The 72,089-nt window shown below is 45.0% G+C and overlaps 1 long non-coding RNA gene across 1 annotated transcript; it reads left to right on the top strand.

Annotated features, from left to right (window-relative positions):
- Positions 1–14,233: 14,233 nt before the first annotated feature.
- Positions 14,234–39,286, top strand: LOC308573129. Its single transcript, XR_014001944.1, has 3 exons — positions 14,234–14,420; positions 30,584–30,763; positions 38,675–39,286. It is a non-coding gene; the product is annotated as an uncharacterized lncRNA (long non-coding RNA).
- The last annotated feature ends 32,803 nt before the right edge of the window (positions 39,287–72,089 follow it).

Here is a 72,089-nt window from a genome sequence, read left to right as displayed (position 1 = left end):
TAGGGCTGTGCGGTTTAACTTCTGGCCTCGAATGCGCGACCATCCTGATACTATCCCCATCAATCTGTTTTTCAGATCCTCCCAGCGTGCTGCAAACAGATGGGTTGCACATCCAGAGACATTTGGCTGCTTAAGACAGTGTTGGCCAAACTTGATGTCTTCAGCTGTTTGGGGACTACAGTTCCCATCATCCCTGACCACTGGTCCCATTAGCTAGGGGTGATGGGAATTGTAGTCCAAAAACAGCTGGAGACCCAAGTTTGGCCAATGCTGGCTTAAGAAGAAGAAGAAGAGTATGGATTTGATATCCCACCTTTCACTCCCCCTCAGGAGTCTCAAAGCGGCTAAGATTCTCCTTTCCCTTCCTCCCCCACAACAAACACTCTGTGAGGTGAGTGGGGCTGAGAGACTTCAGAGAAGTGTGACTGGCCCAAGGTCACCCAGCAGCTGCATGTGGAGGAGCAGAGACCCGAACCCGGTTCCCCAGATTACGAGACTACCGCTCTTAACCACTACACCACACTGGCTTAAGATGATGTAGAACAGGCTTCCTCAACCTCGGCCCTCCAGATGTTTTGAGACTACAATTCCCATCATCCCTGACCACTGGTCCTGCTAGCTAGGGATCATGGGAGTTGTAGGTCAAAAACATCTGGAGGGCTGAGGTTGAGGAAGCCTGATGTAGAAGATGACACAGGAGAAGGGCCCTAGTGGTGGAGCAACTGCCTTGCGTGCAGAAGGTCCCAGATTCAATCCTTGGCATCTTCAGGTAGGAACAATGTTCCCCTGCATGAAAACTTGGGGAACCACCACCAGTCAGCCTAGGCAATGCTGTGCTAAAAGGACCAGTGGTCTAACTCAGTATAAGGCCACATTCATACCATGTACTTAATGCCACCTTGTCTTCTGCCGACCCCTCAAAGCCAGTGCACTACACAGGGCAGGGCCTCAGTGGTGGCAGCCTCTCCTCCTCCTGCTCTCCAGGAGCCCAAGGGAGGAGGCCAGCAGCAGCAGAGTGTCAGGAGTGCATGCAGGAGCCAGGCCCTGTGACTGGTAGGCCTTCGCAGGACTTGGGTTTTCCTAAGTTTATTCTGAAGAGCCAAGGCGCAGCCGCACTGGTGAGGCCACTTGGTAACTCACAGCACCTGGTGGCAAGAGCCGGGAAGGGATATAAGGTCAGCATTTCCCTTTGGCTCTTTGCCACAGCAACACGCTTCCTGCCTTGCTGTGTTTGGCTTCTTGACTCCTTGCTTTCTGATTCTCGGACCCTTGACTCTCGGCTCTCTGACCCTCGGACCCTTGGCCTCCTGGCTTCCGAACTCCCATTCCTGCTCCCACCCTGCTATCTTGCCCCCGGTCCCGACTTCCTCTGCCAGGACTTCAACCGCCCCTAAACCGGACCATGACACAGAGAGGCAACAGGGATGCTCACTTGCCTCAGCTCAGGACAAGCACCAGCCTATCCTCCTCCCCGAGATTGGTGGCAGCAGCACTGGCAGGGGGAAATAGGGACATTCCAGGATCAAATCAGAAGCTGGGATGGCTTTCATAGTTCTGGGACTGTCCCTGGAAAATCAGGACACTTGGAGGGTATGGTATGAACCCTTCATTCAAGCCCCACCTTTTCCTACATGTACTTCCTCCCCATCTTCCCTCCCTATTTTTGCTAGATAGTTAGTGCTGCTAATCCTGTCTTTTCTCACTCTCTCCAGATGTCTGTGAGCTCAGGCAGTGATGTGCAACTTGTGGGGAGGGTTACACAGTACTCAGCTGAGCCCACCTACAGGACAGGGTTAAGTTCTGTTGTGGCATTATAATTCATGGATAAGTAGCACTGGTATTCACATCATTTTTTTTTAAAAGGGAACATCAAGATGTCTAGGGGCAAAGCACTTGTGGTGGAAGTTACTGCTCCAGAACATGTTTCCTCTGTTTTAGTACACAAAAACTGTGTGTTCCCTATGCAATTTTAATTTGTGTTTTGGATGCTTCAAAGAACCACCTCGCCTGACAAGTCCTTGCATGTATTCCTTGTTGTAACAGGGGCGGGGAACCTCAGGCCAAATACATCCCTCCCTGCCTTTCTAATTGGCCTCTTGAGCATTTCACAGGCCACACCCCTCTGAAGCCCCACCTTCTCTCCCCCAGGCCACATCTCCCAATGGCCTTGCTTCTACATTTTCTGAGTGTCTTTGCCTGGCATTAATCAGTAGAGTGTAATGATGGACCTGGACTGGATCTAGACATATAAAAAAAACATTTCAGGAAAACGTGTTGTAAACCTCATAATAGGGAATCAGGTTGCTGAAAGACAGAACTCCGCAGCGCCATCTGGTGTCAGTTTTATAACACACTTTTTAAAAACAAAACAAAACAATGTAGCTATGTGCCTGGAAGCTAACTGTGCATACTGTTACAGGGGTATCTCTGGTTGCGAACGGGATCCGTTCTGGAGGCCCGTTCACAACATGAAAAGTGCGCAACCTGAAGCGCCATATCTGTGCAGGTGCGGGGCACGATTTAGCGCTTCTGCACATACGTGAGCGGCGAAACCCGGAAGTAACCCTATCCGGTACTTCCAGGTCGCCGCGGGACGCAACCTGAAAAAACATAACACGAAGCAAACGTAACATGAGGTATCACTGTATTATTCTTACAAAATCCCCCTAATTAAACTGGAATTCAGGGCCAAACAGGCCAGAGGGGCTTTATTACATGGATAGGGAACTATGGTTCCCAGGAACCAAATGTCTGGTCTCTATCTGTTCCTCGGGTCTCTTTGCAGGCCACATACCCTCTTAGAAAAATGGCACCCTTTACTGGCCCTTGCTTTTCACCTCCTCTGTTTTGGCCTGGCTGGAATGTATCTTTGAACTACAGTGGTGCCTCGCAAGACGAAATTAATCCGTTCCGCGAGTCTCTTCGTCTTGCGGATTTTTCGTCTTGCGAAGCACGGCTATTAGCGGCTTAGCGGCTATTAGCGGCTTAGCGGCTATTAACGGCTTAGCGTCTTAGCGGCTATTAACGGCTTAGCGGCTTTAAGAAAAAGGAAGCAAACTCGCAAGAACTCGCAAGACGTTTCGTCTTGCGAAGCAAGCCCATGGGGAAATTCGTCTTGCGGAACAACTCAAAAAACGGAAAACTCTTTCGTCTTGCACGTTTTTCGTCTTGCGAGGCATTCGTCTTGCGAGGTACCACTGTATGGTGATGCCAGCATGCCTCAAGGACACTTGTGTTCCGGTAGGCAGCCCCATAGCTCTGCCCCACAGCATGGACTGCACTGGCAGCATCTCTCTGGGGTTCTGGGCAGGGAGCCTTTTGCCGGCCCTGACTCAGGACGTGAGGGATTGAACCTGTGACTTTCTAATACAAAACAAATCCTCTGCCGTGGGACTTCAGCCCTTTCTGGAGGCAGCTTATACCAAGTCAGATTCTTGAATTATTGATGGATTGGTTGCAACACCACCATTTAAATGAGGTGTTTAAGGAAGATAAAAAGAAAAATGGTTTTGATACAGTAAGATCTAGGTTGGAGACAGATTTATTGGATGATAAGAGGAAAATGTACAAATTACTTTTGGAGTGGCATGCTAAAGATGAAGAGGTTAAAGGGGTGATGATACAATGGGCTAAAGATTTCGGATACAATATTCTCTTAGAATCGTGGGAAAGGCTGTGGAATTAAGGTATTAATTTTACTGCATGCAGTGCACTTAAAGAAAATGTGGTGAAAATTATGTAGAGATGGTATTTAACACCATCAAAACTTGCTAAAATGTGTAAGACAAGATCTAATGAGTGTTGGAAATGCAAAGAAAAGGAAGGTATCTTTTACCATATGTTGGTGGACTTGTAAAGAGGTAAGGGCTTTCTGGGAAATTATATATAATGAGTTAAAGAAAATGTTTAAAAACACTTTTGTTAAAAAAACCAGAAGCCTTTTTATTGGGTGTAGTAGGTGAAGAGATACAAAAAAAGATAAAAGACTGTTCATGTATGCAACAACGGCAGCAAGAACTCTTTTAGCCCCAAAATGGAAACAACAAGAAGTACCAACGAAAGAAGAGTGGCAGATGAAAATGATGGACTTTGCAGAACTGGCAAAGCTGACAGGGAAAATCCGAAACCAGCATGATCAAGTATTCCAAAAAGACTGGAGAAAATTTATACAATATTTGAAAGATCATTGTAAGCAATTAACGACATTAGTAGGGTTTATCTGAAGACTTGTAATGAGAAATTTTTTACCTTTCTATATTTAAACTGTGAGGTATTTTGTAATGAGTTATATTAGAATTGGAAAATATATAAAATGCTGTGATATAAAGGTTAGTTTTGAAAGCCAAGAGGCGGGAGGGAAGGAAGTTGACAGGCTCTAAAGAGCCAAGGAAGTAAAGTGGATAATATTGATGTGATTATATATGTTTAAATGGAAAATTAATAAAAATTATTTAATATATATATACTAATAAGTGTATAGATACACACACACACACACAGAGTCAGATCCTTGGCCCAATTAGCTCAGTACTGACTGGCAGCAACTCCCCAGGGTTTCAGACAGGGGTAATCCTAGCCCTTACCTGGAGATGTCTGGGCTTAAACCTAGGACATGCAGTATCAGACCCTCCAGGTGTCCCTATTTTCCAGTGACAGTCCTGGATTTACAGAAGTCGTCCCAGTTTCTAATTTGATCCCGGAATGTCCTGCTTTTCCTTAGGTTGTCCCTATGTTCATCAGAGAAACGTTGGAAGGTATGGCTGCATGCAGCGCGCTGTCACTGAGCTAGGGCTCCCCCCCTAATATGTAGTGAAAGGAAACAAATATATAACCAAGCGGATGGACAAAGTTCTGTCCCTCTGTTTATAATACAGTCAAACCTCGGTTCCCAAACAACTCCATTTTGGAACGTTTTGGCTCCCAAACGATGAAAACCCAGAAGTAAACACTCCGGTTTTCAAACATTTTTTGGAAGCCAAATGTCCGACGCAGCTTGAGTGTAGGAGACTCCTGCAGCCAATCGGAAGCCGTGCCTTGGTTGTCGAACCAATCGGAAGCTGAACGGACTTCTGGAACTGATTACGTTCGACAACTGAGGTTTGACTGTAATAGGAACCCTGGCACTGGGAGGGAGTTTGTGTATCTCCGTAAGGTCTCAGAATGTTTGCTCATTTTGTTTCCTACCTTTCATTGAGCACATGCAACAAAGTGAAATCACATAATACTTCTGTAGTTCTTCTTACACTCGGTTCAGTCTGTTGTCAAAGTACAGTACGACACCCACCCTAAAGCAGGGAGGGGGAACAGTCTAAAGCAATTCGCAGTAATAGAGCCTACCTTCTCCAGGAAAGAAAGCTAAAGACTTTGCTACAGTCGGGGTTATTGTCTACCTAATCTGTATACCATTTAAAGGTACTTTAAAAGCTCCTATCACCATGGTATCTAATCTGTTCCGATAACGAGCATTCGGTGTGCAGCCTTTAAGTGGCATATTTGAAAGCATTTATGAAAGGCCGAGCAATCTCTGTTTTATTTGCTGGGGCTGCCACAACTCAAGATCAGATTCTGCTTTTTGTATATTAGTCATTTTGGTGGAAATGTTAGAGATTCTAAAAGCATAACAGAAAGAGGAGGAGAGAATCCAAGTCAGGCCTATTAACAGTGTTTGGTTTAATCCAACGACTGGTTCACTTAGAAGATAATAGCGCTTTTCACAGGCAAGAACATCAGGAGCTGCTTCATGTCAAGTCAGATCATTCATCCCTCAAGCCAAGCGTAGAAGGCAACTCCTAGAGGCCGAAGTCCCTTTGCCTGCCCCCATAAAATACTTGAGGGGGCCGCTCCCCTCAATGTTTGTTTGTTAGATTTATATACCTCCCCTCATCAGAAGACCTCAGGGTGCTTCACAGAATAAAATACAAGATAAAAACAAAACAGCAAAACAATAACCTGCCCTGTTATGTACTGAAGTTCTCACCCTGGGCCAGCAGGGGAAAACTGTAGATAGTATTCACTCAGGTCCACCTATGCAAATAAGGGATTGAAAGTGACGTTCAGTGATTGGATAGTTACAGAAAGTTGTTACTGTTGCCTTGTAGTGGAGCTCTATATAGGCAGGTTGGCTGAACCCTTCAGTTCTGTTCTGTTCTGTTCTGTTCTGGGCCTGTGAATAAACAAGAGCTGTTTGAAGAATCGCTGTGACGTCTGATATGTTCACCCACAACTTAACACGCCCCACCCCCGACAAATTTAAAAGGCTTTAGAATATTAATCAGCCAAAGGCCTAAAATATATAATGAAGGTGTCAGGTGAACCTCCCTGAGGAGAACATTCCACAAATGGGGAGCCACTACAGAAAAGGCCCTCTGGACCTCACGTGGAGGAAGCACACGAAAAAGGGCCTCAGATGATGAACGCAGAGTCCGGGACAGTTTATATGGGGACAGTTTATATGGGGAGAGGCGGTCCTTCAGGTATTGAGGCCCTGAGTCATTTAAGGCTTTACAGGTCAAAGCCAACACTATGAATTGGGCCCAGTAACGAATTGGCTGCCAGTGCAGTCGGGCCATTGCCATTCAAGTGGTGTGCATGTGACTAGTCTTGTGCTCAGATATATGGGGTAGAGTGGGTGCATGCATGTTGCGCACACCCATATGTAACCATGTGCAATGTTATATGGATAGAGCCCAACACTTTATCCAATTCTCTTCAGGTATAGGTGTGAGACACTTGTTCATTTTTATTTCACCTCCCAGTAGGACCGATTTCAGACACACACACCCCTTGATGTCTTCCAGACAGAAGACTTTGGCCTCTCCAGCAGTCCTAAGCGCCATTTCCCCCTCTCTCCCCACCACAAAAAATAGAAATTCTTATGTACACAATAGCTAAACATCTTTGCAACTCTGCCTGAAAACATTCACAATGCTGCATGCCGTGTAGCATTCACTCCTCATTTAGAGAGAAACCTCAGACATGGCATTTGAATGAAACCCGTTTAATATTGATGTGTGTCCATTACAGAGTCTGTCACATCGCCAGGACTGTTCAGGCATATTAAGGCTTTGGGACACTCAACGAACGATGCCCATTGTCCTGTTCAGAACAGTAAAAACATCAGTAAAAACTCTACCCACCCAGCAACAGCTTTTCCTCATCTTTCCAACTTCAGTTCTCGATATTTCAACATCAGCCTGCAATTTTTTTAATTTTTAAAAAACCCTCATGACAATTTATCAGCATTTGTGTGCCCGTTACTCATAATATACACAATTTTATGTGCAACTTTGCCTAATATACGCATTTTTGCAGAGCACTTTTGCCCCACACCTGGAAAGAAGACCCATTAAATTGTGTTGTGTGTGTTTTTAAATCACTTGTTAAATGGTTTTTTAAAATAACATTTGTTAAATTTTAATAAATTGGAGACTGCCAATTAGCCAAAGTGGGGAAACCAGCGATTGCATAAGAGGGGTGCATCCTGCACCCTTTGGGCATGTGAGATGGCACAGTCAAGGACTGGGAGAAGTGTCTTCCTCTTGGAATGTGCAGTTGCCCCATACAGGGATTGAACTTACAACCTTGGCATTATCAGCACTATGCCCTCTAACGAACTGAGCTACAGTGGTACCTCAGCTTAAGTACTGAATTCGTTCCGGAGGTCCGTACTTAACCTGAAACTGTTCTTAACCTGAAGCACCACTTTAGCTAATGGGGCCTTCTGCTGCCGCTGTGCCGTTGGAGCACAATTTCTGTTCTCATCCTGAAGCAAAGTTCTTAACCCGAGGTAATATTTCTGGGTTAGCGGAGTCTGTAACCTGAAGCGTATGTAACCTGAAGCATATGTAATCTGAGGTACCACTGTATCTGGGTTGACAATTCATATGGCCCTCCATACCTCTCTATCTTGCCCTTGAAATTCTGCCTAGGTCACATCCCTTTCCTAGGACCCCAGCCCTCATCCATACCCTCCTTGAGTACTTTGGTGTCTTATTGAACTGTGATAATGTCTCTTGATTGCCTGAATGGAGAGAGAGAATGGACTGGATCATGCCTAGAAACCTCTGGCTTAAAGTAGCTTTGTTTCTTTCTCCCAGGAAGCAATTTTATTTCTCATATTAAGAAAAAGGATTAGTGGTTCAATAGCATATTATTGACTCTGTCGCCAACCAACCGAATGTTATCATTTGGTAGTGAAATGGAATGGAAATCAAAACAGTTAATGATCTCCCTAGTCTGTGGGGACCTTATTTCTTGCAACACACATCCCCAAAAAATATTGCTGTGAACTGGAGAAGGGGAGAATAACCTTACATCAGATGCCTATCTAGGGCCAGATTTAAGTTTGATGAGGCCCTAAGCTACTGAAGGTATTGGGGCCCTTTATATGTCCAGCTGTCCTTTGTCACAACAAATTGTCGTTTTTTGTGTGTGTTGAATATATGATATATGGTAATTTATGGACCTTATAGGTATCTAAAGCCATTTGCACATGCAGAATGTAGGCACCCTATATATAGAAATGAGCAAACCAGTGATATTTTAGGGAGCAGGCTAGCAGGCGGGGACCATTATTTACATCATAGGTAAAGGTAAAGGGACCCCTGACCATTAGGTCCAGTCGCGAACGACTCTGGGGTTGCAGTGCTCATCTTGCTTTACTAGCCAAGGGAGTCAGTGTAGAGCTTCTGGGTCATGTGGCCAGCATGACTAAGCCGCTTCTGGCGAACCAGAGCAGCGCACGGGAACACCGTTTACCTTCCCGCCAGAGCGGTACCTATTTATCTACTTGCACCTTGATGTGCTTTTCAACTGCTAGGTTGGCAGGAGCAGGGACCGAGGAACAGGAGCTCACCCTGTCGCGGGGATTCGGTATTTGTCCGCAGACAGCTTCTGGGTCATGTGGCCAGCATGACTAAGCTGCTTCTGGCGAACCAGAGCAGCACATAGAAATGCCATTTACCTTCCCACCAGAGCAGTACCTATTTATCTACTTGCACTGCGTGCTTTCACACTGCTAGGTTGGCAGGAGCAGGGACCGAGCAATGGGAGCTCACCATCACTTACATCATAGGAGCCTACAAAACACTATTGCTGTATGTAGGTTTTATTTTATTTGTTTTTTATCTTATATTTTGGAAATGTACATCCAGTTGTTTTTTCTTTAATTTTTTGGGGGGCCCCAAGAGAGTGGGGCCCTAAGCTATAGCTTGTTTAGCTTATACGTAAATCCAGCACTGTGCCTATCTCTTATCAGGACATTTTCTGCTTTCAAACTCATTCCTCCAATTTGTTTCAATATTATTAAGGTGAAGCATTGCCGATGAGTCAGATTCCTTTCCCCCAGGAACACACAGATGAAACTTCCTGCCTGCCCCCCAGCCGTAAATTATTAATCCAATTGTGTCAATCACAAAAGTCCTGGAGACCTCTGCAAATGGAGCGAAAGAAGCCACACAGGTGTCTTCAAGGTTTTCTATTATAAGGGAACCTCAGGCTGATCTCTGAGTCGTATGCTGCCTTTCCTTCTTGCAGAAGATACTGCTGTAAGACACGTCTCTCAAGCACAAATCTGCCTCTTGCGGCTTATCCTTCAAAATTTGCACTTCTCCAACTTCTGTGCTGCAGTTATCCAACAGCCAGTGTGGTGTAGTGGTTACAGCATTGGACAAAAGCCAAGGAGACCAGAGTTCAAAACGCCACTAAGCCATGTAACTCACTGGATGACCATGAGCAGGCAATCACTCTCTCTTTTTTTAAATATTTTTATTCATTTTGCAATACAAAATTATAAAAACACATACCGAAATTTATCACAAATACAATCTTTTAGACTTAGCTCAGCCCTCCTGTGAATCCTCCGATTTTATTCTTTCTTATGCATTTCCTAATTTAATATTGCCTTTTGGTGACCTTCCCCCTCTTTGTTCCCTTTTTTACAATATTTCACATATTTTCACAGAGCTTTTTGCAAACCCACAAACGTTATTTGTTCATTGCAAACTTTTCAAATAATCTACAAATTTACTCCAGTCCTCGGTGAATCTATGGTCCTGCAGATTTCGGATCTTTCCTGTTAATTTATCAAGTTCCACATAGTCCATTAACTTCATTCTCCATTCTTCCATCGTTGGTAATTCTTCTTGTTTCCATTTTTGAGCCAGTAGTATCCTTGCCGCTGTTACTGCATATAGAAAAAGCTTACAATCTTTTCTATTTATTTCATTTGCTACCATTCCTAACAAAAATGCCTCTGGTTCCTTAACAAATGTATATTTCAACATTTTCTTCAATTCATTATATATCATTTCCCAGAAGCCTTTTACCTTTTTACATTCCCACCACATATGATAGAATGTTCCTTCTTTTTCTTTACATTTCCAACATTTATTACACACTTTATACATTCTTGCTAACTTTACTGCAGTAATATACCATCTATATACCATTTTCATAACATTTTCTTTTATCGCAGTACAGGCCGTAAATTTTAGCCTTTCATTCCATAGTTTTGTCCATTCACTTAATTGTATGTTATATCCAAAGTCTCTGGCCCAATGAATCAGTTTTCCCCCAAGCTCATAGCTAGATTTCAGGTTTTTTTTCTCTCGCTCTTCAAGAATTGCAGTTTCTATTGACGTTCTAAGGCATGAGAACCACCTTCTGTTTCCACCGATATTAAAACAGCCAAGCATATTGCTCTGCCTCTCATAATCCAAAACAAACGTTGGAGGGTTTTGGTTTGTATTCATACATTTTTTGTATATTTATTAATGTATATTTGCCTCCAAGCAGGACTTCACTGGGAACAGGAAGCATTTGGCTAATTTATTGGAATATATAGAGCAGAAATATCTGGCAGCTGGAGTCTTAATTATGGGAGACTTCAGTGCAGGAGTTGGATCATCAGATGGGAATTCCCTAGGAGAAAATCTTTCCATTTGGGCATGTCTCTAGAGATTATCATTTTAATAAGCAAGGACAAAAACTATTAGAATTTATGGGTAACCATCACTTTTTTATGGGCAGGGAACCGGTGGGCTCCCAGATGTTGTTGGGCTCCAATTTCCAAAATCTCCTGGTAGATGGCTACATTGACCCTGGACTTAATGAAGCACAGTGGAACAGCACCAGCTGATGACATGGCTCCCCAAATCTCTTTTCTGATGAGAGCAGCTTTTGCATCTCATTTGGAAACCAAGGTCCTGGAGGAAGAATGGGGAGGCACACAATGCCAGATGCTTGAAGTCCAGTGTGAAGTTTCCACAGTCTGTGTTGATTTGGGGAGCCATGTCATCAGTCATCAGATTTTGGAGCACTTCATGCTTCCTTCCGCAGACGAGCTTTATGGGGATGCTGATTTCATTTTCCAGCAGGACTTTGGCACCTGCCCACACTGCCAAGAATACCAAAACCTGGTTCATTGCCCATTGGATTACTGTGCTTGATTGGCCAGCAAACTCACCTGACCTCAACCCCATAGAGAATCTATGGGGCATTGCCAAGAGAAAGATGAGAGTCATGAGACCAAGCAATGCAGAAGAGCTGGAGGCTGCTATTGAAGCACCCTGGTCTTCCATAACCCCTCAGCAGTGCCACAGGCTGATAGCATCCATGCCACGCCGCATTGAGGCAGTAATTGATGCAAAAGGGTCCGAAACCAAGTACTGAGTACGTATGCATGCTTCTACTTCTCAGAGGTCCAATATTGCTCTATTTGCAATCCTTGTTTTGCTGGTTTCATTTAATATTCTAATTTTCTGAGATGGTTAATTTGGGGTTTTCATCAGCTGTACGCCATGATTATCACAATTATAACAAATAAAGGCTTGACATATCTCGCTTTGCATGTCATGAGTCTATCTCATAGATTAGTTTCACCTTTTAAGTTGAATTACTGAAATAAATGAACTTTTCCACGATATTCTAATTTTCCGAGTTTCACCTCTATATGCTACTTCCAGGATAAGATGCAGCAGGACTCCCAGTACCAGGCAGGCAGCACCATGGCATTGATGTTCTGTTTGTTGGATTCCCATAGGCATCTGGTCATCCACTGTGGCTAAACAGAATGCTGTACTACATGCAGCAGGTCTTTGCCCTGGACCAGCAGGTTTCTGCTGAAGACCTTCTGTTTGTAAACAGTTATGTGTAGAAAGGCATGTGATTTAGGCTCATATTCCGCCTTCTGCATCCATGAAGCCTTCTGTGGGACCAATTATCCTGCACTACCGGAGATCATGATCCCAAACATTGTAGCTTGTACAGCAATTTTGTTTTTGTCTCAGTCAAATGGCGGACCTTCACCTTTCACAATATGGGGAAATTGACCTGTTTCTTCAGCCACGAGCGATGTTCCCCTTCAGCAACTCACATCCACATCTGAAAAAATCCCCGCAGGGCGTTTGCGTCAGATTATGCAAGCCTTCCCAACTGTTTGATCCCTTGCCTCTCTCTCTCCACCTGTGCCACCTGCCATCTTGAGATCTGGCAATGGTTCCTTGCTGTTATTCTGATAGTTTGGCAGATGAACTCCATTCAGCTGTAAATATGCAGTTGTGCTGCCAAGCAGTGAATGATTGGTCTCAAGCAAAGGGGACTCTCTTTTTTCACTCTAAGGTTCTGGCATGTCATTCTGTGGTTAATCACTTTTAGTGAGTGTCAGTCAAGCCTACTCAATGTGACTCTAATGGATGTTCCCAATCCATAACAGAGAGCTGTTAGATGCCAGATGCCAATCTGTTTTGTCACTGATGTGCCTAAGATTCTCGCAAATCAACAACTACAATGAATCAACCGTGGTTTGTATTTTCTTATTAAAAAAAAAAAAGAGGGGAGGGGGTCCACAAAATGAGCAAGAATCCAAATGTTAATGGTGCAGAGCTTTCGAAGCAAATTGATATTTTCCCTCCATGCATGTGGGAGAATGTCAGTAATTTATAGCATAAGTCTTATAGCAACAGAAAGGCTAACAAATTTATTATAGAGCGAGCGCTCATGAACTACAGCCACTTCATCAGATGCCTGAAGAACAGATAATGCTTTATGCATATGACAAAGTGGACTGTTGTCTGTGAAAGCTTAGGACAGAGGTCATCCACCTGGCACCTGCAAGCAACATGGTACCCACAAAAGCTTCCACTGGTGCCCTGGACTCTGAGATGTTTTTTTTTTTTTAAAGGAAGTCTCCAGCCTTCCTAGAAAGAAGATTATGGGGCAAAATGTTCAGGTATCTTTGTGTGAAATGAGATTGTGCGTGGTGTCGCTACCTTGTACATCATTCCCTATTACTAGACAACAACTCTCTCACTCTCTCTTTCTCTGTGTGTGTGTGTGTGTGTGTGCCGAGGGAGACAGCTTTCCAGGTCATGTGGCCAGCATGACTAAACTGCGTCTGGCACAACAGAACACTGTGACCGAAACCAGAGCGCACGGAAATGCCATATGCATATGACAAAGTGGACTGTTGTCTGTGAAAGCTTAGGACAGAGGTATATGCCATATACCTTCCTGCCACAGTGGTACCTATTTATCTACTTGCACTGGTGCGTTTTCGAACTGCTAGGTTGGCAGAAGCTGGGAGAGAGCAACAGGAACTCACCCCGTTGTGTGGATTCGAACCGCTGACCTTCTGATCAGCAAGCCCAAGAGGCTCAGTGGTTTAGACCACAGCGCCACCCACTCCCTGAGTCTAACCACCACACCACACTGGCTCACAAGTAGAGAGGGAACTCCTGGGACTCAAAGCCCACACTGCAAGCACCACAGAGTTCTTCTTTACTAACTTAGCAGACAGTGAGATGAAGAACATAGTTTTTTGGTGGAAGAAGCAGTGCAGTGGAACAGAAACAGTGTTGCGTGTGAGCTAGGCAGAGCAGAAGGGAAAACTAAGCTCTTTTACATTCCTAGTTATGTCACAGTAGGCTGCCTCTCTTGATCTGCAAAGAGTGAGTGAATCATTCTGCCCCTAGGCAGGGGAGTTGGCTGCTGTCCTGACCTTCTTTTCATCCTTCTTATGATGTGACCATTGCCAATCAGAATTTTAAAAAAAATTAAAATGTCATATTGCTAGCATCATCTTTTCACAGTAGATTTGCCTGGCAAAGGATCTTTGTCCCCCGCCCCCCAGTAATACATCAAAGCCTACCCAGATGGCTTCCCAAATTCCTAGAGCCCTGTTTAAAATATCTGAACCCACAGCGTGTCCTTCACACATTGGCTTCAGATAACAAGATCCTCAGCGTGGAAAGGACTGGTGCGTCCAAAGCTTTTAATCATTGGCATCTCAGCACTGTGCTCAAAGTTCTTAAATAAGCTGAGCTGACAAAGTCCACTGGCTACCAAATTTCCTGCCTCTGTTAAATAAAGCTTATTGCCGAGAGAGAGAGAGGATGAAGATGAAGATAAGGTTGCTCCGCATGGTAAGGACTTGTTTACTTGTTACATTTCTCCCTGAGGAATTGTTCCCTTGCTGAACACGTCCCTGTGGATTCTGCACCCCCCTCCTAGAGTTGGACAGATGTTACTTTTCTCGATTTTATATTGCTCTGGCAATCTCATCCTTCAGTTTGAGACATGGCTCAGTTTCAGAGCCTGTTTCCAATGCCCTAGCTTGGCCCTGATGCTCAGTGGTAGAGCATCTGCTTTGCATCCAGAAGATTCCAGGTTCAATCCCTGGTATCTCCAGGTCAGGCCATGAGAAAATCCCACCTGAAACCCTGAAGAGCCATTACTAGTCAGTGCAGAATACTGGATGGTCCAACACTCTTAACTCGGTATAAGGCAGCTTCCTATATTCCTATATCAACCTTGTTAACAAGGATCATTTTGAGGATGGGCTATAGCTCAGTGGCAGAGCATGTGCCTTGCATGTAGAAGGTCGCAGGTTCAATACCAGCAACTCCAAGTAGGGTAGAGAAAGACTAACATCTTGTCAACACAGTAATGAGTTCTGCACTCCCTGAACTCCCCATTGCTCATTGTGGAAGGTTCTTAAGAAAATAAAATGAGCCCTGCTGGATCAGCCCAATGGCCCATCTAGTCCAACATCCTGTTCTTACCGCGGCCAAACAGATGCCCATGGGAATCCCCAAAGCTCCTCTTCTATTTTTATGTTCTTATTTATCTAGGTAGTGGTGTTCATATTGCACTAGATGAGTTTCAAGTACTCTATCTGAAAGTGTTCATTGAACCATCTTGATCCTAGGAGGTCCAAGTTGCCTCCATGGGACAGGTGCATTCAACCAGCTTAGGCTGCTGCTCCAGCCTGGATAGAGATAACCTGGCCTTGGCGACCTATTTCCTGGTAAACTTCAAATTTGACTGCTGCAATATATGGGTCCGTCTTTGAAGCTGTTTCAGAAACTGCAATTGGGACTAAGTGTTACAGTCACATAAGGCCAGTGCTTTGCCAACTGCAGTGTTTTCCAGTTCATTCGCCCCCACAAGCAGAAAAAAGATGCAAGACAACATATTCAATGGTAAAAAAAGGTTCTATTTATTAAATTTTAACTGATGAGAGGATCTGTCAATTAGCCAAATACCTAAGTGCAATTGGGAAAAATCAATGATTACATTAGAAGGAACCATCCTTCACCCCCACTGGACATGTAAGACAATGAGTTAATTGCCCCCCAGTGAAGCACTGGGAGAAGGTCTCCTTGTTCTGGGAGAATCAGCTAAGTGATGCCCAAGATGCCAGATTCCGCTGTCTAGCATTCACCATGGTGCACAGGCCAGGCTCTACGGGCACCCCAAGAGTGTGCCCTTATAATGCCTCAGGGTGGCAGTGAATTTAAACCTTTACCTTTTCTTTTCTTTTCTTTTCTTTTCTTTTCTTTCCTGGCCTGCACTGAATGCCAAGCAGCCAAATTATGCCAAATCAGCAATTGATGCCGGCTGGAACATGTCCTTGAATTCCGATAGTGTCTCTTACTTGCTGAACGGAGACTAGGGAGGGTCATGTGTGCATAGAAAGGATGCTATTGTACACAGGTGAAAATTATACTCATTGTTCTGCCCATGTTTTCCTCTGACCCTGCTCACTGTGACCATGTGACCTTCAGGCTGAAAAGGATTGCCCACCCCTGCTTTGTAGCATCTGCCTGTTTGTTTGTTTGTTTGTTTGTTTGTTTGTTTGTTTGTTTGTCTGTCTGTCTGTCTGTCTGTCTGTCTGTCTGTCTGTCTGTCTGCCTAGCCATCCCATGGTCAGTGTACAGGGAGACAAAAGAATCATCAGAACTTCCAGCCAGGACTCAATTTTGAAGCGGGTGGAAATGAGAAGGTGACTTCCTTTCAGCTTCCTTGCCAGCCTGCAGTAATAAGACAGCTCTTCAGCCTTCTTTAATTATATAACAGTTGGTAAACCTGATAAGATCTTTCCCCCCCACACCCTCCTGTGGGGAAATCCTATAATGTCATTTGCAGTTCTTTCCCTGCCTGTGATCACTTCGTAATAGCTTTAGGCTGAGGTCCAGTAAATCAATATGGCTACACACCAATCTGCACCGGCTCTCAGCGGATCCATACCAACCCTTTTATTTCTTACTCCCATAGTCTTCACAGGACCTTGCCAACTGTCGGTCTCAGAGGAAGGGAGCGAAGGGAGGCTTCCATTTGCCCTGACTGCCCTGGCCATGAAGGAGGGGCAAAATTCCCAGATCAGTTCAGGATTAAAAGTAAAGGGACCCCTGACCATTAGGTCCAGTCATGGCCGACTCGGGTTGCGGCGCTCATCTCGCTTTAGTGGCTGAGGGAGTCGGCGTACAGCTTCCGGGTCATGTGGCCAGCATGACTAAGCCGCTTCTGGCGAACCAGAGCAGTGCACGGAAACGCCGTTTACCTTCCCGCCTGAGCAGTACCTATTTATCTACTTGCACTTTGACGTGCTTTCGAACTGCTAGTTTGACAGGAGCAGGGACCGAGCAACGGGAGCTCACCCCGTCGCGGGGATTCGAACCACCGACCTTCTGATTAGCAAGTCCTAGGCTCTGTGGTTTAACCCACAGCGCCACCTACGTCCCTTTAGTTCAGGATTAGGACCCCCAAAAAAACCCAAGCTCAGCACACGCCTACTCCCACTTACTAGACTTTGGGAAGGAGGCAGGAAGGTGCTCCTTCAGCGAGGCAGCCTGTGCGGGAGAACCAGTTGCGCTCTCCTAAATCTGTCTCCTCTCTTGTTAAGCAACATGAGACATTAAGAATGTAAGAAGAGTTTGCTGGATCAGACCAATGGCTCATCTAGTCCAGCATCCTGTTTTCACAGTGACCAACCAGGTGCCTGTGGGAAACCAGCAAGCAGGATTCAGGCTCAAGAGCACTCGCCCCTTCTGTGGTTTCCAGTGACTGGTCTTCAGAAGCATTTGTGCTTCCATCTGTGGAGGCAGAGCCATTACGGCTAGCAGTCATCAATAGCCTTATCCTCTGTGAATTTGTCTAATCCTCTTTTCAAGCAATCCAGGATGGTGGGCCACCACTGTCTCCTGCGGGACTGAGTTCCACAGTTTAATGATGTGCCACATGTATACTTTCTTTTGGCTGTCCAGAATCTTCCGCCTTTCCGTGTCATTGGATCTTCATGGGTGATTGTGTTATGGGGGGGGGGGGAGAGATAAAAGGTTATTGTCTAGCTTATATTAAAGATTGTTCTGGGTTTGCTGTTGTAACAAGGAGTGGTGAAACCAAAATATATTAACTTGCAACCTTAGACCTGATGTGAACACATAATGGCTTTTTATTACACTTGCTTTGGGAGGCAGCACTGTGGGAAGGGGTTTTTTTTGGGGGGGGAGCATTAAAATGCCAGTAGCTCATTATATTTTGCACATGAATAGAGGCTTGTAAAGCCGCTGGTTTGTCTACTTCCATACATATATTTCTGTTACTGTGGTCTGTCAGAGAACTCCACAAGAAGTAGGGAATCATAAATATTGAAAAGGAGATGTGTATTGACTCTTTCGATTTGCTCAGAGTCACCCCCCTTGTGCTTTTTCTGACCTGGGGGAATTATCAGTGAGATTTCTCTAAATGTCAGCTTCTGTTCCTTAAGCATCTCAAATTAGTAGGCAGGCCTTTGACTGATAATCTCGCAGGTTCAATGGGAAGCAGATTTCCATCCCTGGATTTCTTCTTCCCCTACCCCCCTTGCAGCAGGGATCCACACGCCACCGGGTCTTGCGAATAAATTTGCCAAGGATTCCATGCACGTTCAGCCTTCAGACCAGTGTCAACGTGGGTGGCATTCGCATCGAACGCAGGGTGAATGTTGGCTGAGATTCAACGGCTGTTTCAAGGCTCGGCTGAAAGAATGCCCTGAGATATTATGCCAAATATCTGAGTGATGTGCCCTGGCTGTCCTACTGAGCCCCACTGCAAAGGATACGTTGGAACTGGAGAACCTGCCAATATTCAAAAGCAGTAGTAGGGCAAATGCTTTTATAAGACTGGCTCAAATTGTACAGAAATAAGTAGAGAGACAGCAACTTTTTGGAGCTCTGTGGAACACTTATTCAGGCTGGACAAAAAGGAAAGGAAAGGAGAAGGAAAGAGAAATGTTGCCAAGCATGGAGATAAACCTACAAAGCCCAAACCTGCAATGGCTATGTTCTACCTCCACTGACAGGGGCATTATGCCTCTAAATATCACCTGCTAGAATTTACAAAAGGGGGAAGTTCTGTTGCACTCATGCCCAGCTTGCAGGCATTCGGCTGGACACTGCGAGAACAGGATGCTCAGCTAATTGGGCCATTGGACCAATCCAGCAGGCAAAAAGAATGATGGAATTTCCCCCCACAAAAAATAATGGAATCTGTTCCAGCAAGAGGCAGTGATAGCCACCAACTTGGAAAATAAGGAAAGCAGGAAGGAAGGGACATGGAAATGAACATTAAATTTCTGCTAGTTTTCCAAAAGTGGCTTTTACATAGTACGAAAGATCACATAAAATGTTTAAATTATCAGGTAAGAGAGCACTGTGAAAAGTGGAATAAAGTGCTGTCTGAGTGCAGCCTTATGCCCATCAATCTCAATGACTCTACTCTAAAATGGGACACTACCTAGAATATTTAAATTTCCCTGTCTTGCACTAAAAGTAGTATTTCTCTCTCAAGCTTCCACCCAAAGAAGGTCAGTGTCAGTGACAAAACAATTCACCTTGTTTGACTGTTTCTGCCCCCCACCAAAGGAGCTTTCATAGAAACAATGGCATGAACATTATATTCAGCATAGACCCACTGAAATTAATGGACCTGAGTTATTCATGCCTGTTAATTTCACTGTGCCTACTCTGAGTAGAACTAGCACTGGACACAACCCAGTGGGAAAGCTGAGTGTCAATGCGAGGAGAAAGCGTGTTCTCCCTAGCAGAGAGCACGTGTTGCGGTTGGGAACAGGCCACCCTCCAGTGACTAGGCAAATTTAGTTGAATCCCGGCCATTTAAATGGTTAAACTGGGTTGCTGGGGTGTTTTGATTGTTGCCAATTCGGAGGAGGGGTCAGAGTCTATATATACAGGGGCCAGACGTTGGCACGGCCTCTTGGCCGTTTTGCATCGGATCACATGGAGCACTGGGACAATCTTCTCATTGTCTGGTTACATTTCTTTATTTCTTTATTTCCCCTTTCTTTTAATCCTCTCTAGTCCCTTAAATAATTTAATTCCCCCCTTTTCCTGTTCAATTTCCCACCCCACCCCTTACCCTGCCCTGTAGGAAGATTCTCCCTGTATCTGTGGCTTGCCTTTCCCAATAGTGAGAGAGCCCCCGTTAGGGGCTTTCTTTCGCAAAAAGGTTTCCCCCATTTCTCTTGTTGAAATTGTGGGGCTAGTCAGGGCTGTTCCCAGCTTAGCTGGTATCACTTTCGTTTATAGTATCCCCGAAGGTTGGCTTTATGGCTCCCTGTGCCTCCAAGGACTATGAGCACTCTGTATATGCTCTTGAACTATGCTGTTTCTGAACAAGTTTATTTTCTTTAAGTTTGTTTTGCCCTGATAGTGGCGACTGCCATTTTGAGATGAGCCATTGTGGCTTAGTGGCTAAAGTGCAGGACTAGGACCTGGGAGTTCATATCCCCCTCTTAGCCATTGTTATAACAAAACAAAACAAACTGCTCCTTATGGGCTATTCTGTTGCTGGGCAGTTCGGCCCATTTGTGATAAAAGAACTTTGGGTTTCTTGAAGGGGTGCTTCCCTCTAAAAGGGCAAGCAGGGGTACCTGGACAAGCTGTGGGCTACCTCAACTCTGCTATTTCACTGGAAACATTTATGCCTGGCCTAGCAGGTGATCCTAGGGCTTTGCCCTAGAATTCGATGGCCTGGAAGCGTTTCCGGCCTGAATAGTGTCCCCATGTGGTCCATGAAGCATTGGTTTCACTGGGTCAGCGCATAGTGCCGGTAATGCCTAGGTTGCAGGATTGGTCCCTGTATGGGACAGCTGCATGCTCCCCCATGCTCTACCTGGACACTTAAGTCCTTTTGGTGGTTACCTCACTGCGAGGGATGTAATGGGCGCCATGTTTGCAATATGCAACTGGGAGAAAGCACCTTTGCATGCCCGCATTGCAGTTTGCTCTGTGCGTTGCAGAGCACGGCGCTGCACGGGCTGCAATTGCATTGCATTGCTAGGAGATTTGCAGTTGCATTGCACGGAGGGTGTGTAGTTGCATTGCACGGAGTGTGTTGTTGCATTGCACGGAGTGTGTAGTTGCATTGCACGGAGGGTGTAGTTGCATTGCACGGAGTTTGTTGTTGCATTGAACAGAGGGTGTGCAGTGCACGGAGTGTGTAGTTGCATTGCATGGAGTGTAGTTGCATTGCATGGAGTGCGTGTGCATTGCAGGGAGTGTGTAGTTGCATTGCATGGAGTGCGTGTGCATTGCAGGGAGTGTGTAGTTGCATTGCATGGAGTGCGTGTGCATTGCATGGAGGGTGTAGTTGTATTGCACAGAGTGTGTTTTGTTTTGCTTTGGTTTTTGCATTGCACGGAGTGTGTGTGCATTGCACGGAGTATGTAGTTGCATTGAACAGAGGGTGCAGTGCACAGAGTGTGTAGTTGCATTGCATGGAGTGTAGTTGCATTGCATGAAAGGTGTGTGCATTGCAGAGAGTGTGTTTTGCATTGCACGGAGTGTGTAGTTGCATTGCACAGAGGTTTTGTGTGTGCATTGTACGGAGTGTGTAGTTGCATTGCACAGAGCGTGCTTTTTGCATTGCACGGAGTGTGTAGTTGCATTGCATGGAGAGTGTGTGCACTGCACGGAGTGTGTGTTGTTGTTTTTTTTGTTTTTGTTTTTTTTTTTTGCATTGCACAGAGTGTGTGTCTGAAAAGGAAGCTGGCTTGGCGGCAGCTTGGTTGGGACTTCTTTAGGGGTTCTGGCCAGCGTCGGCCCTGTAAATTTACATATCATGATGGCTGCACAAGATGCCCCCTGCCCAAGCGGGGGCTGGAAGCTGGCAAGCAATAGCTCAATACCTTTTGCCCATATTCCCATTTTATTTAGGGATCCAGTTGGATATCGTTGCTAAAACATACCACTTGGCTATGGAGAAGCTGTCTGCCTTGAAGGAAGTTATTTTGTAATACTTCCTCTGTAGCAAGTGATGCTTCACCAGATCCGATCTTGCTGGGTCACTTAACTAATCTTCCCACTAGGCCAGGCTGCCTAGATTTCACCCCTCCCATATCCAAGAATCTCCTGAGGAGTCTGCTGATTCTCCAGAGAGGAGGAGGCGTGTTCTGGTCTCTACTTATTCTGCTCCAGCACCAAGTCAGTCAGTCAGTCAGTGTCGGAGAGGGAGAGAGACTGAGTGTTAGAGATCATGTGTAGAGATAAGGTTGCTGCTAAGGGCAGCTGCAGATACTCAGTGCAGTGCAGCATTTATTTATGCTTAGACCTATTAAGCTCTGTATATAGTTTGTATAGTTGTAGATACAATAAAGAAGATATTCTACAGAGCTGCTCTCTGAGTTGTTTATATACTCAGACTCTGCTGTACTCTGCTGTGCGACGACTGTCTTTTTGTTGGAGTGAATCCGGTGCTCACAACTCTAAGCTGTGAGTCCACAGCACTTTGACCTGTTCATGTGCAGAAGGTGGTCTCTGGAAGTGCTACCCAGCTCGCCTAGCCCAGTTGGGGCTGAAGTGGATGAGTCCAGTTGGTGGCACTGGCTCAAGGGCGATGCTGACAGAGGTCCCCTTACCTTTGTGTATGCCTACCAAATGTGGTGAAGGCAGATATCAGGCGATGGTAGCAATTCCTGAATGTATGCAATAGTAGTTCGCCATGGCAGGATACCTTGAACCCGCTCAGGGATTTTCAGGTTCATGCTGGTGCTGCTGGATCTTTGCCCTTTGGTTTTTATTTCAAGGGCTGCTGGTGTGCAAAGCTATGGCCTCAAGCCTGGTGTGGTGAGGCAATCATGTGACATAACTTTTCTTGAGTTTTCCCCATTGTAGTAGCAGTTCACATGTGGCCCGAGGAGTTCAGTGACCATCGGATCTGCTTTTGGTCTGATAACCAGGTGGTGTTGAGCGTCTTGGCAAAACAGTCCTCATGCTGTAGCACAGTCTCTGCCCCTCCGCACATGCTTTCGAGCTGCGCCACTTAAGGTTTAATATTGTGCTTTCTACTCTCCAAATTACGCTGACACTATCCGATTTTCAGATGAAGCGCTTCAGATCCTGGGCTCCAGACTCAGCTATTGCCAGACTTTTCCAGTCTTGTGGCATTTTGACAACAATTAGTAATTTCAGAGAGCAGCAGCTTCCATTTCCCCTTCTGCTTTTACCTCTTATGGGAAGGCCTGGATGGATTTCTTAGCCTTAAGCTGGCAGTTCTTGGCCATTCGGAAGAATTTGCCCCCATCCTCTGAGCAGATCCTGCAGTATTTGGTCCACCTGCTGCAGATTGGGCATGCGGTTATAACTATCCGAATTCAGTCCGCTGCAATGTCTGTTTCATTGAAGCTTTATTTTTTCAGAGACCCTTGTATAAAGTTTGCAGTGCGCAGGGCCTTGGAAGGTTGGAATAGGCTCCAACCTCATAGGACAGTGGGCAGGAAGTCGGTCAATTTTTACCTATGCAGTATCTGCAACAAGTTAAAACTTGTCTGCGGGTTAAAGATCAAGGTGAGACTCCTTTCAGTAGTCCATTGCATTTTCGCACTGAGGGTTGGGGAAATGGTTGTTGGAGCCAGCACGGGGCCGAGATTCTGGAGGCTTATTGCTTCAGGACTTTTCCTTATCCTTTGGAGCTTGACATTAGAGCTGGTAACTCTAAAACAGACTTAGTGGGCAGGAGTGCCACAATCAGGCTTCCCGCCACAGGTGAGGAGGGCCCTTGCCCGGTTATGGATAACAGAATATTTGGCTTTTTATTCCCTGGGGGCTGGCCCGCTCCTAGTGCATGAAAATGGGTTCCCGTTAGCCCGGCATCAATGTGCTTACGTCGTGCACCAGTTATTAGAGCCTGCGGCTTGCTTACCGCTGAACACTCCTCATTCCTTACGATTAGGTGCTGCTGCAAAGGCTGCACACTGGGGGCCTGTCAGTAGACAGGATTGTGAATACGGGTCATTGGAAGTCTGACGCTGACAAGGATTATATCAGGAAGTGTCACAGTGATGTCTGTGCTGATGCTTGTCTGTTGTTTCCTTTTTTCATAGGAGCAGCTGTGCACATTTGGGCCACAGCATTGTACACTAGGCTGGCAAGCATGTTGACGGGTTTGGACTGGGGCGTCATCTCAGTCTTCCTGCCCATGTGAACATATACTGGATGTCCAGATGGGGAATGCTTTGGGAGGAGATCCTTCCTTTGGTGCGGTCGAGTGTGACCTGTGCAGGTCCTCCCGCAGTGCTGGTGGTACAGCTGGGCGAGAATGTTTGCTGTCTTCCTCCAGCATAAGTTTGCATTCCTGCATGCAAGAGGGCTTGGATTGAGTTGATGGCAGCTCTCCCTGGACTCAAAATAATTTAAGGCATTGGTTCAAGGTGGTCTGGAGGGGGGGTGGGAGCACCTGTCCCCTCCAATGCGCAAAGATGTTCCATTAAGGGAATCCAAGGATTTGCCATGCTTTTGTAGACCCCTTTTGAGGGGTAGGGCCATGCAAGAGTCCCTGGGAGCATTTGGGGTGAGCTTGAGTCTGATCCTGGTTCATTCCTCCCCCATGCTGTTTATTGGAACTGACGATATGGTGGGGCCCAGTCGTCAGTGCTGCCCTGCTGAGGTCAGGTGCAGCTAGTCGGGAACCAATGCCTAGACAAACTACCACCGAGCAGGCCAGAAAGCATGTTAATAAGGCGGTGGATAATAGAATAAAATAAATAAAGTGAATAAAATAACAAATAAAATAAAATAGGTCCTTGCTTTAGGTGGTTCTGTAATATTGCACCCTCCTAATTTTCTTCAAGGCTGTTGCCCTCTTTAGGGCAGATGGGGTGCATCTTTCCCCTATGGGGAACGACACCTGGCGGGATGCGATTGCCTTGGGATTCATTGCTCCCCCACAATGTTTGCTGGTACTGACGATATGGTGGGGCCCAGTCGTCAGTGCTGCCCTGCTGAGGTCAGGTGCAGCTAGTCGGGAACCAATGCCTAGACAAACGTACCACCAAGAAGGCCGGAAAGCATGTTAATAAGGCAGTGGAAATAAAATACAGGTCGTTGGAAATCGAATGCATTCAAAGATTATGTTCGTTAACATTATTGGTGTCTTACAATTTTTGCTTGTTTCATCTTATTTATCAGGTTTAGCGGTGACCCGTTTGGATTGTGGGGCACAGTATCGTCCATTGGGCTGGCGTCGCAGCACGGCAATCTGGATTGGGTCCAGATTTCGGCTTTCCTCCACATATTCGCTTGTCTTGGCTGTCCAGACGTGGGATGTGCTGGTCGGAGTTCCTGCCAAGTATCCGGAGGCAGTTGCTCTTGGAGGGGCCGCCAGCTGCTATTGTGGTGCAGCTTGGTGAGAACGACCTGGTGCCCATGGACTGTTTGTCACTACGTGCTGCAATTTTGGGTGACCTGGAGACGCTGCGTGCAATGGTGCCGACAGCGAAAAATTTTTGGTCAAAGCTTTTGCAACGCTGCGTTTGGAAGGGCAGTCGTTGCCCGGCTGCCACTGAAAGGGCCCGAAAACGCATCAATTCTGCTGTGGTCAAAAAAGTTTTGGAGCTGGTGGCGATGCAATTTCCCACCCCGAGATTCTTTTTGAGAGGCCATCCTTTTTCCAAGCTGATGGCATGCACCTTTCCGCTTCAGGGAATGAGGCTTGGATTGGTGCGGTGGTGACCAAGCTGAGGTCTTGGTTGGGGCTGTGAGTGGTTTGGCGGTGAGCTGAGGGCTCCATGGCGGTTAGGCACTGGTTAAATTGGTGCTTGGAGGGGTAAGTGCCTACCCCTCCAAATGATGCGAATGGGAATTCCGTTAAAGGAAATCCAGGGGCTTGCCATTCTTTCGTCCTTGTCCCCGGAGTCGGACTTGGGCCGTGCAAGCCCCACAGGAACATGAGGGTGAGAAGTAATGGTCTGGTGCCCAGCTTTATTTCTCACCCAATACTTGTTTCCCACGCTGGCTTCCGCTGGTATCCGGAAGGCCAGCTCTGTCCCTGAGGGCAAGGACAGATAGTCGGAACCAGTGCCTAAGCAACCACTCACATTTTTGTATTTGAATAAAGTTGTGGCCAAAATTATGCCAAAAACCTTAAACAAAAATTGATGTGTGAAGTGTGAATTATTGGGGGGCTACTGTGGCTCAACACGCAAAGCGTGTTCTCCCTAGCAGAGAGCACGTGTTGCGGTTGGGAACAGGCCACCCTCCAGTGACTAGGCAAATTTAGTTGAATCCCGGCCATTTAAATGGTTAAACTGGGTTGCTGGGGTGTTTTGATTGTTGCCAATTCGGAGGAGGGGTCAGAGTCTATATATACAGGGGCCAGACGTTGGCACGGCCTCTTGGCCGTTTTGCATCGGATCACCCGCCCTCCCTCCCTTTAATAGGGGGGTTTTTTATTTAAGCTGATCGCTTGACCTTGCTATGCCTGTCATGGTGTCGTTCGCCTTGGTGCGGGGGCACGGTAGGAATTTTGCCATCTGGCTGATTGGCTGGTGCCATTTGGTTTTTGCCTACTGCGTAGCAAATCGTCACAACTTGTAAGGTTGGCGGTTAGGCACTGGTTAAATTGGTGCTTGGAGGGGTAAGTGCCTACCCCTCCAAATGATGCGAATGGGAATTCCGTTAAAGGAAATCCAGGGGCTTGCCATTCTTTCGTCCTTGTCCCCGGAGTCGGACTTGGGCCGTGCAAGCCCCACAGGAACATGAGGGTGAGAAGTAATGGTCTGGTGCCCAGCTTTATTTCTCACCCAATACTTGTTTCCCACGCTGGCTTCCGCTGGTATCCGGAAGGCCAGCTCTGTCCCTGAGGGCAAGGACAGATAGTCGGAACCAGTGCCTAAGCAACCACTCACATTTTTGTATTTGAATAAAGTTGTGGCCAAAATTATGCCAAAAACCTTAAACAAAAATTGATGTGTGAAGTGTGAATTATTGGGGGGCTACTGTGGCTCAACACGCAACGTCCATTGCTCCATCACCTCTGCTTTGATTTGCTTCCTTAACCTCATTTGATGGCTGCTATTAAGAAGACCCACCCACCCCCACCCTGTTTCCAGAGCTTTCCCTGGTATTTCATTATCTAGCTTGAGCTTGAATTTTTGCATGAAAAGTTTTCACATTAGAGTAGCATTCCCCGACGAAGAGGAAGATCAGAAACAAAAGCAGGTTCCATTTTTGATCTGCCGCGCCTGTGCTTCATCTCTCGCTACCTTTTTTTAAGTCAACTGTAAAAGAATATGACACTTGGGCATGATTAGTTCTTCTCATTCTGTACCTTTCCACTGGAGGGAGGGGGCTGCCAGTTTCATGCTCCTCCCTTGATCTGCCGAGTTCCGAAGCATGAGTCAGAAGTGCTTCATGTCAGAAATTAGGATTCTCTCCAAGAGCCATGAACTGATGAAGTCTTTTGTTGTTTTGAGACAAAATGCACTGAGTTCTTCTCTTTTAGAAGTTAGTCATCCTTTTCTCAAGCCTCTCTCTCTCTCTCTCTCTCTCTCACACACACACACACACACATCAAAACTGAAACAATATTTGCTAGTTGGCCTGAGTAATTATTATGCTTTGAGATTCTAGTGCCTTAAATTAAAACTTCTCTTCGTTTCATCTTCTGCCTACTGTAGGCACTTGAACCTCAAGTGCTGGAGGTCGTGTTCACTGGTACTTGGGACAAAGGCCCTTCAAAATTCTCAATCCTGGGCTGTGTCATTTTCATTTTACTTAACGGAAGGATATGTGAACTAGAATCTATCCTGTGTTCTCAGTAATTATATGCTAAAGGTGTATAATGTGCTTTGGGGGTATATTTTAGACTTCAATGTTGTTAATAAAAAGTTTTAAAGCTTTAAAAAAGAACATTCTCCATGCTGTTTGTGGAAAGTGAAATTTATTTTTTGGGGGGCGGGGGAATTTATCTAATTTTTATGGGGGAGGAAAGACCACTGCTTGGCCAGGACAGGCACAGGCCAAGGACTCTGGGGGCTTGGAAGGACCCCTCCTTGATGCATCACAGGTGCATATCTAGTCACCACCATCTCTGTGCCACTTGGAAGACTAGCAAAAGTCAGCTTCCATGCATGGTGGCTACCCGCATTGCATTTTGTGTAAATGGCAGACAGCCACCATGCATGGGAGCTGACTTAGTTCCCATTCAAAAGCATCATCACCAGTCCATCGCTGCAGGGTGTCTCCAGGGGTTCAGTACAGGGTGGGTGATTGCCACTGCTGCCCAAGCAGTTGTGGTGGCCAAGGAAGTTGGTGGTGGCCACCTACACAAGCAAAGCTAGGTCCTCAATTGGAATGTGTATGTGTTGGGAATGGGGGCCCACCACTGACACCAGCCCTGGGAAGAGATATTCCCTAATAGTTTCTTGAGGGCAAGAGTTATCATTAGCCATTGCACTAGCATGGCTTCCATCTTTTTTCATTAAGGTCCCCATCAGCACTACTGCTAGTGAAAGCAGTAGCAGCCTGGCCGCCATTTTGTAATCCCCCACAGTGCCCCAGGTTTAGTGCCATCCCAGAGTTTCCATACTCCTCTTGGCTAGGGCTTCAAACTTAGAGGTCTCTGGTCCAGTCCTAGCCAATAGAAAAACAATGTCCACAGGATTCTACATCTTGTCCTCAAGTGTAGCTAGAGTTTCTGCCCAAATAATGCCTCCCGCAGTTCCCAGAGAATTAATTTAGAACAACGTACAAGATAAAAACATGCATTTATGCATCCCCTGTTATTATTCCGAGCCCTTTAATATTACTTGGGGGTAAAGCCTTAATTGCTTTTCTTGTTATCCATTATCTGAGGACATTTCTGAGACATCCCGTAATGAAAAGACTATTCAGATCACATCACAAGCACCACAGCAGCCTTGGTTATTGAATAATATTCTTTTTTATCCCCCTCTTGGTAAAGGAAAGGGCATTTAAAATCAAACAGAAAAAGCCAGTAAAATGATTATTAAACATAAGAAGGCATTGCATTACAGAGCATCATAGATGCACTTGGAGATACATCATTGCAAACTTCAAAAAACCATTAGCTGTACCCCATCGTGGGTTTTGTTTCTATAAAAAAAATTGTTATAAAGAAAACAATAACAATACAAAAATAACAAGCCTCTGCACCTCCCACTTCCCTTCTTCTTCCAACACCATTGGTATTACAAAAACACAAAATTTGTGAGCATCATTGGTTGGATCCCATAATCAGGTAATGTAGGGAGCTTGAGCTTCAAACAATAAGGGATGATAACCCTGAATTGTCCACTGTAGTGGACAGCAGCTCACCCTACCCTCCTTCATCTCCTAAAATGGTAAACTGAGATATTAGGGCCTGAATCTGTGAGATGATCCCAGGGTCTAGGTGTGACAAGAACAAGTGGCCAGAGACTAGAGTCACCAGCTAAAGAGCTAGACTTATTGACTCTGAACTTGATGCTAGTGATCCAGGGACTATTGAACCGAGGATTGGCAGGCAGGAGCCTCCCAAGCCAGATCCCACAACACCAGGCCTAAAGAACTAGAGCCAGGACCTCCGTGGACACCTTTCCCTGGGTCTGGGTTACTACCTTGCAAGTTCAACAGAAAAGGGAATGTACCAAGTCAGGTAGCAGGAGAAGTGCTCAGCTTTAGGCCAGAGGGCTTACCTTTTAAGAGGCTATGGTTCTCCAAAAGGGGGGGCACTGTCTAGGAAAAGGGGCCTGGAGGCTAAGGCTTTAAAGTTCTCTGTTCACATCCAATCCTTCTTGGGGCAACTTGTGCACTTGGAGCTCTCCATGGTGTTGAAACAGCCTTTTGCTGTAGGCTCCTCCATGGAAGTGGAGCAGGATAATTTGTGACCTTCTGTGTGCAAAGTACAGTCATTCCTTGGGATACAGACATTTCAGGTTATGCGTTTTCGGGTTCCACACTGCGCCAAACCCGGAAGTACCAGAACAGGTTGTTTCCAGGTTTTGGCGCTTGTGCATGCGCAGAACCCCTAAATTGCGCTTTGTGCATGTGCAGAAGTGCCAAATTGCGACCCACGCGTGCGCAGATGCGGCAGTGAGGATTGCGAATGCTGCGGGTTGCGATCGGATCACGTTCGCAACCCGAGCGTCCACTGCATATGTTTTGCCATTGCATTCTGGTCTCACCTAACATTTTATTCTATAAACGTGCAGAAACTTCTTTTGTACAAAATGTTGCAAACTGTACGTTTGGAAGAATAAAAGTGTAAACATCATGCAATAATTCAGGAACACAGGGAGCTACTTTACACAGAGTCGAACCCTTAGTTGATCTAGTTCCATACTGTCTACACTGACTGGCTAGTCTTTCCAAGGCTTCTGTTTGGGGGTATTCCAACTCCTACCAGGAGATGCCAAGGAATGGACCTGGGACCTTCTATCTGCATAGCAGATGCACTGCCCCTGAGCTACGGCCCTTCCCCTTAATTTACATGCCTTTTAAGTGAATTAAATTGCACACATGGATAATTGCTTCCTTCTGGGTGAATTCACATGAGCACAACTGTGAGAATGCCAGGTGGGAATCTAAAGGAAAGGAAGACTGCATTCACTTTCACCGTGTTACTTTCAGCCTGGAAGGGTTTTCTTTCCCTTTGAAGACTTTGAGGATTTCTTCACCAGGCTTTTTAAAACATGAAAAGGTAACTTATCAAGATGGGATGTATCTCCCAGGGCGAACTGATGCCAAAGTTCTCCATTTTAAATAATATTCTGGACTCCTTTTTCCCTTTCCCTCCCCCCCCCCTTTCTTTCACCCTTTCTTTCTTTTTTCTTTTTTCTTTTTTACAATAGCCATTATCTCACGCTTCATTCAGAATCACTATAATTTGAGTGTGGAAGGAGCAGCATGGGCATGTCACTCTAATGAAAGTCTTTGTATGAGATCTGGATAAGTGGTGTCAAGTGTACAGCTTGCCTCAATTCCAACATACAAGAAGACTTCTGTTGCATTCTCGTTTCTCAAAGCAGACCAGCTACAAGAAATGCTGAAATCAGGCCTCCTATCACCATTCGCCAGCCCTCAGGCAGCTCCTGTGATTCCAGCAGGTTGGCAGGGTTTACTGCAGATGCCTATCTGAGACCATCTTATATACAGGGGGTGTCACTGCCCGGAGTTGCCAATGTGGCTGAAATAAGCCCCACCTCAAGGTATGTTGCACTCAGGTCCTTGTTACAGGCTTCGCATAGGTATCTGGCTGCCCACTTTGAGAACAGGACGCTGGACTAGATGGGCCAGCGAAGCTCTTCTGATGTCCTTAAGAATCTTCTACAAGGAGTAATGGGGAACTCAGGGTAGTGCTCATTACTGTGAGGATAGGATTGGATGTTACAGTTTGCTGGAGAGTCTCTCTTGTGATTCACAACATGCAGGAGTGTATGAGATTTGTGGTGGTGGGCATCAGCTTTGTTGTTGTTTAGTTGTTTAGTCATGTCTGACTCTTCATGACCCCGTGGACCAGAGCATGCCAGGCACTCCTGTCTTCCACTGCCTCCCGCAGTTTGGTCAGACTCATGTTGGTAGCTTTGAGAACACTGTCCAACCATCTCGTCCTCTGCCATCCCCTTCTTCTTGTGCCCTCCATCTTTCCCAACATTGGGGTGTTTTCCAGGGAGTCTTCTCTTCTCATGAGGTGGCCAAAGTATTGGAGCCTCAGCTTCAGGATCTGTCCTTCCAGTGAGCACTCAGGGCTGATTTCCTTCAGAATGGAGAGGTTTGATCTTCTTGCAGTCCATGGGACTCTCAAGAGTCTCCTCCAGTACCATAATTCAAAAGCATCAATTCTTCAGCGATCAGCCTTCTTTATGTTCCAGCTCTCACTTCCATACATCACTACTGGGAAAATCTGCTTAGGCACTGTAAAAATGGGATTATGGACTTAGATGGGCCACTGGCCTGATCCTGCAATTTCTTCTTATGTTCTTCTAGCAGCTCCCTCTTGGGACCCAGCCAGTATAAAATAAACAAATATGTTTGGCAGTCCTTTTGCCCTAAACTCCTTGCTAGATTAAAACTACGGAAGTTCCTATGACAAATTAACTAAAAAAAATTTTAAAGACCGTGGAAGGCTCCCACTTGCCACTTGCCACTTCCCCCTGCCTTTGATTAAACTTCATCAGGGTCTAAGAGACTGTTTTTAACTGTCCTGAGCTAGGGATGCAGTTGTGGGAATGGGCCAGTTTCAAACTGGTAGATCTCAAAGAAAATGTTTCCTTTTCGCATTTAGGTGTGTTGAGTGTGTTTTAAAAAAGAAAGAAAGAAAGAAAAGTTCCTTTTGCTTCATTGCACCTTCTGGAAAGAAATTCAATCAGCCTGGAGTAGATCTATATTGCTGGCAATTGCACCAGCTGATTAATACCTGCAGGAGCAATCACTTACAGTACATCATATGCAGACTGGCAAACAATTTATTATCAAGGGCTTAATTGCTTGTAATATGATAGATCCTTGTAACGAGGCAAGCCAATTTAGAAATGTAACAGTATGGGGGGAGGGCAGGTGGGTTACATTATGGGGATGAATGACCATTGAGGTTATCTTTAGAAGAAGAAAAATGAGCAGAATGGATGTTCATCCCAACTGCATTACCAGTCCAGTAGCAGAGTGTTTCGTTGCCCTTATCTCATTCATAAAACAAAACAAAAAATGGGTATCAGAGAGCCCAATATTCCCCTACTCAGCCATGTAGCTTACTAGTGACTATGGGTTAGTCACCTTCTCTGAACCTAAGCTACCTCAAAATGTTGCTATGAGGACAATGTAAAGTAGGGGAGAAACACGTACGCCATTTTGAGCTCCTTGAGAAAAGGCGAGATATAAATGTAAACAACGTGGACATTGTAGAAACTGTTTCCAGTGTGCCTTAATTTATATTGTCCTGTGAACCACCCTGGGACCTCCAGGTATAGAGCAGTATATAAATTCAATACATTATAATAATATTGCTGGAAGATTTACCATGAAATGGGTCCTAATGTTGATCTTTCAAGGAAGATTCTTCTACTACAGATCCAGCACACAATCCACAAAACTGCTCAAGCTATGACTAAGTTGGTGGGAATTTTGTCCAGGTTGTTTTGCTCCTGAGGCACTCAGGAGACCAGAAACATGATAATGGTTTGCCTGTTAGTTAGTTTTTTTTACAGTTAGAACAAGCCCTTTAAAATACAAACAGCTATAATAGAAATATACAGAGCTACATGGGGGGGGTGAGGTTATGTGCGTGCTTGTCTGTATGATAACATGAATATTTATATTGTCCTACATAAGTGACTTGGTTCCACGCAGACTTGACAGCTGCCAGTAACTTAGGTACACTCAGAAGCTGAACTGGGAAAAACATCACATTGTAATCTCCTTTGTGTAACAAGCTCTAATGAGCAGTAAACATTAACTGTGTTAGAAGCAGGCTAAATCCAAGGGATGAATTTCCTAGGAAGACTTGGCCAGATCAAAGAACACTATTGTTATGCACATTCCTAAGTATCCCCTGCTCTTAGCTTGAGTCCATATAACAAGGCAGGCCAGGCTTCTGAAGCCCTGACACAAAACATCCAGTCAGGCACAAGATGGGTGTCGACAGGGGCTGGCTGAGGTGTATATAAATCAGACCTTTTTCGCTTAGAGCAGGGAACACTCAAGAACATACGTAACAACCATCACTATGCAGGATCTCCATGAGGCACTTCCCATCACCAGACACTGCAGAACAGGTGCAACCTTCCAGGTGTTGCTGAACACCAACAACCCACAGCCCTAGCAAGCAAGGCCAATGGCCAGGATAATGGGAGTTGTGTGTTGAGACCCCGAAACCACTCCCTCACTGATGAATAAGAAACAAGGAATCATAGAATCATAGAGTTGGAAGAGACGACAAGGGCCATCGAGTCCAAGCCCCTGCCAAGCAGGAAACACCATCAGAGCACTCCTGACATATGGTTGTCAAGCCTCTGCTTAAAGACCTCCAAAGAAGGAGACTCCACCACACTCCTTGGCAGCAAATTCCACTGTCGAACAGCTCTTACTGTCAGGAAGTTCTTCCTAATGTTTAGGTGGAATCTTCTTTCTTGTAGTTTGGATCCATTGCTCCGTGTCCGCTTCTCTGGAGCAGCAGAAAACAACCTTTCTCCCTCCTCTACGAGAAGGATATTAGATTAATGTTATTGGGCAAATTTAGGCCACAACTTTTTTGGTTACAGATTGTGAGCGGTATTGGCTTAGGCATTGGAATTGACCCGACTATATCTGACTCCTGCCCATCACGCAGGAGTCCAGTAAGGGTCAACCACTGGTAGGGGGAGCCCAATTGATGTAAACCAACTCGAGCTCCCCCAGGGTTCCTGACGGGGTTGTGGCATGGCGCTAGCCCTGCCCCGGGCTTCGGACAAGATCCACACCTCCGGATTTCTTTAACGGAATACCCTTAAGCTTGGAGGGGCAGGTGATGGCCACACCTCCCCCAACATAAGATCAACCAATGCCTAACCGCCAAACCTTACAAAGTTGTGACGATTGCTACGAGGTATGGCAAATGGCCTGTGCCAATTTGCCAAGTGGGGAAATTCCTACCAGGTCCCTCAATGGCGACCAACCAAGGTCCATAGCAAGGCCAATGTCAAAACCTGAAAATGAGGGAGGGAGATTGAGGAAGCAAGACAAGCGTAAGCTCTCTGACTTGCGCCTCAGTTGAAATGGGGCCCAGGCACACGTCCCCAGCCAGTGGATTGGCTGGCTGGACAATGACATGGCCGGGAACCTCCGGGTGATGTGAGACTTCGTCCCCTGCCCCCGGAGGGGAGTGGGTGACCATGTGGTCCACCGCAACTCCCCCCCACTGGGAAGTGGAGCGGATTTGCTAAGTCTAGCCACCTGGCACGTGCAATGCTGAGTTGGGAGAGGTTAAATTAAGAGGGTCCTCTGGCTGTTGACTAATGGAGACCTGGCAACTCACCACTGATACCAGGGGCTGATCCTTAGCCCTGAAGCTCTGGCAAGAACAAAGTGTGGGTCTTGCCCCTTGTATAGCTGTGTGCAGGTTGTATAGGTCTTGCAGGAAAAGACAGATGTATGCAGATTTAAAAGGTGGCTTGCTAATTGGGGTTCAGCCGCAAAGCTCATCTCGGTGGACGATGCCGCTGAATTATTGCCACTTGCCATCTTACACAGAAAAAAAGGAAGAAAAAAGAAAGGTTAACTACCCAGGAATAGGAAATTAATAACTGAAAAGAAAGCCTTTGTGCAATGTTAAAAAAAAAACATTTTTTCCCATAATTATGTCAGTACTGTGTTTCTAATCATTCCTCATGTTGAGATAAAAGTGTTATGAAAAGGATTGTGTTTGAATGTGAATTATTTTTTTTCTTTCATATCCTGAGCAGCACCATGAAGACTCTTAAACGTAACAGGAAATGTCAGGTTTACTGGGAAACGCATGGCTTTTTCTACAGAAGTGCCAAGACTTGATGTACCTTTGAAATTATAATTCACAAGAATAGATTAGGTGGGGGGGCGGGGACCAGGAAAGTTTTAAAACAATGGTGTAACAACTTGTTACATGCAGTTACATAGCTATCTCCGGCAGCTTTTAAATACATATTTTTGCATCATCTATGCTTGTTAACTCCATTTGCTACTGTACTCTTCCCTGATAAGAATGTAAAAAGAGCTTCCTGACTCAAGCCAATAGCTATCTCATCCAGCATTCTGTTCTCCTAGTAGCCTAGGTGCCTAACCCTTTGTACCCTCAATGCAGCTAACAGGGGGAGGGAATTTTCAATCTGCCCATTTATTCCTACTTGCCACTTCTGTTTCACAACAGGATCTCTTAGTCCAGGACTGCTAAGCTTTCTCGGGTACTTGGTTGAAAGCTTTTTGAAAGTCCAAGTGCATGATATCAACTGGGTCATCTCTATCTATATGCCTGTTGACACTCTCAAAAAACTCTAATATGTTAGTGAGACAGGACTCACGCTTGCAGAAACCCTGATGGTTCTGCCTCAGCAAGGATTGTTCTTCAATCATGACTCCCAGCACTCAAAACAAACTACAGTTCCCAAGATTCTTGGCAGGAAGCCATGACTGTTGAAGCAGTATAAGAATGTATTTTTGGGGAGGGAAACGAAGTTGTGTGTTTTTAAAAATACATGACTGTATTTAGGTTTCCTCCTGACAGGATTATTTTTCCTTGGCATTCCTCCAAAGCTTGACTTTCTTCATTGATTTTATTTTTAAGGAAAAAGAAAAGAAAAGAAAAGATGTTCAGTTCCAACACAGTTGAAAAGCTTTAAGGCTGCTTTAAAATTGATCTAATTGTGTTTTCTGTCTTTTAATCATTGTATGTATAAAACAAAAACAAATGAAGGGTGACCTTTGGATAATTGATTTTCACTATGGAAATTACCCACCAGAAATTCTTTGCTGCTGGTGCAAAGATTTAAAACAATAGAATGCCCCACTCTCTTCAAAGGCTTGCGTGTCTAATGTCCACACACCGGGCCCATTCCTTAGCCAATTCCTATTAATAGTCTAAAACTTGCATTACAACTTTGGTGAGTAATGTGTTCTCATGAAGACATGGGTGACTGCCAGGGCATCTACAAGTTTATAGCTCTGTAAGCTGCTTGAGCATAAAATTCACGGTGTGGTAGCAATAGTTTCACAATCACACCAATTTTTAACCTTTGGCCCTGATCACTGTCAAGCAACTGAGAATCCCATATTTCCTGTTTACATGTTGGCAAGTTTCTAGCCCTCACTGCAATGGAACTAAGCTGAGAGAATAAATCCACCAAAAGGAATCCTCCCTCAGCTGTCACCTACCAGGTTATAGGAGGGAGGATCATAGTGGATTTATTCTGTCTGTTTTCAGCACTCCCACAATACAGAAATGTGGGGAATGTCCCATTCACAAAAATAGAAACTTTTATCAAAGCCTTCTAGCCATGTGAGGAGGCTGAGGAGAGGCCATTGGCCAAATCTAAAGGACTCATGGGTTATACCTGGCCAGCAATAAGCATAAGCTTAGCCTCACCCCGGGCTCCATTTTAGGTTAACCACAGTTTGTCAGATCACCCAGACCTTGACAAACTGTGGTTAATTTTAACTATGGAAACCGGCCAGCATCAAACTGTGATTTAAAAAGTTGACTTGCTTTCATTAATCATAGTCAAGATGGACCACAGTTTAGTGTTTGGGTGACATGTGAAATTGTGATTAATTCAAAAGAGAAGCAGAAGCTTCCATCATCTTCCTCATGGTCATGCCAAAGAAAAAGAGGAAACTCGCACATGCCTGGGGAAAGCTGGGCCCATTTACAGGGGTAGCCAGCAAAATGCGTTCCAGAGGTTGCAGGCTCCAGTTCCCATCAGTCCAAGCTAGCAAGGCCAATGGTCAGAGATGAAGGGAGTCGGAGTGTACTGACAAATGGAGGGCACCATATTTTCTGGTTTAGCATTACACCTCAACACAGCCAATGTGTCCATCTTCTGCAGCAAGTACTTTCCACTAGCTAAACTAGGTAAATGGCATTTCCGTGCGCTCTGGCATTCGTCACGGTCCTCTGTGTGCCAGTAGCAGTTTAGTCATGCTGGCCACATGACCTGGAAAACTGTCTGTGGACAAACACCGGCTCCCTCAGCCTGAAAGCGAGATGAGCGCCGCAACCCCATAGTCGCCTTTGACTAGACTTAACCATCCAGTGGTCCTTTACCTTACTTTCCACCAATTTATATCAACACTGAGAAGTGAAATATTCCAATTAAACACCAGAGCTCCTTCAGCAAAATGCATAGATTTTCCCAGAGAGCCATAGGTGGACTCTCAGGGACCTTGTAGAGAGCCCATATATCAGGTCACAGGTCTAGCAACCATCACTTGCATGAACATATTTAAATAGGAAAGCAATAGTAGATTTCAGTGTTGTCACAAAGTATCTTTAAATACAGTAATTTTGTCAAATTATGAGTAATTTTCAGTTGCAAAGAAAGTCTTCTGCTGTTTAGGAAGGAAAGGAAAACAAGCTGAGCTATTATTGCACATTTCAGAAATCTAGCCCCACACAGGCACAGAACTCAAGTGTTGTCATTAAGAGTAAATTATTTAATCAAAAATATGTGTGCATGTATATTCACAGCTTTGGATCAGCAGCCTGCTTGTTACTCTGTTTCCCAGTTTTTATATCAATGCTACTTGATTTTTTTATTTTTAAAAAATCTATTTTTATTAAAATTTGTAAATTGTAACAAGAGAGGGGGAAATTTGCATACAGACAAAAGTAAATGACAAAAAGCACTAAAATCATATGTAATATAAAATCCAGCAGAAGACAAAACAATTGCAATCATTTTCCATGCAATAATTTTCCATACAAACTTGCTAAATGAAAACATGAAAGAATGAAGGCATGAAGTGTTAAATTCATCATTTCCCTTGCTCCCCAGTTCCTTGCAATCCAACAGAAATATAAATGGCATGCCTGCCTAAATAAATGCTACTTACCCTCTTTTTTGGGGGGGAGCAGATTTGCCATACCCTCCACCCCTACAGAAAGAGGAGAAATTGTTTAGTCTGGGGTGGAGCGTGCTGCGGCATGTGGGACAGATTTGTCCAATGTGGGAAGTGACAGTTATCAGGCTATTTAAAGGGCTCCCTGCCATACTCTTTCCCCTTCTTCATTAAGCATCCACCCTCCCACCTTTTACACTGTGGACCTTGCTAGTTGTTCTATTGAGGTCTGAGGATGAATTTTGTGGAGAGCCCCTGACTCCTCATTTTTGCCTATTTCACACTGTCTGGTGCTGTTTGCAATAGGTGTTAATTATTTATTTTTTAGATTTAAAATCTAGAGATTTTTTAAAAGCCAGTTAGGGATAGGGAGTGATGGTCCTTCTTGTTATTAAAGAAATCTCACTAAATACCCACCCACCAACCCCCAAAAATCCACAATTATCCATTTTACTTGATTTTTCAGTAGGTATTGATCAGTGAATTAAGCCTACTCCCTGTGTAGGTGCATTTCATTAATTATCTCTTTTAAATCTGGTTTGTTTTTGTTTTTTTATAAGGAGCCTGCTGAAATACAGGCTGTTTCTAAAGAAGACGGGATCTATTAAGAATGTCTGTTGAACAAAGAAGGTCGTGATTTTATCTGTCTCCAAGTAATCTCCATGGCTGCTTCAATCTGAGACAATGGAATCATTATGCACAGTTTGGTAGATATGAAGAAACTGAGATCGAGAAACACAGGTCGCAAGGACAATGTTCTATTCTGTTCCAGTTTTATCAATCACCGGCAAACCTTTGGATTCAAAAACAAACATTTGATTCCATACAAGGAGGGAAATAATCTCAAAATGACAAGAAAGCCCACTATTGGTACATTTTTCACTGTTAAAGGCTGCAGTCTGAACCCCTGGCCAGCTGCTGTTATACCCAACCTAGCCTCCTGCCAATTTCAAGGATCATCAGAATGCAGGGTGTCTCTTGCTTTCAGAGACCACCCAGTGAGCCTCTTACTCTCACAAGCATGGATGCTCTTTGTCATCATCAATCCCATCTGTTCGTAAGTTTTATTTCCTCAGTTAGGTACTCCTGGTTGCACTCCCACAGCTTCTCTGTAGAGGAGGTTCCCTGCCTAATAGAATTCCTTCTCAATTCATTAGTGGGCTGAAGACACTAGAAGCTCAGTGTTATGTACTGAGTTGAATAGGATCCAAAATGCAGCAGTCTGATTGGTCCTAGAACAATGCAGCAGTATGATTGGTCTGCAGGAGCCACCCAATCCAGCTCCAGGTGGAAGTGAATCCATAACCTGATTGGCCGACAGGAGAATCCCGGAATTAGCCAATCATGTGCAGCCCATTGTGTAAATAATGTATATAAAGCAGATATTGTGGGGGAACTTCCGTTCTTCCTCACCACTATGAGCTGAATAAAGAGCATGAAATCCACTCTCGACTCCGAGTATATTTCACTCAGCTGCTTGTTTTTGTCAAATGAGACTCACCAACTCAGGAAATGACCAATGGCGCTCCTGCAGACGATCTCAGCAATCAAGCTGGAATATAAGAATCCCCGAGGTACTCAGGACCTAAGTCATTCAAGGTTTTGAAAATTAATGCAGGGACCTTGAACTTGGCTCAGCAGTCAATGGGCAGCCAGGACATCTGTTTTAACAATGGTGCTACATGTGCTTTGTCAGATGCCCCCATCAGCAATCTGGCTGCTGCCTTCTGAAGCATCTGAACAAGGTCCAAGGGTAGCCCCACATAGACTGCATTGCAGTACACATTTTTGCCAAGCAATTTTCCCTAACAGAATGCATTTCCTATGTTAATTTTGCCAATGTATGCATTCATATGCACACTTATATGCCTTTTCGTACACATTCTTTGGTTGGAGAAGGACACTGAACCTTTCAGATGAGTGTGAATCTCGAAGGGTGGCTTTGGTTCACACATTATTTCAGAAAGTGTAAATTAGGAAAGTTTGCCTTTAAATGTAAACTAAATCGAATTTCTCCCCATCCCTAATTGCCTTTGATCCCGAAAGCAGAATATATCACCATCATGGCTAGCAGTTATAGACAGCCTTACCTTCCATGAATTTGTCTAAGCCCCTTTAAAACCATCCAAGTTGGTGGCCATCATCACATCTTCTGGAAGCAGATGTGATGGTGGCTGTAAAGCCATTGAGGGCCTTTTTTTTTTCTTTCTGTTAATGGCCTATTTTGGGAGAAAGGAGGTTGCACAGCTGACAGAGAAAGAGAAACCAAGGATCTGCCTCAAAGGATAGAACTCCTTTAGTGCAATGAAGGCCCCCTTTTTAGACACATTAAAGACTTCCATTTTCTTTCTAAAACACGTAGTAAAGTGCTATGATTCCATTGAACAGAATTTTGGCTATCTCTGCAGCGGTTGTTCCACACCTGCCTTTCAAAGCAATTAACATCTGAAACATTGCGCTGTACATCAAATGGGCCCTTTTGCTTAGCAAATCTGGAGTGTTTTGCCTCTTTCCTATTATTATCTCCAGGCAATTCCGGCAGTGCTTCTTATATAATCATACATTAAGTAACCAGAGCTATCTATTAGCTTTCAATCATCACATATGAAGGGATTAAGGGGAGCCCGGTTCCTCCAAATACAAAACAATGGGACAGGAAGCAGAAGATTTAATATTGTGTCAGCGGCGCCTTTTGTCGAGAAAACTCCTTCACTGTATCAAGCATTTTGATAGCTCAAGGAGACAAGAATGGTGAGGACTGAGATGAATGCTCGCCTTTTTTGCTTTCAAGTACTCCAAGTCTATATACCTGCCCTTACTCTCCTTTATCACCAAATAGTGCTCATAACCAGGAATAAAGAGCTGTAAAGATGGGGACAGGGTGAGAATTCAGGCCCAGGGGCCAAATGCAACCCTCTAGAGTCTCCCTGACCACAGTACTCTCCAGCTCTGTCTCACATCCTTCTTTGTTGTTTTTACTTGACTAGAATGTGTCCCTGAACACCAATAAGATATAGCTCTCCCCCTCCCCATATGCTGAAGACACATCACTTACACCTGGCCTTCAACAGTTGAGATGTTTGGGGGCAGGGGTAGGCAACCTAAGGCCCAGGGGCTGGATGTGGCCCAATCGCCTTCTCAATCCAGCCCGCAGACGGTCCAGGAATCAGCGTGTTTTTACATGAGTAGAATGTGTCCTTTTATTTAAAATGCATCTCTGGGTTATTTGTGGGGCATAGGAATTCGTTCATTGTTGTTTTTTTTCAAAATATAGTCTGGCCCACCAAATGGTCTGAGGGACGGTGGAGCAGCCCAAGGCTGAAAAAGGTTGCTGACCCCTGTTTTGGGGTGAACCCACCTCTTCCATGCTTGCTGCTTTGGTTCAGAATTATTGTGTGTGTTTTTTTCTTGTTTTCATAATTATATTATTTTTGTAAGCTGCCTCGGGTGTCATGGGCAGCCCTGGACAGAAAAGGAGGAGGAAGGAGCAGGAGCAGATGAAAACCTGGAAGGCTGGTACCCAGGGATGGAGGGTAGAAATCCTCTCCTTGTGACTCAAGATGTCAGAGAGGGGAAAGCAGACTGGTCAGCACTCTCCTTTCTTGTGGAGTGCAGAGACTCATCAGAGTGAAGGGAAAATATTGTCTTTGTTCTATTCTGAATCCTCCCCAGAGGTTATTATTTTATTTATTTTAGATTTTTACTCAGCAATATTTGACATTTCTAAGAATGTGTATATAAAATGTATTTTTTTAATAAATAAAAAACTCTTCTAAAAAATCAGGAAGATTGGGCCAGTGAGATGATTTTTAAAATTTAGATTCTTTACTTTTGGACCAGATAGTTCCCCCCCCCCAGACAATTAGTTGAGGTCCTGATTGAAATACCATTTGCTGCATTATAATAAAATATTTTTTGAAAGAAAGAAAGAGAGAAAGGAAGGAAGGAAGGAAGGAAGGAAGGAAGGAAGGAAGGAAGGAAGGAAGGAAGGAAGGAAGGAAGGAAGGAAGGTAGAACTCTGAGCTAATCGGAATGTTTTGGATCCATTTAACCTGGTTCAATTAATATGACTTCTGTCTGACATTCTACTTTGAATTAAAAGCCTCTGAATATTATCTTTCCAGGAAGACAGAAGCATACAGCAGTATCATCTTTTTTATAAAAATAAATGAAAAGAAGGCATGGTGAAATCATTTTTAATCAGATCCACCTTGACTTTGCTTAACCCCTTTGCCAATGCATGGGAATTATTTTTTCCTTATCATACAGATTCTTTGTGGCATTTCCCAATCAGAAATTGCATCCAAGCCTGCCAAAAATGAGAAGATGACGTCCCTTGCTGATTACATACTCCGTGTCCTCTGAATAATATATCCAGGTAAGTTGTCAAAGTCTCTCATTCCCCTACTCTCAGTCTCTGGTCAGGGGATAGAGACATCATGATTAGTGATGAGGCAATTATTTGAAATTGGGGTTTGTGTGTGCTTAAATAGGCAAGTCCCCCAGCTCACTTAGAGCAGCAGCAATTTGAGGTGGGCACAGCTCTCCATTTCCTGAAACAACACCTTCCTTGAATTACTGGCACACCTCTCTCCAGAAAGCTTAAAAAATACACCTCCTTAGGAGGAAGGGGATACCAGCAGGTATAGACTCCTTCCACATGAGTAAGAGCCCCTTGGCAGCATGTGACACACAAACACAGAAGAGAAGAGCCTTAGCTGGGTGGTAGAGTATGATGGATACATATATAATTATGTATGGTGCAGAGAAAGTGGACAGAGAATTTGGGGCCAGCCAATGAAACTGAAGGATATTTAGAACAAATAAAAGGAAAGCCTTCTTCACAGCTACTTAGTTAGAGTTTGTTGCCACAAGACGTGGTAGGGGAACTTTTTCAGTCCAAGGGCTGTAGTTCCTTGTGGGAAACCTTCTGGGGGCCATATAACAGGGGTGGTTGGAACAATGGGTGGGACTCTTAGTTTTGTACAGTATTTCAGACATCCCAGTTTCTGCTTTGATCCTGGAATGTTCCGCTTTTCTTTAGGATGTCCCTATTGTCATCAGAGAAATGTTGGAGGGTATGGAGTTATGCAACCCTTGAGCCATCTGAAGGCAGCCCTATATAGGGAAGTTTTAATGTTTGTGTTTTATTATGCTTTTATATATGTTGGGAGCCACCCAGAGTGGCTGGGGCAACTCAGTCAGATGAGTGGGGTATAACAACAACAACAACAACAACAACAACAACAACAACAACAACAACAACAACAACAACAGATGTCCCTAGTTTCTTTGGATAAATGTTGGAGGGTATGCTATATTTTGTCAAGCAAAAGGAAGGCATTATTATAGCTCAAGAAGATGTTCTCATCTAGCAAAAGAATTGGAGGAAGGTGTGGAGAATAGCCAGTGACTGGGGAAAATCCTGAGGGCCAGACAGAGAGATGGAGTGCTTCATTTGGCCCCTAGCCTGAATTTTCCCCATTCTTGGGTTTAGAACACCTATTTGAGGACAGAGAAGTTGAGGGTTGCAGAATAAGAATTGGGACTCTTTTGGGTTGGTGGCGTTTCCTAAAACCTTCTGCAGAGAAAGAATCATGTCCCCCAAAGACTTAGAACAAACTTTAGATGGGAAGCAGGAAATAAATGATCTTGTTTAATGTATGGATCCACATGTCAGATCCTGGTTCCCTTGCCCTTTGCTGGCTGACCCTTCACTGTCAGAAAAAATGATAGGCTATCTACTTTAAGGACTAAAAAAAAATATTTCCAGTCTAGCTGAAAGTAACATTTCCAGACAGGGAAAGAAAAGGGGAGGGGGAGCCAAAAGCTTCTGGCAGCTATTCAATATAGCCAAGGTATTTGTATTTCAAAAGCAGCTCTTGGCTGCAATCCAGAGAGTGGTACAACTCTACGAGAGCTGCATGAAATGTTCACCCATTTCAATATTCAGGCCAAAAATTGCCTGTTGGGGAGCCAAATATTTCTTTTGAACAAGCACACAAACACATTAAGAAGTCACAATAAAGAAATCACAGTTTCATCTTGGTTAAGGAAGTTTTATTCTTTATGAAATGAAGCTTACTGTTCAGCATACACACAGGAAAGTGACTTTTCCATGTGGAATCTGAAGTATAACACTTCCCATAACTCGTGTGAGGACAAAGGTTATCAGTGGTTATTAGCCACAATGGGTGTGTTCTCCCTCCTCTGTTGGAGGCAGAGGGCCTCAGAGTAACAGTTTCTGGGAAACACAAGTGGGGAAAGTGTTGGTGTGCTCAAATCCTGCTTACTAGTTTCCCAGAGGAACCTGGTTGACCACTGTGAGAACAGGATGCTGGCCTAAATGGACCACTGGTATGATCTAGCTAGGCTCTTTGTATGTTCTTAACTAATAACTAGAGCCTCCTGCCCTAAAAAAAACCACCAAGAGACCAGGTAGAATTTCAAGCTACCAAGGTATATTCTTCCTGCTTTGAACTTCTTCCACCTCTAAAAATTTGTGTTCAAATTCTATTTCATTGATTTGATAAATTGTGGTTTTTTTACCTATAAACTGAACTCTGATTTCCTTAATAACCCAAAGTTGCATCCAACTGTGTTAAGTTCTATCTAGGTTCCATTGAACATTAGCCATGAATTCCTAGTTTCCATTGAAGTCATTTTATTTTATTTTAATTTTTTGTTTATAAGTCACTTCTTCTCCTGGGAAAAGACCACCAGGTAGGACCTTCACCAATTGGTGGATCTGTAAGCTACCTTGTTTTCCATAGTTTAGCTCCACCTACCTGTAGCCCCTCATGTTCTCCCTTATAGAGTTTTCCTTTCCCCACCCTTGAACTTTTCCCTTTCTCCTTGCTTGCCACTGGACTTTACTAACTTGGGCTTGCTTCCTTATGTCTTCCTGTACCTTTATTTCCCCTTATATTCCAATTTTCTCTCTCCTAGTTTCACTTTCCTTGCTCTATAGCCCATCCATGGTCTGTAAAGCCATCAAATATCTGTCTGTTCAATCTACCTAGCTCTCTGGGACCTCTCTCTCGCATTCCAACATCCTGCCTTTTATGCAGCTGCTGTGAGCAACTGGGTAATTCTGCACAGCTGCTCCTGTCCCATCCTGTCACCTCCAGCTCACCCGTGTTTTGATTTGAGCTAGCAGAGAGACAGGAACAACATAGATGGCAACAGCATCCTCACGACACATGACAATATGAACATTATCAAGTTAAATCCACATGAGACTCCTTGAAATGTGCAGCAAATCTTCCACCAAGACACAGCAATTAATAAAACAGCATACTGAAATTAAAAAAAATATTAAGAGTTCCTGTAAAAACCGGGAGCAATAGGTCCATTGTACTTTCTGGGGGGGGGGGAGGACGCGGGTGGCGCTGTGGGTTAAAGCCTCAGCGCCTAGGACTTGCCGATCAAAAGGTTGGCGGTTCGAATCCCCGCGGCGGGGTGTGCTCCCGTCGCTCAGTCCCAGCGCCTGCCAACCTAGCAGTTCTAAAGCACCCTCGGGTGCAAGTAGATAAATAGGGACCACTTACTAGCGGGAAGGTAAACGGCGTTCCGTGTGCTGCGCTGGCTCTCCAGATGCAGCTTGTCACGCTGGCCACGTGACCCGGAAGTGTCCGCGGATAGCACTGGCTCCCGGCCTTTAGAATGAGATGAGCGCACAACCCTAGAGTCTGTCAAAACTGGCCTGTACGGGCAGGGGTACCTTTACCTTTACCTTTACCTTACTTTATGGGGGAGGGCATTCCACAAAGAATGAGCCAATGCTGAAAAACCCCTAAGCACATCTACTACAGACTTCCTCAACCTCAGCCCTCCAGATGTTTTGGCCTACAATTCCCATGATCCCTAGCTAGCAGGATCAGTGGTCAGGGGTGATGGGAATTGTAGTCTCAAAACATCTGGAGGGCCGAGGTTGAGGAAGCCTCATCTAGTATGTCTAATTGATGGGCCAGAGATCAGAGGCTGATTTTGGAGCCCAGGCAGCCCCATACAAGTCAAGCAGTCCTTCTGATAACCTGATCTCAAACCATCTGGGGCAGCGATAGGCAACCTGTTGTCCTCCAGATCTTGTTAGATTACAACTCCCATCAAACCTAGCCAGCATGGTCAGGGAGATGAATGTTGAATCCAGCAACATCTGGAGGCCAATAGGCTGCCCATCCCTGCTTTAAAGAGTCCACTTAACCAGAGGCTCGAGGGCAGAAGTCAACTGAACTCATTCCCTTAGCACCAGGGCTAGAAGAATAAAAGTTGGGGCCTCTGCAGGCACCTTCCCTGAATCTGAGTTTCTCCTCCGCTGCATTGCCAGTCCAATAGGGCAGGGAGTGCATCAGGAGATGTAGCAGAATTTTCCCATTTTATTTCATCTTTGGATTCACTTTGTGCAGATAGAGCTTTGCAGTCTGAAATCTGTGCATGAGCCTTGGTAAACCTTTCCTAGTAGAACAAACAGACTGTTTTAAATATGAGCGAGCCTGTGTTCCCTTACAATTCTTAGCACCACTGAATGCAAACATATAAGATATGTCGACAGAGAACAAAACACTAGGAGATCGGCCAAGCATAGTAATTACACGAACTCCTAGGTCAAGAAGAGAACAAAAATATCAACATAGATAAATGCAGACATTGGCAGGCCACTAATACACAGAGCAATTAGTCAGAAGACAGTGAAGACACTGATAGATGCTTCTGTGTATCCACATGAGAAGGATGGGGTGGGCTAGTCAGAAGAGCCAAAGGATTTTTGCACGGTTCACGAATGATGACAGTGTGTTGTGACTGTGCAACTGGAATAGGAAAGATTGCTGTAACTGTCTGACTGGTTAAGCGGTAATCACCTGTGCAGTTGGATGTGTAAAAGGATTGTGCCTGGCATCATTAAAGGGCAGCATCCCTCTGATTTTATTTATATATTTTTAGGAGGCTGACCCTACATAGGTTTGTATTAATAAAGGCCTAATTTTTCTCTTAAAGCCTGTGTCTTTTGGTGTTCCTTTGGGGAACCACAGTAGGATGAACCTTTTACAACTTTTAAACAAAAAAGAGAGGCACTTGTGCTATAATTGACCTGCAATGTTGCCATGCCTCACTGTGCTCCATGGACTTCTCCTAAGATCCAGGATAAGGCAGCAGTTGAGATGTTCTGCTGCTTGCTTATTTTCTTTTGGTTTGGCTTTTTTGCTGCATTTTGATTTCTTTCTGTTTGTTGATATATGCTGCCCGAGAGTCTCTGTGACATGGAGATGCATGTTGAACAGCTGTTCTAAGAAGAACAGAACATTACTCTTTCCAGGACAGAATCTCTTCCAAAGCAATATGTCAGGAGCTGGGAACTTCCTCTATGTGCTGCCCCATGTGGCGAGTCACAGAACTGCAGCTTTGAAGCACCTGCCTCATCAGTGAAGTCTGATTTAACACAGTCCTCCCAAATTTGGATGTGTTCCTTCCTGTATTCTTTTGTTGATCCAAGCTTCAGGTTTGTGCCTTGTTCCTCTTACCTGGTTTATCATATTCAGCCATAAAACTCACTGGGTAACCTTGGACCCAACCACTGCCTCTCAGCCTAACCTAAACTCACAAGTTTGTTGTGGGGATTAAATGATGATGGGGAGAACTTTGTCCGCCAGCTTGAGCTCCTTGCAGAAAAAGGTGGGACAGAAATGCAATAAATGTAAGTAAGTGGCGGGAGGATGGAAGATGAAGATTGCCTTGCCTCAGAGGAGGTGAATATTGGAGGTAAAGAGAAGGAAATAATAGGGTCTAGGATTGTTAACTCAGTTGTGAGCCCAGGAGAGAGAGAAATCAGATTTATTCAGAAACTTTACTGAAACAGTGTGGGTTGTGGGTTAGGATTGCTCTTTTACTTTGCAATCCAAAAACCTACTTCCTGGCAGTAAATCTCACAGACCTCAATGGGAATTACTTGAGAGTAGATAAAACAAACAAACAAAAAATTCTTCCAGTAGCACTTTAGAGACCAACTAAGTTTGCACACGAAAGCTCATACCAATAACAAACTTAGTTGGTCTCTAAGGTGCTACTGGAAGGAATTTTTGTTTGTTTGTTTCGACTACAACAGACCAGCACGGCTACCTACCTGTAACTTGAGAGTAGATAGGCGTTGTTAGAAACCCTTGCATCTTTAGAGGAAATTACTTTTAAAAACCCAGTCTTCAAATGAAGCACAGATTATATTAACTTAACATTTTTGTTTTTCTATTGATTTCCCCCCTCATTATAGGTGTCTTTTTTTTCCACACATGGTAAATATTTCTGGAATCTGTGTCCTAAAATCAGTGTCGCCTTGTAGTGAGATTTACTTTTCACTGAAACAATATAATTCAGGGAAGGGCTGAACCACGAACATTTATAATTTAGAATAACAACTAGAGAATGAATAACAAGGAAGACTTTTTAATATATAAAAAAAGCAAATGCACTGCCAGGACATGTAATAACATTAATGAGCACAAGACTTTAAGCTTCCGTGTGCCAAACTCTGTAATTTTAAATGCAAAAAGAGAATATTCACGATCACATCTCAAGAATACAAGGAGGTGACAAAGACAGCCGTTGATGTGCACCTTCCTTCTCAACTCAGCTATCTGCATCTGATCAGGTCCCTTGTGTTTATGACAAAGGAGGATTAATTTTGAAATTTGAAAATACAAAGGGGTGGGAAAGAGTACCTCCCAAAAGTTTTCAAAACAAGTGGCTTTCTTCCCCTGTTTCCTTGATTGGGGACCACAAAGTAATCTTCATAGCTGTACCTGTCAGCCTTTTTCTCCCTGAAATCTGCCTCTGCAGTGCTCACCTGCTGTAGCTCAGCAGGGCAGGGGAAAGGGGTGTGGCTTGGTAGGGGTGTGGCTTAGAGAAAATAGGCGGGGCATAATGGAGAGTGACAGAGCCAGATTCAGAGGTCTTTGGAGCCAGATTGTGGCAATCAGCTGGAGGCTCCCCCAGTGGTGGTGCTAGCTGCTCTGGCACCCGGAGCAGCGCACATGCTGGGCGAGGCTAGCCACCTGCAGGGATGCGCTGGCGAGCCTCCCAGGCGGGCGCGCCAGTGGTGGCAAACATCCCAGGGGTGGGGCTGCCTGTGGTGATGTCACACACCCCTCAGGGATGACACCCGGGGCGGACTGGACCCACCGTACCCACCTTGCTCTGCCACTGGGCTCCCCATCACTTTTGTAACCAGTAATGTATATGTATTTTTTCTATTTCAGGATACAGTACATGGGGCTGTTCAGGTAAAGCGTAGCAAGGTGCAGGTCAGATTGATGAGATACAGGACCCTAATGGGCTAGACAGCATCTTAAAAAGCAGAGACATCACCTTGCCAACAAAGGTCCGTATAGTTAAAGCTATGGTTTTCCCAGTAGTGGTGTATGGAAGTGAGAGCTGGACCATAAAGAAGGCTGATCGCCGAAGAATTGATGCTTTTGAATTATGCTGCTGGAGGAGACTCTTGAGAGTCCCATGGACTGCAAGAAGATCAAACCTATCCATTCTAAAGGAAATCAGCCCTGAATGCTCACTGGAAGGACAGATTGAAGCTGAGGCTCCAATACTTTGGCCATCTCATGAGAAGAGAAGACTCCCTGGAAAAGCTCTGATGTTGGGAAAGATGGAGGGCACAAGGAGAAGGGGATGACAGAGGACTAGATGGTTGGACAGTGTTCTCAAAGCTACCAGTTTGAGTTTGACCAAGCTGCAGGAGGCAGTGGAAGACAGAAGTGCCTGGCGTGCTCTGGTCCATGGGGTCACAAAGAGTCGGACACGACTAAACGACAAAACAACAACAATGGGCTAGGGCTCCCCTGGCAGCAAACTGTGGGCAGGTGGTTTATAGTATGATGGCACCTTAGGCAAACACTTTGTGCAATACGCATGTAGTGTGTGTACCTAGGGGAAGATGTTTTTTGTACTCATTTCAAGAGACAGGGCCCCGTGCAGCTAAAACTTCAAGGGGCATATTTATTTATCCCATGTACTTATATAATGCTTAATACTAAGACAGCCTCAAAGAGTCAGGAATCCTTTCCCTATTCACATACCACCTTGCCAAGGCACATCCTGACTCACACCTAACACAAACACATCACGCAATAGGAAACAAAGTCCAGCATGAAACTCATTTTTATCTTGCTCTGTAGGATAGGAAGGTGTCGAGTGAGGGTCAGAAATGGGCCAATTCCTGTCATTTCAGACAAAAAAAATATTAAGGGCCTCTTCAGTAGCATTTTTATTTCCAAAGCTCTCTTAAAAACAAAAGCTCGACACAAAAATTTACTTCTCTTCATGTAGCCCGACGATTTCCGTAGATGAAATAAAAAATGGTTTGAAACTACAGTTGCCATAGAGATGGTAGAACACCTTAAGCATTGTGATGGGGCGGGGGGAACCCACACCAATTTACTAGAAACAGCAAGAATTAAGACAGGAGGGTAAAAACTTATACAGTGATAACTCGGGTTGCAGACACGTCAGGTTACAGACTCCGCTAACCCAGAAATAGTACCTCGGGTTAAGAACTTTGCTTCAGGATGAGAACAGAAATCGGGCTCCTGAGGCGCAGTGGCAGCAGGAGGCCCCATTAGCTAAAGTGGTGCTTCAGGTTAAGAACTGTTTCAGGTTACGAACGGACATCCAGAACGAATTAAGTTCTTAACCTGAGGTACCACTGTACAGTGGTGCCTCGCAAGACGAAATTAATCCGTTCCGTGAGTCTCTTCGTCTTGTGGTTTTTTCGTCTTGCGAAGCACGACTATTAGCGGCTTAGTGGCTATTAGCGGCTTAGCGGCTTAGCGGCTATTAACGACTTATCGGCTTTAAGAAAAAGGAAACAAACTCGCAAGAACTTGCAAGACATTTCGTCTTGCGAAGCAATCCCATAGGGAAAGTCGTCTTGCAGAACGACTCAAAAAACGGAAAACTCTTTCGTCTTGCGCGTTTTTCATCCTGCGATGCATTCGTCTTGCGAGGTACCACTGTACAATAAGGTGTGTATGAATAGGACCTGCAGCTAAGTGTTTCAGTGAGCAGCGTTCCTGTTCAGAATTCCAGTCAGTTAGCATCAATTTCCATTCCATTCTCCATCCCACATGGCTCTCCATTGATTGACATACGGGAAGGAGGTGGGAAAATCACATACAACCCCAGGAAATAATGCTGGTGTGGGGGTTGGCTTCTGTTCACCCCAGAGATTTTGGGGAATAGGAAAGATCAATCCATTTGACTTCCAGATTAACATATTCGTTTTTTCCACATGCTACATGCTGTTGCTGTGACTGAAATAGCCCCCACACATATGTTGCCTAATGAGCACCTCATGTGCCTAAGAAAATTTGATCGCGCCTGATCAAAGCTGAGGGTCTTTAGCATATGTGGCAATTTAGCAGGAGCTCATGATCTACCTGCTTTGCCATGCTCTATTATGAATCACACGTTTAATTTTAAAGCAAGATGTCTTAATATCTCTGGTGTAGGGAAAATGGATGTTCTTGGTTTTTAAACTGTTTGCATGCAATTGAATTATTACGGCGGAGCTTGCAAGACCAGAGATGGGAAACCTCAGGATACCAAATTATCAGTAGAGAACTGTTACAAACAACTATAGAAAACATTTTTTTTAAAAAAATGATTAAAATCAATGATCAGCTAGAAAGGTGGTCTTGCAAGTAAACTGGTCCTATGCTGTTAAGGGCTTTAAGTACTAATAGTAACACCCTAAATTTGGCATGATAGAGAACTGGCAACCAGTGCAGGATTCTGAGCAAAGGTTTTATATCCTGACAGAGTCTCACTCCTGTCAGCAATAGTGCTGCAGCATTCTGCACTAACTGCAGCTTCTAAATCAAGCACCATTTCTTGTCTACAATGTCTTTTCTGAGCTATTGAGGTGACCAGAACTGTGTACAATATTCCATGTTTGGATGTTCCATTTTTAAAAGGCATAATGATATCGTACAACCCCTTTCCTAACCAATGCCGAACACAGAATTTCTTTTTGTCACCGCTGCTACATGTTGGGTCAACATTTTCAATCGAGCTCGCCACCACAAACCCCTGGATCCCTTTCCTGGTAGTTACCCCCAGTTCAGGCCCCATCGGTATTTATTTGAAGTTAGAATTTACACTCATGGGCTCCATACATGATATCATGCTGTACGATGGCCACCTCTCCACTGCTGGCAATCAAGGATGTGAAGTGGGGACAAGGCAAAGCATGGCTCAGTAACTTCATGCAGTGAGCTATGTTAATTTAGACCAGGATTCCTCAACCTCAATATGTTTTTTGAGACTACAGTTCCCATCATCCCTGAGCACTGGTCCTGCTAGCTAGGGATCATGGGAGTTGTAGGCCAAAAACATCTGGAGGGCCGAAGGTTGAGGAAGCCTGATTTAGACATTCCAGGGGACGAGAACAATGGAGCAGGATTGTAGCTCAGTAGAAGATTGTAGCTCAGTGGTCTGACTCAGTTTTAAGGAGCTTCCTATGCTTTGGGGAAGTGTCATGACTCAGAGGTAGAGCCCACACCTTGCATGCAGAAGGTCCCGGGTTCAATCCCAGCATCTCCAAGTTGGGCTAGGAGAGATTCCTCCCTGGACAGCTCCTTCTAGTGAGTGTAGACCAGGCATAGGCAAACTCCAGTCCTCCAGATATTTGGGACTACAATTCCCATCATCCCTGACCACTGGTTCTGTTAGCTACAGATGATGGGAATTGTAGTCCCAAACATCTGGAGGGCCAGAGTTTGCCTATGCCTGGGTTAGACAATACTGAGCTCAATGGACCAGTGGTCTGATTGAGCACAGGGCAGCTAAGGCAGTCATTAGGTATCTGGTGTTATCTAATTCCACCCAGTCTAATGGTTGTGGATGGTCAGGTGTGGTGGGAGTTGTATTCTGCCCCTGATTTAGCTCCGCTGTCTGAGCTTCTGCTTTTTTTGCTCCCGGCTGTTCTGAGCACTGCTGATTTCCTACACGGCCACAGCTGCTCATCTTGCATTAGCTTTGGGCAACGCCGAAATGCCATCACTCAGATGGCTCATCGGTCATTCGTAGCTTGCTGTCCGCCCTGCCAAAAGAGGATCGCTTATTACAAGACATGGCAGGGAGACGCTGTCCTTACAGCTGTGGAACCGCCTTCAGAGTGACAGGTTGACAACTTCACTGCAGCGACTGAGGATAAGTGGGGAAACCCCGTTTTTAACTCGGAGATTCTCGGCTGCAATTCTTTCGCCGCAGCTGCTCTAGGCATCCAGAATAATCATGCAAATGCAGAACATTGGGACCCAGGAAGGCACCATATGTTAAGCCAGGACATGGCTCCATCTAGCTCGATGTGAGCCAGTGTGGTGTAGTGGTTCAGAGCGGTGGACTCGTAATCTGGTGAACCAGGTTCGATTCCCCGCTCCTCCACATGCAGCTGCTGGGTGACCTTGGGCTAGTCACACTTCTCCGACGTCTCTCAGCCTCACTCACCTTACAGAGTGTTTGTTGTGGGGGAGGAAGAGAAAGGAGATTGTTAGCCGCTTTGAGACTCCTTAGGCTAGTGATAAAGCAGGATATCACATCCAAACTCCTCCTCCTCCTCCTCCTCTTGCAGGGGCAGAGGAAGGGACTGCAGTGGGGGTGGGCCACCCCGGGTGTCACTGCTAAGGGGGCTGACAAAATGCCGGAAGGCACTCACCGCAGGGCCTGCAGCGCACCTGAGCCACGCGTCTCTCCTGGGAGCGACGCAGTGGCTTGGGCACCCGTAGGCTCTGCGTTGCCCCACACGGTCTGTCCACCGCCTCCCCCTCAGCTGTATGGCGGCTGAGTGGGAGGAGGCAGGCAGACTCCTCAGAGGCCCCACAGAGCGCCCTGCCCTGGCTGGCCCTGCCCCATGGGTGGGTGGCTGGTCCCGCCCCTGGACACAGGGCACGTGCGTCACCCCAGGCGCCCGATTGGCCCTCTCCGCCGCTGCCTACTTGGGGGTTGAACCTGGGATCTTCTGCACAAAAGACAATGCTCTACCCTCTGAGCTGTGGCCCCTCCCCAAATAATCGGACTGATGCCCCAACTGTGTATCAACCATACAATCCACACATTTATAGGTGGAAATGGGAAGATGGGTTTCAGCACAGCTCTACTGCAGGCACAGGTGGGGAAAACTCACCAGTAGGGCCGTCAGAGAATTCAAGTGGAAACAGGAGCAGAAATTGCCCATGTTTCCTTATTTGTCCCATGTTTGGAATGAAAATCAATCCCGCAAATATGATCGGTATTTGCTGTTGTTGCTGTTGCTGTCGGGATCCTGCCCTGGAGTAAGGAAGAGGTCTTTATTCCAGCTAAGAGTAGTATGGACTCAGTAGCAAGCACAAGGTCCAGGAGTAAAAGAGTTCTGGAACAGCACAAAAGATTCATAACCAAACAGAAGATGAAGATGTCCCCACAGTTGATACGCGGCTCCTGCCAATCTTTCAAATATTTACTTATTACATTTATATCCCACCTTTCTTCCAAGGAGCTCAAGGTGGTGTAGAGTGGTACCTTGGGATGCGAACGGGATCTGTTCCGGAGCCCCGTTCGCATCCTGAATAGAACGTAAGGCGCGATGGCACGTCTGCGCGTGCGCGGGTCACGTTTTGCCACTTCCGTGCATGTGTGTGACGTCATTTTGAGCATTTGCGCATGCGCGAGTGGCGAAACCCGGAAGTAACGTGCTCCATTACTTCCAGGTTGCCGCAGAGCGCAACCCAAAAGCGCTCAACCTGAAGCACATTCAACCCGAGGTATGACTGTACATAGTTCTCCTTCTCCCCAGTTGATGTTTACAGCAACCTTGTGAGGTAGGGTTAGGCTAATAGACAGTGACTAGCCCAAGGTCACCTAGTGAGCTTCATGGCAGAGTGGGGATTTGAACCCTGGTCTCCTAGGTCCTAGTCCAACACGCTAACCACTACACCACACACATGAGGTGAGGTCTGCTCACACCTAAGACTCTCACCCTATGAGTCTTCTGTTTTCCCACACCCACATGCTCCTCCTGCATGGGTGGAGCTGATCGTATCTATGAAGTTGGTTTGAGGATGGTGGTGTTAAGACTGTTTCCTGCCCCTCTACCTCCAGCTCCTCTTCTTTAGCTCGTCCCTCTGGTTGATCAGAGTCCTCTCAATCATGTATTCTCCAGGCTCAACATACCCAAATCCCTCAACTGTTCCTCATAAGTCTTGGTTTCCAGACCCTTGGATCATCTTGGTTGCCCTCCTCTGCACATGTTCCAGCTTGTCAATATCCTTCTTAAACTGTGGTGTCCAGAACTGAGCACAATACTCCAGGTGGGGCCCAACACTAATTTATGGAATAACAACAAAACAAACAATGTAGTTTTTGGCAGAACTGCAGTGGAATGGAAACAGTGTGGCAAAAAACGAATCCAGGATGGAAAGAAAAGTGATGCCCTCTTAAATTTCTAGCTACCAGGTGGATGGGGAGGACCCATGCTCACTTTCTTCCCTCCACACACTGGACTGGTTGGTGTGTGAGCATCATACAAACCAACTCAATGAAGTGATGTATTCACAAGAGGAACTCAACATTTACAAATCCCTTAAAGAAGGAGGCAAAGTTAATCAGTCTTCAACATGGAAAAGGGTAGCCTTGTAAACTGAGTCTCAAAGCCTTGATAGATAGCTGTCTTATTCAAAACTTTTTTTAAAAAAGTGTGCTTTTTCTTATTAAAGAGAAAAGAGGAGAGAAAGTTTAGAATGTCAGTAAATGGGATTAAAGTTGAAGGAAAACCTACCATCTAGATAATATACCTCATATGGCAACTGGCATTTTGATAATGTTAATTTGCCTCTCCAGATGCATTGTACATATGCTGTGGCATATAAATAAACATAGCATGATAGACCTAGCTTTGCATCAAACTCTCAGAGTAGAGATGTCTAAATCTGAGGTTGGGAAAATATTTATTGGCCTATGTCACTCACTTCCTTCTGTGGAAAAACATAGGAAGTTTATTTGCTAGACTAAACTCCCTTAAAAAAAACAACAGACAGCAAGAGGCATTGGCTTGCTGAACTAAATAGGATCTGCTGTGGCATTTATTCACATTTTCTGAACAGAGGGGAGATCGGCATGGAAGTGGAATCCGGATCACGCCCATGGGCCCCAACCCTGACCTCAATGCATTTATTGGTCCTCTGCTCACAGAGCCTGTGACAAGAGTAAGGAAACTGTGACGGTCAATATATTGTTGGGACTCCAACTCCCGTCAGTTGAACATGAGGTGAAACGTCTGGATGGGAAGAGTAGTTCAACAAAGGAGCCAGTTACCCGGAGGGGCCGTGGGCTTTCCCTTGCTACATAAGAAGATCCCTGCTTGATTAGGCCAAAGTCTCATCCCATTCTCACAGTAGCCAACCAGATGCCTATTGGAAGCAGACAAGCAGGACCTCATTGCAACAGCACTCGTCCCACTTGCAGTTCCCAGTAACTGCTACTCAGAGACATACTGCCTCTGACAAATGGAGGCTATGACAGCCCTTCAGGTTTTTGAAGAGTGCTATGATAGTCCTCTCAGCATTCCTATTTTTTGCAACCTTCCCCCACAGGACTTTTCCCATACCGCTGATCATATCTGTTGCCCTCCAATTTGTCTCTATGTTTCTTAAAGAACAAGAACTGGACACAGTACTGCAGATGGCTGGAAGTGCATCAGCAAATACCATTCAGCTTTCAACTTAAGGGTTAATTCTGTTGGTGTTAGCCTAGATGATGAGTGATGGTGTTGCTTAGCAACCAGGCAGGGTGGCATAGTTGGGTGTGTAGTTCTGAGGGAGTATTTCCTCTATATGTTTGATTAAATATCTCCCTTCTATGTACAAGGCCTGAGCCAAGACAGATAAAACCTCTTTGTACCTTTCTTCTCAAATTATAGTCTGTTTCTGTTCAGTTTTGCTCAGTAAAGCGTTATCAGGATTTTTCTCTCTGGATTCCATCTGTGTGGTTTTTCTAACACAGATGAGGTCTTACAAATACAGAATAAAATGGGATGGTTACTCCCCATAAAGTGATGCCACACCAGTTTGGCCACATAAACCGAATTACATTTGCTGCTGCAAACTTTCACTATTCTGCATTTGTATCGCCAATCATCATGCTCTTTAACAGCATCTCAATTAAAAAAAAAAAGAGTTCAGTTTCAATCCCAGTGCACTCAAAAGACTTGGCTTTGTCTGTGCATTGAACATTCCATTTTAATTAAACTTCTATTCAACAGAAGAATGGGATCGGATCGATGTAAAAAAAAGGAACACCAGGATTACAGTTGTGTTGAAGGCATTACATTCCAATTTAATTAGAGTTGGGACCAAGCTGCAGAACAACTCAGTTGTACAAATGGTAAATTGAAGCTGCAATCCTATACTCGCTTCCCATGGAGTACGTCCCATTGGACCAAATAGAATTTACTTCTGAGTAGGCCCATATAGACTTGCACTGCAAGACCATTAAATCACAGGCCAGGGTGGGAAGAGAAATGAATCTAAACCTCCCACCAAAGTTGAGAATGTCCAGCTTTGCTATTCGGGATAAACATTGTCCTCTTGTCTCACTCAATTAAATTTCATTGTGATGCTCTTTTTTCATATTTCCCATTTAGCAGACTATGCTAAATAAATACCCTTTATAATCCATGCAGGATGAGCAGGTTTCCAGTGACAGCTCCCATGTCGCCACAACATTTGAATTCAGGGTTGTGTTCTACTCAAAGTCGTCTTCTTCTTCGTTCACTCGTAGCCGAGTAAGATTGTCTTCCATGAACACAGTCCTAACAGTGAGTCCGTAAGTGACTGTGAAGGCCAATTCTGGATCCACACATCCTTCCACAGTGGGGACATAGGTTTCCGGGCAGGAGGTGATCACAGTGAGGGTTTGCCAAACGTGCCTTCCTCTTAGCACATTTCTCACTATCGTTCTGAGTTCGAGCGTCTTCAAAGCTTCAGATAGAGTTAGGAGACAGTTTGCTAAGATCCTTGCAAGAATTTTGCCAGTCAGAGCTAATAAAGAGATGCGTCAATGGACACCAGTAACTTGGATCCATAGATCTCAAAGGGTCTGCTTTGAAGAAAATGTTGGATACAACCCTAAGTCTCTGAAAGCTAACTGCTGTGAAGACAACTGAGCTGTAGGGAATTTAACCAAAAAAGCAACTTTTTCAGACAGCTTCCTGCAGCCAACATTAGCTTACAACGCATGATAACGGCAAGTGTCCCTCCTCCCATCCTTCCAAACCCAGTGCCTAAATTTGCATCTTACCTTGATTAGAAGGAGGTGATAATTAATTGTTTCTGCATGCTAAATCTGCAGCTGTAGAAGGAGATAAATCTATATAGAGATATGTATAGATATCTATATTGATATATAGATACACCAACACATTCCCACTTAATGCTCTATCTGAAGGTGAAGATAGTGTAGCCATGGACTTGTAAAGAAATCAAGTGTTTAGTTGCATCAATCTCCAGCCCTAAAGAAACCAGTCCAGGGTGGGAGAAGCTTTCGTAGTCTGAGGGCCGAATTCCTTTCTAGGCTACCTCACAGGGGCCATATTCCAGCAGTGGGTGGGACCAGAACAATAGTGGGTGGAGCAACAATTGTTATTTACCTTTGTATGGTTGCCTTGTTTCTACACACTCAACACAGCCATCCAGGCAGCCAAGAGCTGTACTGGAGCTATTTTATTGACTCGTTCAAATATTCCCAGGGTGGTCTAACAATAAATCCCTCTTTGTGGGGAACAGTGAAAATGGCAGATCTGTGAGGGGGAGGGGGGCTCCTAACAACTCTCAGCACCCTTAACAAGCTTCAGTTCCCAGAATGCTTTGGGAGAAGCTATGACTGTTTCAAGTGGTGTAATACTGCTTTCAATGTATAGCACTGATGAACCCTATATATAATTTAGTTGGGGGCAAAAAAATATGAGGGGTGATGGAAAGCAGGTCAGACCCCCTCAGGCTAAAAACATGACAACTTCCAGAGGAAGTGATCAATTTCCTGCTTCTTATTTTGCAGCTTACTTATCCAGGAATGATATATTCACTTTCAAAAGCTATTATTATTTATGCCCACAGGATGTCTCTGCAAGCAATGCATTTTAATGAAAAATCTGAAAGGCAACTTCTGAGGGGAGCGGGGGAGGGGGATGCTGTTATGTAAGAATTCACCGAAGGGACAACAGAGAAAGAGTGGCTTAAAATTGCTTCAGAACCTATTGAACTTCTGCTTATATTTGACATTTATTGATTCCCAGAAGCAACCTAGCTGAGTTAAAAAAATCTACTGGTAAAAAAAAAAGCCTCACACACTTACCAGTTTGGTTCCAAGTGCTGGTTATGAATGTAGTAGGTCTGGGTGCAAGTTACCGGAATGAACACAGAACACTTCCCAATTCCAAGTTAAAATTATTTATTCCATTTCTATCTTGCTCTTCCTCCTTGAGGAGGCCACGGTGCCAAACGTCGACATGTTAAAGCAGTGGGATTAAAGTTAAATGAAAAGCATATTTTAATAATCTAAAATCAATTCAGAACATCCAAATACATTTAGAAACATCAGATACCCTCAGAGCTAATCATTTCAAGGTGCCCAGGGGTGGTGTCACTCAGCCATCAAATAGGAATCTTTTAAAGTTCCTCCTGAATGTGAGTAATGATGGGGACAGATGCGCCTCACCAAGGAGGGCTTTTCACAAATGGGGAGCCACCACCAAGAAGGCCCTGTCATGGGTCAGTCCCAATCAGGCAGCAGCTGGCAGTGGTGCCACCAATAGAGGCTCCCCTCCTGATAGAGTGCCTCTGAATACCAGTTGCTCAGAATCACAGGAGAGGAAAGTGTGTTGTGTGCATGTTTTGCGTGCGGGCTTCTCGTTGGCCACCATGAGAGAGCAGAATACTAGAGTAAAAGGGCCTTTGGCTACTCTTATGCTCTTAAAATATCATTTGCACGTGTCTTGCAGTTGAATGGGGTTACATCTGCACAGAGTGTAGTCCCATGGAGTACACAATTTTTCAGCAACTCACTCCCACAGGAGGCAGTGATGGCCACCAACATGGATGGCTTTAAAATGGGATTTGACAAATTTGTGGAGGATAAGGTTGTCCGTGGCTACTATTGGTGATAGCTGTGTTCTGCCTCCACAGTCAAAGGCAATACAGTGGTACCTCGGGTTACATACGCTTCAGGTTACATACACTTCAGGTTACACACTCTGCTAACCCAGAAATAGTGCTTCAGGTTAAGAACTTTGCTTCAGGATAAGAACAGAAATCGTGCTCCGGCGGCACGGCAGCAGCAGGAGGCCCCATTAGCTAAAGTGGTGCTTCAGGTTAAGAATAGTTTCAGGTTAAGAACGGACCTCCGGAACGAATTAAGTACTTAACCCGAGGTACCACTGTATGCTTCTGAATACCTGTTACTGGAAACCAAAGGAAGGCAGCGTGCTCTTGGGCTCTGTCCTGCTTGAAGGTTTCCCACAGGCATCTGAGTGGCTACTGTCAAGGCAGGATGCTGAATGAGGTAGGCCATTGGCCCAGTGCAGCCAGATCTCATCTTCTTACGTTTTCTTGAAGATGCAAAGACTTGGGACTCAGCTACATTAGTAAAGAAAAAGTGTTTGATAAACGTTGTAACACCGTGACACCAGATGGCGCTGTGGAGTCCCATCTTTCGCCAACATGATTTCCCACTATGAGGTTTACAACGCAATTTCCTGAAATGCTTTTTTGATGTATCTAGATCCAGCCTGGATTTGTGTCAGCGTCTCAGATTTGAGTACAGAAATGGGACATCCTTCCCTATTTTAGATTATTCCCAAGTTTTGCACTTTTGGAGACCTAATAATATATTTTGTTTGCAGTCAGAACAGCGCATTCCAGACATATTTTTTGAATAATAATAAAAAATCACTTTGTCATCATCATGGTGTCAAAGTAAGGAAACAAAGGCACCAGAATGTGTGTAAACCCTTCAGAATGCTTGCAGCTGGAGCTTTATTTAAATAGCTTTCTCTTCTGCTTCTTACCGATTTAAACCACTTAGGAGTTTGATTATAATTTTCTTCTAGGGGCTCATTTTATAACTAAGGCCAATTTTATTCATTATCCCCCTGTCAGTATCAGGAGACTCAAAACCAGCTATCATTACCATCTCCCTTACATTTGAGAGGATGAAGAAGAGGAGGAGGAGGAAGGAAATGGAAGGTGCCTTAGCTTTTATGGATCATGGGATCATTGTTATGGATTACCAATTCATGAACCTCATTAGGTTCCACATATGGCTCCCACTAAGGCAACTGAACCCAATGGGGTGGGTTTTCCTCTCTGTGCCTGATGTTCAGAAACTTCATTTCCACTGATCTGGAAGGTTCTTTTCCCACCCTACATTTTCTTGAAGCCTCTGACATCTGCCACCAGAAATCTCCCAAGACCTTTTGAAAAGAAACTGATTTTTCAGAAGGCATGCAAAGGTGGAAGTTTATGCATCCTAACCTAATTTGACACTGTCTCTGGATTTCTGGACTTGTTGATTATTAGAAGAAATAATCCAGGACAGGAAAGAAAGGGGGAAGGCATTGTTTAGCATTTAATTCATCTCTCTTTATTCTTTGTTAAGTTAACCCACTTCTTTGACCCACTTTAAAGCCGTATCATGGTGTTTCGTTCTGGTTTTGTATCCCCGGGTTTGATCCAGAAACAGCATTTGTTTTTAAATCATATTGGAAATCCCCCCAACCATAGATTGTGTCCAGTCTTGGAAGTAGGAGCCATAAACTAAGAAACCAGCAGCACTGCCTCCTGGTTAGAGTCAGATTAGGATGTGAAGTTCATAGGGTGACGTTGGGGACCGTTCACCACCTCTCAGACTAATAAACCTCACAGAATAAAATGGGGAAGCCACGCATGCTGCCTTGAGCAGCTTGGAGAAATGGCAGGATATAAATTTATATAACTTTGTTTACCTGCAACAGGGATGAGAAACCTGGTGCCCCTTCAGGTGTTATAGAAAAACATAGGAAACTGATTTACTGCAATGCACTAAATCGCACTAAACGCACGTGGTGCTATGGGTTAAAGCACAGAGCCTAGGACTTGCCAATCAGAAGGTCGCCAGTTCGAATCCCCGCGATGGGGTGAGCTCCCGTCGCTCGGTCCCTGCTCCTGCCAACTTAGCAGTTCAAAAGCATGTCAAAGTGCAAGTAGATAAATAGGTACCGCTCTGGCAGGGAGGTAATCAGCATTTCCGTGTGCTGCTCTGGTTTGCCAGAAGCAGCTTAGTCATGCTAGCCACATGACCCGGAAGCTGTACTCTGGCTCCCTCGGCCAATAAAGTGAGATGAAAGCCGTAACCCCAGAGTCGGCCATGACTTGACCTAATGGTTAGGGGTCCCTTTACCCTTACTTTAAGGAGTCTCAAAGTGACTAACAATCTCCTTTCCCTTCCTCCCCCACAGCAAACTCTCTGTGAGGTGAGTGAGGCCGAGAGACTTCAGAGAGAATTGTGACTAGCCCAAGGTCACCCAGCAGCTGCACGTGGAAGAGCAGAGACGCGAACCTGGTTCACCAAATTATGAGTCCACCGCTCTTAACCACTACACCACACTGGCTCCATGGTGGGTGGAGCAAGCCACCTATGGTAGGCTGCTTCCTGAGCAGGGGGGAGGGAGCCACACCTTTTTGCCAGCAGTCTTCCTCCCTTCCCTCTTCCTTTTGACAGCTTGGGGGACTTACCCCCCCCCCCCAGAAAGCAGCCCGCGACTCCGAAGCCTCCCCCAAGCTATCAAAACAAAGGGGGAAGGGGGGAAGGTTGCTGGCAAGGTGGCATAGCTCTGCCTCTCCCACCGATGGCTCGGGTTAGGCTTGGAAGTCAAGCCTGAGTGGCGCGTCAAATGTCACCCCCCTCAGTGATGACACCACCACCACCCCTTCCTCCACCCCTGAGCGTGAGCCCAGCAGGGATTTGGTGATCCTTCGTCCTGGAATATTCTCTGTGATTTCAGTGGACCAACTCCAGCTTTGCCTAACCTGATGCCCTCCAAATGTTTGGACCACATGGCATCTGATCCGCAGGGAGGCTGTCACAAATGAAATAAAGTTATAACATTTGGCCCCGAAATTCATCCCCAACATGAAAACTGCCTGGATGAGTCGCCACTCATCAAAGTGCACAGGCTGCAATTAACTTCTTTCATTTCTTTTCTTGGCGACGCAGAAATCAATGGCTCCTTATCAGCCATTTTTACATCTGCTTTAATCCTGAAAAGGCTGAATTGTCAGACCTCAGCGCACACATGTGATTGCTGCCCTATAAACCAAAGATGTAATCAGAAGGAGCAGTTATGTCCTGTAATTCAATGAACGGATCTGCTGCTATGGTAATTTCTTGGGTAATTACATGTGAGAATGATGTTTTTTCTGTAATTGAAACCCGACAGCCAATAGTAATCTAAAATTTATTATACAGATCCACATCTCATGTTGCAGGCTCCTCAAGCGGCTCCAGAAAACAATTTTATCCTGCTCCACATTTGGTAAACATTGGCCCACCTACAGCCCCATTAGCCCTTCAAAGTTGAGGAAGGACAACTGTTAAGTTGTGGGTGAACATATCAGACGACACAGCAATTCTTTAAACAGCTCTTGTTTATTCACAGGCCAGAACAGAACTGAACTGAAGGGTTCAGCCAGCCTGCTTATATAGAGCTCCACTAGAACGCAACAGTAACCATTTTCTGTAACTATCCAATCACTGAATGTCATTTTCGATCCCTTATTTGCATATGGGGACCTGAACTATCTACAGTATCCCCCTGCTGGCCCAGGGTGAGAACTTCAGTACATAACAACTGCTCAGTGGAAGAATGCATCCCTTGCATACCAGAGGTCACAAATTCAGTCCCTGAAGACTACAGGTTGAAGATCCTCAGCCTGAAACCATAGAGGGCTGTTGCCAGCCAGAGCAGGCATTACTGAGCTAGGTGGAGGTTCTCTCAGAGGTTCTGGATGCCTAAGGAAAGGGTTTTTTAGGATTCAGGTGGGCAATGAAGACCACCCAAGTTGCTCTTTCACAGGTTTTACTAACAGGATGAGAAAAATAAATAATGAAGCAAGCTGAGACATATAAGATCTTACAGCCCCTTCTGTTGCCAGAGAATCCCTTTCTCTTATTGGGCAGGCAATGGGTTGAACTCCTTACAGATGACATATGCAGCATCAGTGCCAACAAGCAAGATCTGCGCTGAGATTTCCACCTGTCCTTGGTGGAAAATGGAAATATGTGATAGGCGATGAATACAGGCTGGAATGGAAAACAATTCTCTTTCTTACATCCCTGCCTCAAGTTCAAGAATCTGGTTTGTGCCCACTCTCCCCATCTACTCCAGACTGTTGAGTGGAACTGCTATCTCCTCCAGGGCTGGACAAAATATCTGTAAAGGAGAGAACAGTCATAATCTGTGGAGCTTGATTGTGGGGCTTAAGTTAGAAATGAAGTTTGAAGTCGAACACCTTGGGTTGTACGAGGCCCGACTAGTGATGAAAACGAAACATCGATGGTTGTTTTCATTCCCAGACTTTGTTGATTTCATGAATGGATAAGTCACTTGTTGTCAAATTTCTTCTTAGAAACACATTTAAATGTAAAGAGAAAATGCATTATTCAGAGATGGGAAAACTCCCCAGAGCCTGTCGGATCAAATCAGAAATTACCTTAGTTCTGATTGGAAGACTGAGGGTAATTTTTCTGAGCCAGTCTGAAGGCCTGTCTTGGGAGCCTTTTGGCCTCCCCAATCTGAATTAAGAGATCTATTACTCAGGATGAGACTGAGAGAAAGAGCCTGTGAGGGCCAAATCAGAGGATTTTTAATGGAGAATGGGCTTCCCCTCAGATCTTCCTCCGCAAGGTCTTTTTACTGTATACTGTAACCCATAGGAATGGGGTTCTGGTTCCAAGTTCACCCTAGACAGTTATTGCAACCCTGCCCTGACAACTGGCAGCCAAAGAACAGAACCCCCTTTTTCTAGGAAATGCTGGAAACATTAGTCACCAGATCCATCTTCCTTTTAAAGGTTATTGGCGTCCCTTCACCACTGAATAGTGAGAAATGTAAACTAAAACAAGCTTCTATGGTGTCCACAAACAACAAGATTGCACATCTCATCAGGGAATACCGCAAGCCTTCCAAAGGCTAAGCAATATATACCAGGGCAGCAGTTAATATCTGATCCAATAACAGTTTCAACTTTTCATCCACTGTCCTGTGTTGTTCTTTGAATTGTTTCCTAGAAGACAAAATTGGAATCAGACAATATTGGGCTCCACCGCTGCTCACGATAGACGCTAGATAGATCTATTCCATTGCTTCCTCCAGGGAATGGCTGTATGTAGCTCAATAAAAGAGGATGTGCTTTGCATATAGAAAGTCCCAGGTCTAACAGAAAGGTGCCAGCAGAATCGACTCCTCCTGCACCAGAACTTCAGGGAGACTGGCCACTTTGCTCCCTCTGTGAATGGCCAAGCCTGAACATCACCACCACTCCCTAAAGCAACTCGTTACCATCAGGACACGAGTCCTTGTTACTCTACTTGCAGAGTTGAAGAACATAAGAAACCTGCTGGATCAGGCCCATCGAATCCAGCACAGTGACTAACCAGATGCCTATGGGAAGCCAACAAGCAGGATCTGAGCTTGCCCAAGATTTCCCTGGTCCTCTAATGTCTGAAGAGAGCCAATTTAGTCAAGAATAGGAAAATCGATCGACGTAGAGAGCAGGTGGATTAGTGAACATATCTGTAGTCAGCCAAATCTGGCAAATGTAAATCAATTTCAGAGGAAGCGAAGATTCACATTCTTCACAAGTGAAATGCCACAGGGTTGTATGCCCTCCAGGCTCAGACTTACACATTTGATTTTGTCTCGCTTCTCTTCATTTTGCTTCCATTCAGGCTTAGATTATTCTCTTCAAGTCCCCTCTCAGATTTCCTAACACAAACCTCTCACTGGTCAGGTTTTCACCAATTGGCACAACGTATAAACTCTTCCTTATGGTGAGTGAAAGTTTTTTCTTCCAACCAAGATCACATACGGTATATAAACAGGGTTTAAAAACGACAACAAGAATTCTGCATCAAGGATCATCAGTGGCACCCTCAAGCCCTTCCCCTGACACCCACAAAGTGTCTAATCTTCCTCCAACTCACTAGACTTGGTCATGGGGTGGTTTGTTGTTGTTTAGTCATTTAGTCATGTCCGACTCTTCGTGACCCCATGGACCAGAGCACACCAGGCACTCCTGTCTTCCACTGCCTCCCACAGTTTGGTCAAACTCATGCTGGTAGCTTCGAGAACACTGTTCAACCATCTCATCCTCTGTCGTCCCCTTCTCCTTGTGTCCTCCATCTTTCCCAACATCAGGGTCTTTTCCAGGGAGTCTTCTCTTCTCATGAGGTGGCCAAAGTATTGGAGCCTCAGCTTCAGGATCTGTCCTTCCAGTGAGCACTCAGGGCTGATTTCCTTAAGAATGGAGAGGTTTGATCTTCTTGCAGTCCATGTGTGCTGGTCCCGGGGGGGGGGTTACCGTGAGGCGTGGTCAAAGTCCAGTCCTGGGCTGAGGGTCTGGAGACTGTCTACCAAGGGGGAAGCTGGGTTCAAAGCAAAAGCCGGGCGTGGTCGGGAACTCCAGAAAGACAGGTCTCGGTGCTGGCAGAAACAGGTTTCCAACGTCGTTGCTCCCGCAACCTGGGACCGGGCTGACTGGCCTTTATCTTCTCTGAGGCCAGGGGTGGTCCCGGCCCACAGGTGACCTGCCTCTCCTGGCCTTGAGGTGAGCACTCCTCTGGAGAGAAACCAGTTCCCTCCTTCTCTCTGCCCTGAGCCTCTGCAGCTCAGGAGAGGCTGGAGGGTTACTGGACCCAGGGGGAGGCTCCCCTGACAGGGCTGGGAGAGGCACACCTGTAGGCAATGGGTCCTCAATCACCTCCGGAGCCAGAGTGGATTCATCTGGTGTCTGCTCCTGAGGATCCGGCACAGGTGCAGGCGCTTCAGATTCAAGGCCCGGCCCCAGCTCAGCCGGCCCTGGAGGCGGGGACTCCTGTGCAGGCTGGGATTCCTCCGGTTCAGCCTCTGAATCAGATTCCCAGGCCATCACACCATGGGACTCTCAAGAGTCTCCTCCAGCACCAGAATTCAAAAGCATCAATTCTTCGGCGATCAGCCTTCTTTATGGTCCAGCTCTCACTTCCATACATCACTACTGGGAAAACCATGGGGTGGTAAAAGTGGTTAACTTTTTCTCCCATGAAAAGTAAGCACATAAGAAGGGGCTGGTGGATCAGGCCAATGACTCAGCTCATCCGGCACTCTGTTCTCATAGTGGCCAACCTGATGCCTGTGGGAAGCCTGCAACCATTCCCCAAGCAGAAGAGTATTCTCCCCTCCTTTAGTTTCCATCAGCTGCCTCCAACTGCGTTACTGTTAGTGGAGAAACTACTGCGTCCAACTGTGAAGGCAGAGCATAGCCCTCATGGCTAGCAGCCATGGAGAGCATGAATTTGCCCAGTTTAGAGAGATCGTTTTGGAGCACTTCGCAGTCTATTTTTAATTGCTCTAAACATCAGCAAACTGTGCAGAAATACTGTAAAATTAATGAATGTTAAAGTGATGTTGGACTGAAAATAAGTGGTCTTGGTATTAAGGCTAATAAGAATATGTAAATATAGATAGTAATATGGATGAAAATTTATAGTTATAATAGGTTAAGAATATAGAGTAAAGATAAATGAAAGAGGGTAAGGATTTGCTGAAAGGATTTAATAAATGGGAATACAAAAAGGGGAGGTGTGAGGAGGTCAAGGAAATAAGCAAATGAGCCTAAAGATATTGAAAAATGGATTATTTCTTTTTTTCTTTATTTTTTCTTTCTTCTTTTTCTACTTGTTTAAATGTCTGTTTTTTCTGTATTTTTTATCATACTGTTTTCTGTATTTTTTATCATACTGTTTTCCTTTTCTGTAAAATCTCAATAAACATTAAAAAAAATAAAATAAACATCAGCAAACTGGACTACCTCACTGCTCATCCCTAACTCGAGATCTTTTATGAACAAGTTTAAAAAGTACAGGTCCCAATCCTGATCCTTGGGGGACTCTGCCTCCCTCCATTCAAAGAACTGCCCATTTATTCATTTTCTCTGCTTCCTTCTACCAATTCCTGATCTTCTTCTATGACTGCTAAGCTTACTCAAGAGTCTTTGGTGAGGTACAATGTTAAAAGCTTTTTTGAAATCCAAGTACACTACGTCAATCAGATCACCCCCATCTAAGTCAGCCTTTCTCAACCTGTGGGTCCCCAAATGTTGTTGGACTACAACTCCCATCAACCCTAGCTAGCAAGGCCAGAGCTCAGGGATGATGGGATTTGTAGTCCAACAACCTCTGAGGACACACAGGTGGAGAACCGCTGATCTAAGTGGTTGCTGATACTCTCAAATAACTCTGAAAGGTTCATGAGACAGAACCCATGCTGGTTCCGCTTCAGCAAGGCTTGTTCTTCTATGTGCTTGCTTATTTTATCTTTAACAGAACTTTCTACCCATTTGCCTGGGTAGCCTTTCCAGGCTAACTTGCCTGTAATTTTCAGGATTCTTCTTGGATTCCCCCCCCCCTTTTTTTTTAAATGTGTTACACTGGCTACACAAATTTCATGTGAAAATTTGTGTTGCATTTGCTCACTGGTTATGAGTCTGTGAGTACCAGACCCTTATAACCCCTGGATCCAGCAAGTGTTAACATCTAATCAAGCCAAGCAAGCTTCCTGTGAGGTGATAGCCTGGGTGATGAGACATTAATGGGGATAAAGGGGCTCTGTGGGAGGCAGCAAATGGGTGGAGCCCCTCCCTCAACTCACAGATAGTGAGAAGGAATAAAGCCAGTGTTGAGAGGAGAGAATTTGGCAGAGAGGAAACAGAGCAGAGAGAGAGAGAGTGCCATTGGAGGCTCAGGGTGTATATATGTGCAAATAAACCATATATCCTAAAGACACCACAGTCTCTGCTGTGCCTCATTCCCAAAAGGAAACCCAAAACCTAGATAAGTGCCTGGAACCACTGGAATCTTGCAGTTCTCGAAGATTGGGGTGGCATGCAACAAAACAATGATAAAATTATTACAAAGGACCCTAAGAGGCACAAATGTTCTATCAGGGGTAGATAGAAGCTGAAAAATTAGGAATCGGCCTGGGGAAGGTTCAGGGCACAGCAGGTCTCTGGCATCTCTAGGTAGAGTTCAGAAACTCCCTTGCCTGAAACCATGGAGTGTGTAGATAATACTAAGTGAGATAGACCAGTGGCCTAACTTAGCATAAGGCAGTTTCTTAGGTTCTACCCATAATAAATAGGGCCACTTGGAACTTGGGCCATATGTACCAGCACAGGGCAACTTAGACGCAACACAGAAGACAAGACAAGTAAATCCTGGCTTCTGATTTTATATTTTAGAGTGCTTGTATTAGGACATGCAGCTCAAGCTGAGACAAAATAATATTTTCTGCATTATGTAGGTTCTTCAAATATATAAAATGGCATCTAACAAAGTGAGCTTGAGCCCGCAAATATTTATACCATAATAAATGCCTTTCAGGTGCTACGAGACTCTTTGGGGTTCTGGCTATAAGGGACCAGCAAGCCCCTCCCCCTCTGGAAATATATGTGTCAGCCTTCTAGACAGAGTCTCTTTTTCTTCCGACTATTGTATATCAAAGAAAACTAATAGCAGTTTGCCATGCTCATTACATAATCTCATTAAAGCACAACTATGATTCCTTTGTGAATAATCCCCAAACAAATTGTAACTTTATGCTTTGGTTACCTTCAATTAAGGTATTTGCAAGGGAACATACTTCCCAGCAATACAATGCCACGAGTGCAGCCAATCAGCTGTGACAGCTCTGCAGATTTCACAATTTAACTCACTTATGATTATCCTAATCTCTTTAGGAAGCAAGAGGAATATGCCAGCTCGTTGCGACATTTATTATTTATAAAAAATGAAGCCAGCTTGAATGCCTTTATAGAATTACAAACGCAACCATCACCTTCTCTCTTTCCTCCTGCTTTCCCTCCCTCCTTTCTTGGGTCCCCTTCCCCACAACAACCCAGCCAAGAAAGAATTAGCAGTATCAGTGGCCAGACAGATCTCAGATCTTTTTTTGAAAGAGTTACAGGTTTGGTAGATCAGGGGAATGCTGTGGACATAGTGTATCTTGATTTCAGTAAGGCTTTGCCCAAAAGTCCCCCATTATATTCTAGTGGAGACGCTAGTAAAATGTGGACTGGGATAACTGTTAGGTGGATGTGTAGCTCGTTGACTGACCAAACCCAACTAGTGGTTCATCACCATCCTGAAAAAAGTGACAACTAGAGTGCTTCAAGGTTCTGTCCTGGGCCCATTGTTGTTCAACACTTTTATAACCGAACTTAAAAGTGTATTACTTCAATTTGGAAGAGGTCACTACTGTGACAATTGCCTCTCTGCTGGCAGAAACGTTGTGTGGCCTTTACCTGTGCTGATCCTCCTTTGCAAAAGGACACATAAACATTGTAGTTGTGTGAATACTTCACATCTAACTGTATGCCTTACCTTGGTTTAGAATTGCTAACCCGATTTCTATGGTGGGTTCATGCCAAAGGAACGGTGCATTACTCAGAAGAAAGCCCCACTGAATTGCACAGGGATTGCTCCCTCCTAAGTAGGTACAGGACTGCAACATGAGTTAAAGGTACCACACAAGACTGTTAGCAAGGGATGCTATAAATGTCCCCCAGACCCTCCACATCTTGTTCACATCTTGCATGTGACAGCCCTTTAAATACTTGAATATTTTAAAATATTTTAAATACCTTTCCTGGTGACACCACCTGCGCCGCCAGTATTTTCCTCTCTCTTCCTGAGCCACAGCCTTAAAGAGGAAGGAGTGATGAAAGGAACTCACATGTGCCCCAAGGCCCTTCAGCTTCCTGCACAGAGTCTCATGGTCCCTTGCTATACATTGAAGGCTTTGTCTGGCAGTATCATTTGTAGCCACATCAATCAGAAAGAAAGGGCTTTGTAAGACATGGCAACTTCTATGTCACACCATGAATCTTTGCACCTGGAAGGCAACACACCTCCTGGGACATCCTATTACCTTTGCACACTACTACTACTAATAATAATAATAATAATAATAATAATAATAATAATAATAATAATAAATTTTATTTATATCCCGCCCTCCCCAGCCAAAGCCGGGCTCAGAGCGGCTAACAACAGTAAAATGATAAAACTTTCTAAAATCATTTCATTATAAAATTAATTCCAATCAGATTAATGGCAACCATTGGGCTAGAGTTCTGTGAGGATTACCAAAGGAGGGGGTCAGGCTGTGCCCTGGCCAAAGGCCTGATGGAACAGCTCTGTCTTGCAGGCCCTGTGGAAAGATGTCAAGTCCCGCAGGGCCCTAATCTCTTGTGACAGAGTGTTCCACCAGATTGGAGCCACAGCCCAAAAAGCCTCTGGTTGAGGCCAGCCTAACCTACTGCCTCTGTTCCTCCTCTGGTAAGTGGCAGGAATCGTTCTGTATGTTTTTGCCTGGCTTGGACATTCTCTTGAATTCCTGATCATGCTTCCTGCTTGCATGGATGGAGAATAAAGAGAAATGTGCGGCTAATGTTTGTAGAAGCCAACCTACTGTACAATGGGATAGAATCCACACTCAGTGCTTTGCCCGCTATTGCCCACCACTGGCATGTGGCCCCTGGAAGATTACCCACAAAGGAATGTGGCCCTCCATTTGAAAAGGGGCCCCTGCCCCAATCTAGATCAACCCAAGTGAGAGAAAACAAACAACACCCAAAGAAATTATGCACT

The sequence above is a fragment of the Podarcis bocagei genome (assembly GCF_964188305.1).
Source record: "Podarcis bocagei genome assembly, chromosome: 14".
Lineage (NCBI taxonomy): Eukaryota > Metazoa > Chordata > Lepidosauria > Squamata > Lacertidae > Podarcis > Podarcis bocagei.
This window is presented reverse-complemented; position numbering and strand designations above follow the sequence as displayed.